The sequence below is a fragment of the Telopea speciosissima genome, chromosome 2, assembly GCF_018873765.1.
Source record: "Telopea speciosissima isolate NSW1024214 ecotype Mountain lineage chromosome 2, Tspe_v1, whole genome shotgun sequence".
Lineage (NCBI taxonomy): Eukaryota > Viridiplantae > Streptophyta > Magnoliopsida > Proteales > Proteaceae > Telopea > Telopea speciosissima.
The window spans coordinates 22,194,965-22,267,053 of NC_057917.1; the positions used below are offsets into that span (position 1 = coordinate 22,194,965).

General features: G+C 38.9%; 2 protein-coding genes across 2 annotated transcripts; one reads left to right on the top strand and one right to left on the bottom strand.

The window, feature by feature from the left end:
* Window positions 1–23,790: 23,790 nt before the first annotated feature.
* On the top strand, window positions 23,791–26,571 carry LOC122649823 (perakine reductase-like). Its single transcript, XM_043843067.1, has 9 exons — window positions 23,791–24,104; window positions 24,311–24,395; window positions 24,625–24,741; window positions 25,026–25,090; window positions 25,185–25,273; window positions 25,375–25,454; window positions 25,755–25,866; window positions 26,097–26,216; window positions 26,333–26,571. Exons 1-9 carry the CDS (start codon window positions 23,807–23,809, stop codon window positions 26,516–26,518), a joined length of 1,152 nt encoding a protein of 383 aa, XP_043699002.1. The 5' UTR covers window positions 23,791–23,806; the 3' UTR covers window positions 26,519–26,571.
* Window positions 26,572–31,763: 5,192 nt separating this feature from the next.
* On the bottom strand, window positions 31,764–37,681 carry LOC122652483 (monodehydroascorbate reductase-like). The gene is made up of 10 exons (XM_043846232.1): window positions 37,560–37,681; window positions 36,951–37,022; window positions 36,258–36,309; window positions 34,981–35,061; window positions 34,701–34,819; window positions 34,313–34,532; window positions 34,007–34,128; window positions 33,798–33,923; window positions 32,500–32,640; window positions 31,764–32,317 (listed from the first exon to the last, which is right to left on the bottom strand). Exons 1-10 carry the CDS (start codon window positions 37,608–37,610, stop codon window positions 31,994–31,996), a joined length of 1,308 nt encoding a protein of 435 aa, XP_043702167.1. The 5' UTR covers window positions 37,611–37,681; the 3' UTR covers window positions 31,764–31,993.
* Window positions 37,682–72,089: the final 34,408 nt, after the last annotated feature.

A 72,089-nucleotide genomic window follows, 5' to 3' on the forward strand; every position in this document is an offset into this window, starting at 1 on the left:
CTGACGAAGTCGAAGAATTCTTCATTCAGCTCTTGCCTTAGTGCCTCCAATTCTTTTCTTTTCTTCTTACTCTCCTCGATTGGGACTGCTAGGATAGCCCTATAGGTTTGAGCGTCCATCAACTTTCGCTCTCGCTTCACAGCTTGAATCAGGATCGTCAGGTTCTTAAAGGGAACATCCTCTTGTAACATGTTCAGTCTATGATCTGGCAGAGGATTGGTAGTCACATTGGGTTGTTGACCTGTCTGCAATTCAATTTTTCCCACATCTATCAGGTCTTGGATTGCATGCTTAAGGTGTATGCATCTGTCAATCTGATGACCCTTCTAATTGTTGTAATAATAATGCCACTCTGACTTATTTCCTAGAGGTAGATTAGCCGTATTCACGAGCCGCAGTGGTACAACATTCAACATCCCTTCCCTCTTGAGTTTGAAGAAAAGGCGAGTGGGTGTCATACTACCAAAGATGAACTATTTGGGAGGGGTTGACTGCTCAGCCTGAATTACTAAAAGGAGGAGCAACTGTTGGTGAAATTTGCTTCTTGGTGTATTGAACGGTAGAAACTGCATTCACTTCGAAACCTTTCCCTCTTCCTCCTCTGTTGTTCTTGCCAGAATAAGATCTGGAAGCCTCTTTAGTTGAAGTCTGGGCATGTTTTCCTTTGAAGAGCTTATCCTCAATGCACTTCCCAATGGCTATGAGTGCTTCGAAGGTCTTAATGTGCTAACAATAGAGGCGATCATGGTATTCTCCATGTAGGTTTTCCAATATGATTTCAACCTATTCTGATTCATTCAAGCGATTCCACATCGTGGATACCTTTTCATGGAACCTCATGATGAAGTTAGAAAATCCCTCATCGGCTCCTTGCCTTAGGGTTTCCAACTCACGCTGGGTGATGTCCACCTCAGTGTTGTAAGAGTACTATTTGGTGAATGCCTTCACAATTGCCAACTAAGTTTGAGTCTGAGTTTGGTCCAATTGGGTTAGCCACCTCGGAGCCGATCCTGCTAATGAGTAAAGGAATGCTTGTCCCATTTGATTTTCTGTGAGATTTCATGACTTGGCTACTGTAATAAAAATCTTCAAGTGAGCTCGGGGATTCCCTGTTCCGTCGAACTCGTTGAGCTTTCATTTGAAATCTTCGGGTATTCTTTCTCCAGTGAAGCAGACCATGTCTTCTTTTGGTTTCTCAACAGCCTTTCCTTTCATTGCCACTTTGAGCTTCTCAACTTTCTCCCTCATCTGTTTCTCCCTCTCCGTTTCTGGTGGGTCTTGATGAGCATTGATGGTTATATCCTCTTCTTCTATTATGATCCTGGGGTACACCCTAGACATCGTTGGGGTCATCCTTGGCTCTCCAGGGGTTGGTGCATTATCTGCTCAAGATTGACCTTGCATTGACTGGACCATATACGTGACTAGCTATTTCATCTCTGTCATTTCCCTCTGCATGCTGACCATTTCCTGATTCAGTGCTTCCTCTGAAGAATTGGCCTCTGGCAGATCCATGGTCCTTGTAACAGGGGGTGACCTAATTGGACTTTGTGTCGGGGGACTATAAGTCAAGGGAGGTGAACTAGAATTGCCTATAAGCTTAGAAGGTGGAAACTGGTAGATAATGACCCGGTTCAAACGACCACCATGACGGTTCCACACAGGTAACGAGGATTTTCTTTATCAAGGAATTGTGCCTTGCAAAGGTAAAAGGGAACAAATTTAGGACTCAAGTGATTCATTTTTTATCTTGTTTTAATGTTTTATATTTTTTTTGTTTACAAACAAATATATACATACATACATATATATATATATATATATATATATATATATATATATATATATACAAACAAAGTGACAAATCGGTTTTATTTTCCTGATTCTATTTTACTCAGGTAGTCGATGGTAAGGTTTGCATCTACGTTTAAAATTGCTCGGGAATAACCCTTGCGATCTTGTGATATGATGCAAGCTTACCATAGATCCTTCATCGTTAATAGTTCTTGGAGATTAAGTTTGAATCATCACAGGGAGATCTAATCGAGGACTTCTCAACGATCAACCTTTTCCTAATACAAATCACCTCTCATCAAAATTCTATCATTGTCGCATTATTTAGACAGTATATCCCTTTCCGAGGGACAATCGGGGCTACATTTTTTTTAATACACTGACCTAAATGGACATGCGACGTGCACTGAGGGACATTCGAGGGACAAATAGAATTCTTCCTATGATTGGTATTTTGTATTAATGAGAATGTATAATGCTGAGATTTCCACTTTTGACCTCAAATAGCTACGAGGTTAGTTTGTGGCGTATCCTAATCGTATATGGTCTAATTTTCTACATGATGCATGTAATAGGTAGGCTGGTAGGACAGAATAAGGTCACCCTTTACAGGACCGATATACCTATCACTAGTAATAGCAAATTACAGGTATGTGGTTCTTTTGATATACCCAGGGAATAGATCACGTGATCTCAGAGTAATCAAACTAGTGCCCTTTTTGAGTAGCAGAGTACCCCACGTCACACTAGCGAATACCCTTATCGGTAATTCTAGACCCGTACAGTAAATATCAAGGGTTATGGCTTCGATCGCGAATTACCCATGACTACACATAGGGTTCAACGACTAACCACGGGGTTGTGTGTTCCCATGAAGTATTGTGTGTGCACGATAGTGGTGCAGGAAGCGGGTATCATCCAATTTCAGAGCACTTAGTATGATGTGCTTCACCTCTCCGGGGGTAGAAGCATAACAGGGAGTACTCTCGTTGTTTGATTTCACTTCAACATGATGCATGATGTAGTTAGTACAATAAAAGGGGTTAGTCAAACATGTTTCAGTCAGTCACTGTAGAAGGGAGAAAATTCTTGCGTTCAACGGTGGCATCTAGTATTGAAAGCTTGACCATCAATTCCCCAACGGAGTCACCACCGTGAGGATCCGTTCTCGCTTCCAGCGCTGGATGGCGCACAGGGGTTTTATGTGTGCTCCTCGGTTTGAGGGAGAAAAGGAAAGGCCCTTCTTGGGGATATGGTGCCAATTTATTAGGGGATTTGTGATGAGTACATTTATGTGTGAAATCTTAGGGCATAAAGCATACATTTTACCACATTGGACAGAGTTACTCGGTGCTTTCTTATGCTTTTCAGGGTTTAGGTGAATTATCGTGAAAATGGAGGAGATGATGCTAAGGAGATGTTTTTAAGCTTTTTCGGGGTGTTAATAGTATGGATACATAGCCCATCGAGTCAGCTTCGCAACGGTTCAAACGACACTTGATTCCGAGTTGAAACGAAGAAGTTATGGCCATTTCCGTAACGACGCGCGAAAATGGTGTATAGGGGTTTATTTATAATTATTGACAGTCGGACGGGGACAAAGTGAAGCGGAAGTTCGGATTCCAGGGGCCTTAACACAATTATCAGAAGTTACTTTATTGTACCCGAAAGATTTCATTTGGAAGGCTCTGGACAATCCAACTTCAACTTGAGATATCTTGGGCTCCCCAACTCCGAATTGGACGAAATTTGAGTCTATTTTGGGTGATTTTTCGCAAGGAACACAATGGTGAGGCCTATATAAGCACCCCATGCTCTACGTTTTCTGAAGGACAGAATGGATATTTTATTTATTCTTGAAGGAATCCTAGTCATCACCCTTACTCTCTCTCTCCTCCAACCTCTCAAGGGCACTTCTGGAATTCTACTTGGGATAGATTTATATTTTCTCATCTATGGAAGATTAAAAAATCAAAGATGCTTTGATTTTATTGCTTGGAGAAGATATCTACAAAGAAAAGGAAGCACTTGTTAGAATTGGAAGTTTATTTTTCTAGAAATAGAAGGTCTATGTAAACAATCTTCTCTTCTTCTTCTTTCTTTTTTTTTTTTTCTTTTTTCTTAGGATTCAAGGCATTGTAAAAGAGGAAAGAGAAGAGAATATTCTCTTTTCTTTGGGAATATTTCTCCTACACTTCCATCTTCTCTCTTCTCCTCTCTTCCACCTATAAATACCCATACCTCTCTTGTAAAAAATGGCTCATTCACTTAGTGAAATTTCTTCTCTTTTTCTCCTTCTAATTTGTGATTTTTGGCTTTTTTAAGTTCTAGTTTGCTTTTATGATTTTTAGTTAATGGTTATAATAGGTTTAGTTTATGCTTTAATTTCAATTTAAGTCTTCAATTGGGTTGTAATTTCTTAATTCTAGTTTAGGTTTTAAGCCTTCTAATCTAAGTTCTTAAGTTGATGACAAGACTTGAAGATTTAGAAGAAGAGGCCATGGTAAGTTTATGCAAGTATTCAAGCTTTTCAATTACATTCATGCAAGCACATCCAGGTTTTACTATCTAAACTCTCAATCTCATTCTCCATCTCCTCTATCTCTCTCTATCTTCTTCTTCTTCCCCCTCTATTTCTTTTATTTTAATTTTATATGATTGTGGTTTATGGATGCATTTTTATTCCCTTATTTCTTTTTATATGGTTAGTATGTGTGGCTGTATTTTTATTCCTTTCAATTCGCTTTAGTTTGATAGGTTAGATGCTCATGTGTTAGGACGCCGATTTAATCCCTTAATTTTGTTAGATGCTTATGAGTTAGGATACATTGATTTTCGTTAGTTTGATTAGTTTAATTTAACACTTTAATTTGGTTCACTTTGCATTACTTTTAAGTTAGTTAAATAGAGTGGCATATATCTCCTCGTGTTCGACCCGTAGCTACGATTGACCTGTACGCTTGTAGTTTTATTTTAACTCAAACAAGTTTTTGGCGCCGTTTCTGAGGAGATTATTGTCCATTTTATTTATCTGATTTTTAAGTAGTTCGAAGTGTTTTAGTTTATTATTTTCTCTTCTTTTTTTTGAAAAAAAAAAAAAATTTAATTTTTGAAAACCTCTTCTTGTTTCTCTTCTGTTTCAAATAGTGTGCGCCCAATCTAAAGTCCTTCATATGCTTCAACCCTCCATCTTTTGGTGTCCCTCACAGGATTAAGTTACCTATGACGCTACATCTTGACTTGGTTGGGTGGATTGACATGTGACTTATCTTTAGAGTCGCACGTAGGTAGCTATAGAAGACTATACGGGTTCCCTTGCTGTCAACCTATATGGCATCCTTACAGCTTTTCAACTATTGTTTCGCTTTTTGAGGGATAGAGATGCACTATCTACCTTGGGCTCCCTCTTGTTTCTAGTTTTTTTTTTTTAAGTGTTTCATTTTTCTTTAATTTTTCTAAAGGAGACCTCATATCTGTTTAGGTGGCTAAGGTGTGGACTCGTGATTCAAGTAATTGTCTTATTAGAAGACCACCTTCTCTACCACCTTTGATCATGGGTGACCAACAACCCAAGACTCTTAAGGATAGGTTTTACCCCACCAGGGCTGCATAACCCTCATGCATTAGTCTGTCTGTTGTTACAGGGAATAACTATGAACTCAAGACCAACTTCATCAGCATGCTACCCCATTTCTATGGGATGGCTAATGAGGATGCATATCTCTTTCTTAGGGAATTTGAGGAGGTCTGTGTTCTAATTAAGGTCCAGAATTTGACTGATGATGTAGTTAGGCTTAGGTTTATATCCTTTGTCCTAAAAAACCAGGCCAAGAAGTGGCTCTATGGACTGCCAACAAACTCCATTAATACATGGGATGAGTTCACCATTGTCTTTTTGAGAAAATTCTTTCCTCTTCACAAGACCAATAAGCTTAAAAGTGACATCCTCCAGTTCAGGCAGAAACCACATGAGTCCTTTTCTAAATTCATGGAAAGATTCAAGGACCTCCTCTTAGAATGCCCTCACCATGGTTTTGACTTGTGGCAACTATGCCAAATTATTTATGAGGGTATTGATTATCAGACCAAGCAACTTGTAGAGTCTATGTGTCCAGCAGGCTTTACTTCTTTTTTTGAGGAGAATGATGCATGGACATTCTCAACCAACTTGGCTGATAAGACTAGGGAATGGGAATCTTCCCAAGAGGCTGAAAGGACCACTAAGGGGTATCTCATTGAGGGTATGCCAGCCAAGGAGGCCAAACTTGACAGCCTCATAAAACGGCTGGAGTCCATAGTTCTTAAAGAATTTATACCAGTTAATTCGGTCAACCAGGTCAACCATGTGTCGGTATGCAGTTGGTGCCAAACCCCTGGACACCTTTCTGAGGAATGCCCCAATACCTTGGTGGGTAATTCCAGCACTGAGAATGTAAGTGCTCTCTACCAAAATAACCCATATAGCAATACTTACAATCCAGGATGGAGAAATCACCCCAATTTCTCATGGAATCAAGGGAACCAAGCAGGCCCATCCAACTTTAACCATCAAGGCCAGGTTGGTGCCCAAAGGCCCAACTATGCACCACAAATCCAAGGAATGTCTCTTAACCCCTTTCCCCCTCATCCTTATCCAGGACCTTCTATTAATTCTTCCAAACCTCCTCTTCTTGCACCTTATCAGCAACCCCCAGGGTTTACCAATACAGGAGAGGCGATAAGACTGAATGAGATGGACAACAAGATAGCTCTTCTCATGACAAGCCACAATAACATGGAAAAACAACACACCCAGCTTGTCACAATCCTGCATGAGAGGGAAATAGGGAAGTTATCTAGCCAGCCTGAGCCAAATCCTAGGCATCAGGTTCATATTCAGCAAGGTACCCAAGCTCCTCCAACCAATGTTGCACAAGACCAACAGCACCAAGGGCCCTCTAGACAGGTAAATGTTGTTTATTCTTTAAGGAGTGGCCGTGAGTATCAACATGCTAGTGCACCTCAGTCTTTACCATCTCATACTCCTGTTGACTCTCCCCCTTCTGAAGAGGCCATTGAAGTGCCTACTGTTCCAAGTTTGTCTGATGAACCTAAAGATATACCAAATGATTTGGTTGAGGAAACCAAAGAGGATTCTATTAAGGAAGTTAAAAAGACCAACCCTGAAAGAATTTATACCCCACCTGCCCCTTTCCCAAATAGGTTGGTTAGCAAGAAATCTCCTTCTGTGGAGAAGATATTGGATGTGTTCAAACAGGTTCAGATGAATATTCCCTTGTTGGATGCTATTGCCCAGATCCCCGCTTATGCTAAAGTCCTCACAGACTTATGCACCCAAAAGCGGACCACCAATGTGTCCAAAAAGGCATTCTTGGCTACTAACATTAGTTCTCTAATCTCACAGCCAGTAGCAGCCAAGTATAAGGATCCTGGAAGCCCCACCATCTCTTGCACTATAGGCCATACCACTATTGATCATGCCTTATTGGACCTTGGTGCAAGTGTGAACCTCTTACCCTTTCATGTCTACCAACAACTGGGATTGGGAAAACTGAAATCGACCAAAATTACTCTTCAACTTGCAGATCGGTCGGTTAAAGTTCCTAAGGGAATGATTGAGGATGTCCTGTTGAAGGTTGGGGAATTTATTTTTCCTGTGGATTTTATTGTTTTAGATACCCAACCCACCGCCAACTTCAAGGACCAAATCCCAATCATATTGGGTAGACCATTCCTAGCTACCAGTAATGCTTTAATCAATTGCAGGAATGGTCTCATGAAATTATCTTTTGGCAATACTTCTGTTGACTTCAATAGGTTTAGGTTGGACAAGCAGCTTGACATGGATGAAGAGGTGCATATGCTTCAAGGATTTTCCGATGATATTGATACGTTCTTTGAGATTGATTTTGATTCAGGATTTCAAGAATGTATGCAGGAATTGGAGGGTGTTGATGATACTCCCTTATCTGAGGTCTGGAGCATCCAACCACCTTTGGAGCCCCTTGGACCCCTATCCACTTCCATTCCCAAATCCTCTATTATTGAGCCCCCCACATTAGAGTTGAAGGCATTGCCCTCCAACCTCAAGTATGCCTTCTTAGGACATGATCATACTCTTCCTGTTATTATTGCTTCTGATTTGACTTCTATTCAAGAAGAAGAGTTGATTAAGCTTCTAAAGGACCATAAGAAAGCCATAGGTTGGACCATGTCTGACATCAAAGGTATTAGCCCCTCCATTGTTCAACATCATATACATCTGATGGAGAGTTCCAAACCTTCTAGGGAACCCCAAAGGAGGGCTAATCCTATGATGAAAGAGCCAATCAAGAAAGAGATCCTAAAATGCTTGGATTATGGCATCATTTATCCTATTTTTGATAGTCAATGGGTGAGTCCTATACAGGTTGTGCCTAAGAAAGGAGGAGTCACTGTAGTTGAGAATGCCAATAATGAGTTGATTCCAACCCGTATCCAAACAGGATGGAGAGTGTGCATTGACTATAGAAAATTGAATGCGGCAACTTAGAAGGACCACTTCCCCTTGCCTTTTATTGATCAGATGTTAGAGAGACTAGCTGGTCATGAATATTATTATTTTCTTGATGGTTATGCAGGCTATAACCAAATTTCTATTGCTCTAGAGGACCAACACAAGACCACTTTCACATGCCCTTATGGAACCTTTGCTTACCGGCGTATGCCTTTTGGGCTTTACAATGCCCCTGCTACATTCCAAAGGTGCATGATGAGTATCTTTTCTGATATGATAGAGCACTTCCTAGAGGTGTTTATGGATGATTTTTCTATTCACGGCTCTATTATTTCTAATTGCTTGCATCATCTCTCTTTGGTTCTTAAAAGATGCATAGAAAAGAACTTGGTCCTGAATTGGGAGAAGTGCTACATCATGGTAAAGCAAGGTATAGTTCTGGGTCACATTGTGTCCAAAGAAGGGATCAAGGTTGATAGATCTGAGGTGGACCTTATTACCAATTTACAACCACCCAAGAGTGTGAAGGACATTAGATCTTTTCTTGGCCATGCAGGCTTTTACAGGAGATTCATCAAGGACTTTAGCCAGATAGCTAGACCTCTCACTTCTCTTTTGGCAAAGGACTGCCCATTTGATTTCTCTTCTGAGTGTCATGATAGTTTTGAACAATTGAAAAGAGCTTTGACCTCAGCCCCCATTATTCAAGCTCCAACTTGGACAGTTTCATTTGAGCTTATGTGCGATGCCTCTGATTTTGCAATAGGGGCTGTTCTTGGGCAAAGAATCAACAAATTGCCCCATGTGATTTATTATGCAAGTAGGACTCTTAATGATGCACAGCTTAATTATACCACCACTGAGAAAGAATTTTTAGTTGTTGTGTTTGCTTTAGAGAAGTTTAGGCCCTACTTGGTTGGATCACATGTAATTGTTTATACTGACCATCCAGCTGTCAAATATCTTGTGCAGAAGAAAGATGCCAAGGCTCGCCTCATTAGGTGGGTTCTTTTGTTACAAGAATTTGATCTTGAAATTAGGGATAAGAAAGGGTGTGAAAATTTGATTGCAGACCATCTATCCCGGTTGCCTAATTCCTTGACTGTTGATTCTCCAGTCAACGAGAATTTCCTGATGAGTATCTGATGGCAGTGTCTAGTGAACCTTGGTTTGCTGACATTGTTAATTATCTGGTTATGGGTGTGACACCTACACATTAGTCCACCCAAGATAAGAATCGTTTTTTTTTCACAAGTTAAGTATTTCTTTTGGGATGATCCTTATCTTTTTAAGACCTGCCAGAATCAAGTAATCCGGAGATGTGTCCCTGATCATGAGCAACAATCTATCTTATCTTTTTGCCATGATCAGGCTTGTGGAGGCCATTTTGGGCCTAATAAGACTACGGCCAAATTTTTACAGTGTGGTTTTTTTTGGCCTAGTCTGTTTAAAGACGCTTTTACTTATTGCAGGGCATGTTCTTCATGCCAATCCTTAGGGCGTCTTACTAAAAGAAATATGATGCCCCTCAACCCAATTCTGGTGGTTAAGGTGTTTGATGTATGGGGTATTGATTTCATGGGGCCTTTCCCTAACTCTTTTGGTAACCTGTATATATTACTTGTTGTGGACTATGTGTCCAAATGGATTGAGGCAGTTGCTTGTAAGACCAATGGCCACAAGGTGGTTGTGAAATTTCTAAAGGAGAACATCTTCTCCCGTTTTGGTACTCCCCAGGCTATCATTAGTGATCGGGGCAAGCATTTTTGTAATCGGTCTTTTGAGGCCCTCATGAAAAAGTATGGTATCGTCCATAAATTGGCCACACCCTACCATCCCCAGACCAGTGGCCAGGTTGAGGTTTCAAATCAGCAGATCAAGCAAATTCTTGAGAAAACCATCAACCCGAACCGTAAGGATTGGTCTAACCGATTGGTAGATGCGTTGTGGGCCCATAGGATAGCCTTCAAGATCGATCTTGGTCAATCTCCATGCCGTCTGGTGTATGGAAAGGCATGTCACTTACCTGTAGAGATTGAGCACAAGGCCTTTTGGGCTATCAAGAAGCTTAATTTTGACCTATGCACTGCAGGTGCCCATAGGAAACTCCAACTATCTGATTTGGAAGGGCTTAGGAATGAGGCATATGAGAATGCCCGGATTTACAAGGAAAAAACCAAGGCTTTCCATGATAGGCACATTTTGAGAAAATCTTTTGAGGTAAGCCAGAATGTTTTGTTGTACAATTCTCGTTTGCGTATCTTTCCAAGTAAGCTGCGTTCTAGATGGGATGGCCCCTATATTGTTTAAAAAGTTTATCCTCATGGGGCTGTTGAAGTCCTCAATCCAAGTACAGGAGCTACTTTCAAGGTCAATGGCCAAAGATTGAAGCCGTACATAGAGATGCCTACTCCAGTTGAAGAAGAGGTCATGGATCTCCATGAGCCTCTTTACCTTGACCCCTGATATCCTGGTATGTATCCCCTCCCTTGTCCTTATTGTTTCTTTTCTGTATGCATTGAGGACACTGCATGAATTAAGTGTGGGATGGTGTATTGGACTTTAATTGTGAATTTTGTGAATTTTGATTGTGGCGATAGCTTTTGGTTATGTGCATAAGTCTCTTTGATTTGCAAAGCGAGAGTGAGGGGGAATTAGGTGCCCTCCTAGCATGCGAAATAATAAAAAAATCCCTTTTCAAGGATGGTAGTTGGTTTGTATCCAGTGATGGGGATTGAGTTTGAAAATATGAGTGGTACTTCATGTGATGGTTAGATTCCTCTATGTGTTTATGGACCCCTTTGATCTTTTGGCTAGTAGTTGAGACCAATTTGTTTGTGGCAAGGCATGAAAGTGAAAGTGAATGAAAAAAAAAAAGCAAAAAGAGAGAAATAGCAAGAAAAGTGGAATTCCTTGGGACTAGACAGGGCACTGTGCCTCATGAAGCAGGTGACTTGATCGAAATTCCTTGGAAGGAAACTCAAAAAAAAAAAAAAAAAAAACTCTTGCATCAATGTCTCAATGTCTTATGGATACATGCAAAAAGCAAAGCTACCAAGTATTTGGGTATCTGGTGTATGCTCCACCATGTCATTCAGAAAACAGTAGTAGAGTAGAAAAAGAGTTTGTTGTTAAGAAAGAAAAAAAAAAAAAGCTTTTGCCTTAATGCCTGAAAAAGAAAGTATAGTAAAAAATACTCAATGCCTAAGTCTTTGGTTCCATCAGTGCTATGAGTGGTTTACTTGAAGGTGAGTAGTGTTTAGAAAATATGAGGAGATCCCTTGACCTTGATGCATGCTTGTTACTTGAATTGATGTGGGGTGATAAAACTCAAGTGTGGGGGAACCTTTGGCTCCTTAATCTTTAGTTGAGTATTTCTTTGAGATTGTGTGCCCTATCTTACTTATGCCATGAGAAAAATTTACATCATTCTTTTTGATTTATTGAATTTTGGGTGTATATTCACTGCAAACACCCACGAGACACAACTCGTCCACTAGGGGTAACCTAGGGGTTGAAAGGTTTGTTGCACATGCTAAGTGCAACCGTGATTCCTACGAAAGTGAGTTATGATTTTTTTTTGCATTCTAGGTTAGTTTATCTTTTGCTTTACTTGAGGACAAGTAACGTTCAAGTGTGGGGGAATCTGATGAGCACATTTATGTGTGAAATCTTAGGGCATAAAGCATACATTTTACCACATTAGACAGAGTTACTCGGTGCTTTCTTATGCTTTTTAGGGTTTAGGTGAAATATTGTGAAAATGGAGGAGATGATGCTAAGGAGATGTTTTTAAGCTTTTTCGAGGTGTTAATAGTATAGATGCATGACCCATCGAGTCAGCTTCGCAACGGTTCAAACGACACTTGATTCCGAGTTGAAACGAAGAAGTTATGGCCGTTTCCGTAACGACGCGCGAAAATGGTGTATAGGGGTTTATTTATCGGATGGGGACAAAGTGAAGCGGAAATTCGGATTCCAGGGGCCTTAACACAATTATTAGAAGTTACTTTATTGTTCCCGAAAGATTTCATTTGGAAGGCTCTGGACAGTCCAACTTCAACTTGAGATATCTTGGGCTCCCCAACTCCGAATTGGACGAAATTTGGGTCTATTTTGGGTGACTTTTCGCAAGGAACACAATGGTGAGGCCTATATAAGCACCCCATGCTCCACGTTTTCTGAAAGACAGCATGGATATTTTATTTATTCTTGAAGGAATCCTAGTCATCACCCTTACTCTCTCTCTCCTCCAACTTCTCAAGGGCACTTCTGGAATTCTACTTGGGATAGATTTATATTTTCTCATCTATGGAAGGTTGAAAAATCAAAGATGCTTTGATTTTATTGCTTGGAGAAGATATCTACAAAGAAAAGGAAGCACTTGTTAGAATTGGAAGTTTATTTTTCTAGAAATAGAAGGTCTATGTAAACAATCTTCTCTTCTTCTTTTTTTTTTTTTTTTTTTTTTCTCTTTTTTCTTAGGATTCAAGGCATTGTAAAAGAGGAAAGAGAAGAGAATATTCTCTTTTCTTAGGGAATATTTCTCCTATACTTCCATCTTCTCTCTTCTCCTCTCTTCCACCTATAAATATCCCCTACCTCTCTTGTAAAAAATGGCTCATTCACTTAGTGAAATTTCTGCTCTTCTTCTCCTTCTAATTTGTGATTTTTGGCTTTTTTAATTTCTAGTGTGCTTTTATGATTTTTAGTTAATGGTTATAATAGGTTTAGTTTATGCTTTAATTTCAATTTAAGTCTTCAATTGGGTTGTAATTTCTTAATTCTAGTTTAGGTTTTAAGCCTTCTAATCTAAGTTCTTAAGTTGATGACAAGACTTGAAGATTTAGAAGAAGAGGCCATGGTAAGTTTATGCAAGTATTCAAGCTTTTCAATTACATTCATGCAAGCACATCCAGGTTTTACTATCTAAACTCTCAATCTCATTCTCCATCTCCTCTATCTCTCTCTATCTTCTTCTTCTTCCCCCTCTATTTCTTTTATTTTAATTTTATATGATTGTGGTTTATGGATGCATTTTTATTCCCTTATTTCTTTTTATATGGTTAGTATGTGTGGCTGTATTTTTATTCCTTTCAATTCGCTTTAGTTTGATAGGTTAGATGCTCATGTGTTAGGACACCGATTTAATCCCTTAATTTTGTTAGATGCTTATGAGTTAGGATGCATTGATTTTCGTTAGTTTAATTAGTTTAATTTAACACTTTAATTTGGTTCACTTTGCATTACTTTTAAGTTAGTTAAATAGAGTGGCATATATCTCCTCGTGTTCGACCCGTAGCTACGATTGACCCGTACGCTTACGGTTTTATTTTAACTCAAACAAGTTGGATCATACAATAAAATGAAATGGAGTCGCCACCTAGGATTAGGGCCTAAGACCCATTGGTGTAGTCCTAGAAGGGCTACGAGACTTCGATTGATCTGTTCTCGCTTTCGACGCTGGATGGCGCACGGGGGTTTTATGTGTGCTCTTCGGTTTGAGGGAGAAAAGGAAAGCCCCTTCTCAGGGGTATGGTGTCAATTTATCAGGGGATTTGGATCATAGAGTAAAATGAAATGGAGTCGCCACCTAGGATTAGGGCCTAAGACCCATTGGTGTAGTCCTAGAAGGGCTACGAGACTTTGATTGATCTGGTCAGAGATTCGGGGTAAGTGGTCAGGTTACGAGAGTGAAAAGGTGTTAGGCGTCCACCTCACCCAAATAAATCGATCTTTCTATTAGATGCTTGTTTTTGAATATTCTTCCTTTTATGTATGTCCTATTCCCACATGTATAGCTAAATAATGATATACAAACTATTTATTTAAATTAAACTATGTTACGCTAACTACTGTACATTACACGAGAATATTTGAAAGGACTACATTGTACTGAAATTAAAAGTTAACGGAAGAAATGTATACTTGTACGCTTCAAATAAATGAAATTATGCAAAATGAACGGCGTCCCCTAGCTCAGGTGGAGGCAAATGACTGACTTTGTCCCTTCATCGGACAAAGTAACGGCTTGCAAGTGTTAGATCTTACGATCTAGGAAAGAATTACGGCATTCCAAAGCTTTGGAAACTAGGGGCTCAAAGGCCAAACAAAGTGGCTATGCCACGGGAGGTTTCCCAGATTTGGACAAGAAAGGGTCAAGGAAGCCGGACTCGTATAGCCTGGACTTTGGACAGAGGGACAAGGCTCGAAGGCTCAAAATCAGATTGGGGAAGAGCCCCAAAACAAGGAAAATAAGGAAAAACTTAAAAATTGGAGCTCTAGGGGTGCCCCCTCTCCCACAAACTTGGATTATGCAAATGAGGGGGGTGACCCCTTTTTATAGGCAAATTTTGGGTTCAGCGGCACTGCGAAAAATATGTGGGGCCGCATGGCGGGGCCGCGACAGAGTAAAAATGGGAAAAATTCAGATTTTGGGTGCCCGCGGGGCTGCACAGGCGGTGCCGTGTGGCGGCGCACGACAGGGCACTGCCTTGCAAGGCTACGACCGTGATGCTGCCTCGTGGCGTTACGTGGGCTATCTGGGGCCGTCTGGGGGGGTTATGCATACGATACACGCCTTACAGGATGAGTGGAGATGTTTTTTGATACAGTGTTTAGTTTTCGAGGACATTGCCAGTCATCTGCGTCCGATTGTCGTCATCACTAGGGGGTGACAAAATTCAGCGTCTACAGTATGTCGATTGGTCTCACTTTTGGAAATGAAGTTTCTGAGTTATCCAATAACTCTTCAATAACTACAAGTTCAGATTTCTTTGTCAACATTTTTTCCTCCAAAAATGTAACATGTTTGCTAACGATGACCTTTCAGTCAACCGGGTCATAGAAATAATAGTCAATCGTGCCTTTAGGATAGCCTATAAAATAGCACCTTGAAGTCTTAGATTCCAATTTGTCTATTTGTTGCTTTCACACGTGTGCTATGAAACCCATATCCTTAGGTATTGTATAATAGGCTTATGCCCTTTCCACAACTCAAAGGTTATCTTAGCTATAGACTTAGTTGGAACTCTATTCAAGATATAGATGGTTGTTTCCAAGGCGAACCCTCAGGAAGAGAGAGGTAGTTCACTATAAGTGAACATCATCCGAACCATATCCAATAGAGTCTGATTGCATCGTTCGGATATACCATTTTGTTGTGATGTTCTTGGATTAATTAATTGATTAACTATCCTTTGTGAAGTGAGATATTCCTTAAATTCATTCAACAGATACTCTCCTCCACGATCTGATCGTAAGGACTTGATGTGTTTATCTAACTGTTTTTTGACCGTGGCTTGGAATTCTTTGAATTTATCAAAGGCCTCCGATTTTCTAAACATCAAGTAGATGTAACCAAATCTAGAGTAACCATCGGTGAATGTTATGAAATACTTAAATCCATACTTTATTTGTATATTTATGGGTCTACACACATCAATATGTATCAACTCTAACAGATTTATGGCTCTAGTACCTTTATTGCTAAAGGGTTTCTTGGTCATCTTCCCCTGAAGGCATGACTCACAGGTAGAAAATGGTTCGACCCTTAGATTCTCTAAGGGCCCATCCTTTGCCATCCTACTGATTCGGTCCATGTTAATATGACCTAACTTTAGATGCCACAGATATGTTGAGTTCATTGGAGCTGCTTTACGTTTCAAATCAATATTCGAAACTACATTCATTCTAACAGGTCCATTTAGGAGATACAAACCACTTTGCAAATATCCAGATGCCACAAAAATATTATTTAAACGAATGACCAATTTAGAATTAAAGGAAAAACTATGCCCAAGAACTACTTTAGAAATAGAGAATATCTTCCTCTTAAAAAGAGCCTACATAATAGCAATCCTTTAAAATGAAATTAACAGAATCAAATTGCAAATAAAATGTTCCTACAACCATCGTCATAGCTTCAGCTCCAGTGCCCATCCGAAGATGCATCTCATTTTTTTTCAGTTTCCTTGTCTCCTTGAACCCCTCTACACATTGCAAATGTGAATAGTAAAACCACTATCCCCCAACCAAGAATTGGTCAGTTCAAAGGACAAATTAGACTCATAAAGAATTTTCACATCACATGTACCTTCTTTAGTAACCTCTGTATAATCTGGCTTTTTATCTTTTATAGTAGCCAGGAATGCATGACAATTTCTTTTCCAATGACCTTCCTTCTTACAATAGAAGCACTTGCCTTTAGCCTTCTCATTGTCAGCATTCCCACCCTTGGGTTTCAGGGCTTTACCCTTATCTCCCTTTTTCTTCTTCTTCCCACTTAAAGAAGGCTTTACATCAGTAGCATGAACCTCAACCTTATCTTTTTTTCAAGGTAGTTTTTGCCTCTACCAGTGCATTAGCAAGCTCTGTGAGCTTCAGTTCCTTATCCGACATCTATAAGACATCCGAAAGGATGCATAGGCAGAAGTGAGTGATGATAAGATCACATCAGTCTTGTACCGCTGGTCAAACTTGGTCCCCATGGATTCCAGTTTTTCAAATAGATTAATCATTTTCATGACATGGTCCATCACTAGAGTCCCTTGGGCCATTTTGTAATTATTGATCTGACTCACTACGTCTTCCTGTTGAACAATTCTATAAGCTTATCCATTTTACCCCCCGCAGTACGTATATCCTTGACTGAGTCAAATAGTGATCTTTTCAATGTTCCCGGAATGTAGAGAGAAGCCTTGGAATCCCTCATAGGGAAACTTGCATCCTCTCTTGTTCCTTAAAATCATCATAGTTGGGGTTCAAGAGGAATTTATTCATCAAGAACGGAGAAGAAACCTTCTGCAGTCAGGAGAAATTTAATGCTCCGGTACCAATCAACGTAATTCATTTCATTTAGTTTGTATTCGCTAACAACAACCATTGAATTAGAATCTACAATAGGTTAGAATTAACAACAACCATTGAATTAGAATCTACACATGTACAAGTAAACCACAAGCATATTAATAACCATCGATAAAAAATTGAACATACAATATCATTGATCTCTCATAATTTAGGTCTCTCCCATGACCCAAAAAATAAATTGAATACTTACAACCCTTGCATAATTTACCCTGTTTGGAATCATTATACACACCATGGTAGTGTGGACTAATCTGTCGCCTCATGGGCTTCCAATATTTTTGGTCACCTGAGTATCATATCTAGATCCATCAGCTGACATACACCCAAGTCATGTATATACCTATTGCATTAGTTAGAATCATGGAATCATGAAAGATGGCTCGCTATCGCAATGCCCTCCCACTATCCATACCCTAACGTATCTAGATAGAGATAAATATAGATGTCCATGTCATAATGAGCCTGGCAATGTCCTGTCGGTGTATGTGGGGTCATATCACACAACCTCTATACTTACCTTCAATAGGAGACCATGGATATGTCTACTAACCTAGACTAATCCATATCATACATATATTGTCATCAAAGAGGGATAATGATAAACTCTCACATCATATCATGGATGGCCACATACTAAGCAATTAATTAGAGCGATTATGGGATGACAACAATTTTAAATAGAAGTGATAATTAAATCCTCCCATAAAAAATTAAAACTAATGACTTTCTATGAATCATGGGTGAATCATCATGCCAGGATGTTCCACATGCCATTCCTCGTCCAACTCCTTCGCTCGATCAGATCTTCAAAGTTGATGATTTGCATCTCCATAATCTTTGAGCACCACATGTGGATCAATATCAACATGTCTTGGGAGTCCTAACTATGTTAAAATTACAATGAAAACCTAGAAAAATTTTCTATAAACTTTCCTTTCCATAATAAAGAAACCCCACATGAAGAAACCAACCCACCATTTGGGCTACCCATGGGGTGGAGTATCTTTGTTTTTAAAAAAAAGAAAGGGGGAGAGAGAGAGAGAGAAAGAGGGAGAGAAGCATCACATCCACCCATAACCCCATAAGAAAACCAACGCATCACATGCATAAACACGTCATCCATTTTATTAAAAAACCAATCCCATAATCACACAGACAATGTAACATCATGTATGGGCCCATAATCACATGGATTATTACAAAATTGAAGCATCACATCTCATGTGACAACATGTACCTAAGCCCTCAATTAAAAATTAATTTAATTCCAAGTGGGTGAAGATAAGAATCTCTTCACCCATATTCTTCCTCCAACCACAAAACAAAATAATAAAAATTAAATTATGTTTTATTTATTTATTTATTTTTTGGAGGGAAAAATTCACTCTCGAAAGTTACTCGGCAGCACACACACACACACACACACACACGCACCACTGTAAGGTACAATTTTTTTTTAATTCTGGAATATTGGGTTTTAAACCCTATGAGTTTCCATAATATCAATCCAATCCCCAAATTTTGAAAAATGATAATGCCCTCCCTTACTTTTTAAAGATTCTATCAACCGTACCCTAACCGTTAAAAAACATCATTAAGTGATGACGTGGCATGTACAAAATTTTAAAAACCCCAAAATATCCTTTCCTCTCTACGTTTCTTCTTCTTCTTCTTCCGCCAATACCACCATCATCGCCACCACTGTCGGAAAAAAATCAGTGGAGCAACTGATTCCAATTTGTGAGCGAGCCAAGTTGGGACTTACCAATTGATTCCAATTTGTGGAGCAGCTGATTCCATATGGGCTCATCTTACTTCCAGAGGAGTTCCAGAGCATCTTCTAACCTCTTTAATTACCTAAAACCAAAGTTTCAATCCTATCAATTATCCTTACAACATATTAAACAATCATGTTGGCCCTTTCTTCTTCTTCTTCTTCTTCTTTGTATCCAACTACCTATGGCTACTGGTCTTCAGAAGAAAAAAAGATGAGTCAAGCCCACCAGAATTCATGGACGAATTGCAATTCTCGAGAAACTGAAGCTTTAGATTCACCACCATCTTTACTATTCCCTTCATTGCAACCCCAACCCTATATGGAGTCTTTTCCTTCCAGTTCCATTACTAATGATCCATCCTTAATCAAGAAACTGAATCATAATGCCAGCGAACGTGATCGCTAGAAGAAATTAAACACTCTTTATGCTTCTCTTAGATCAATACTTCCAGGGGCTGATCAAACAGTACTTTAAAAAAAAAAAAAAAAACTTTTCTTAATCTAATTCCCTTTGGTTATGCTTTAGTTCCCAAAGTTCTAATGGTATATTTTTCAATTGGGTAACATTGCAGAGGAAACTAAGCATTCTGGTGACGATTTCTCGTGTTCTAAAATACATACCTGAGTTGCAAAATCAATTTGAGAAGCTGGTACAGAGGAAGCAAGAAATCCTATCAACTATTCACAAGCAAGGAGATCGAACCCGCATCGATACTAATCAAAGTAATGGGATTGTTCGAAGATCATTACCAAGTGTTTCGGTGAGTCAAATTGAAGAAAGAGAAGTAATGATTCAGATATGTGCAAGTCAGACTTACCACCCCTTATCGCCGCCCACCGTCTTAGTCGCACCCGGCGATGATCCATTGTTATCGCCTTCACCGCGATCTAGCGACCATCGAAACCCTAACGTCTCAGATAATTCATATTTAGAACCTCCATCTTACATAGATCTTCAGGCCATTCAACGACGAGAACGGCGATTCAAACGACCACGAGAGCCCCTTGCAGGACTTGGTTATGTCAGGCAATTTGTTGAGGTTTGCTTCATCGAGTTCTAAGTACTTGAAGATCACGGTTTCGAATCTTGTGAAAGAGAGAGAGAGAGAGAGATGAGTATGATCCTACCAGCCCATCGCAGGAAATGTCTTGGCTCGCTCACAAATTGGAATCAGCTGCTCCACCGATTTTTTTTCCAACAGTGGTGGCGATGATGGTGGTGCTGGCGGAAGAAGAAGAAGAAGAAGAAGAAATGCACAGAGGAAAGGGTAATTTGGGGTTTTTTAAATTTTGTACTTGCCACGTCATCACTTAATGGTATTTTTTAACGGTTAGGGTAACGGTTGATAGAATCTTTAAAAATTAGGGGAGGGCATTATCATTTTTCAAAACTTGAGGATTGGATTGATATTATGGAAACTTAGAGGGGAGGGGGATGATATTTTCCCAATAAAAAAATATTTTATCATCTTACATGGGCAAAGTTGTTACAACAACCATAACTACCCATATGCACATGGCAAGGTTGTTACATGGCTAACTACCTTGTAAGCACCCATGTGCCACATGGGAAGGTTGTTACAACATACTAACAACCTATGTGCAATCATCCATAACTATATTCTACCATGAATATTTAAATAAAAAAGATTGCATCCCATACACAATAATTATATGATATCCAGGGGTGAAAAATGTGGCTCTGATACCACACTGTTAGTCAAATAATAGTCCATGAGATCATCTCCTTGGTTCCCCTAGGAAACCAATAAGAAGCATCACCCAGGGTTTAAAAGAATTGAAAAGTCTAGGTTGCCCTAGGGCACCCTATTGAAATGTTAGGATTTTCCATGGTCGCCCATGGGAACCCTACAGTGACTCTATTAGGATTTGGTATAATAAACATTACCAAATCCTTCTCTTTCTTGTCCCATAAAAATTATGGGATCCATAAGAGAGAGAAAAACTCATCTCTTTTCCATCCCATGGTAAGAGGGATCCATCCCATACCCAAATGTGCAGCAGAAAGAGATCGATACGAATTTCTTTCACATTTCGTGATTATCATGTAATTAAAAAACTAGAGGAATCAATAAGAACTTGCTAACCTGTTGAGCCTCAAGTGTTGCTCCTCCAACAGACAGTGGTTCTTCCTCCAATAAGCACACCAGGTAAACAAACTTGAACCTCCAATGGTGCAGCCAAGGTTCTCCAAGTCTATCCTAGAGTCTCTTCAGATCTTCAAGCACAAATCTGGGTTTCCAAAGCCTTAACTCTCAAAAACTAGAGAGCAAGAAGAAGAAGAGAGAAAAGAGAGAGAGCCAAAACGTGGAGGAGTGGGAGCACCAAAATTTGCCCCAAGCAGAAAACGTGGTGCCCCCCTCCACGTTTTTGGTGTGTTTTTATAGACAAGGTTTATAAAACCCTATTTGGACAAATCTCAGTGAGAGTCTATTTCTCTCTCTCCTCTTTGACTTGGAACTATTTAAACCTGATGGGCTTCTAATTGGTGAAGAAGCAGAATCTTTAGGGAATGGTTAATTAATTATTTATTTTATATTTAATGGATAAATAAAATTAGCATCTTATCTAATAAATTAAATAAAGAATTATTTAATTAGCAAATTCCAATTATACCCTCACATAATAATTAATTATTATGTACCAACCCACCACTAATCAACATCATCATTATGGAATCTAGGGCATGTATACATGTACTGTCAAACCCCATTCCATAGTACATGTCCATACGAGAGCATCTGTGTACCTGATCGGATCCCGCAAAACACGATAAAATATTTTAAATCAAACTACATATAATCTATCATTTTATGTAAAATAGGTTTAACAAAAACCATTTCTAAAACGGCACTGGATCCAGAATCTGATCCAACCATCCACAAACTATCTCTATCTTGATGTTCCCCAATCGGGCAGCGGTGACTGTGTTGAGCAACTCTCTCACTCACAAAATGTTTGCGCATTCCCAGAACACCGGCTTTGACTCTCTTGAATCTTAGCCATTGATGATCCAAAGAATGCATTCACATTTCGCAGTGACGAGGTCCCCTCAGGTATAGGGTCTTGGTGTCACATGTCTATCCCATCTTACATCTGACAGTAATACATGAGAGAATCAACAAACAAGATTCTTTGCCAATGCCCATCATAATGCGCACTCGCATTCGTACCCCGACATCAATATGTCTAGGCATACCCAATGTGATGACCATATGATAAGGGTGCTCAACCCAAACCCTAGTCGTGACTACCATTTTAAGTAAAACTTACAGAGACATAATGCTCAAAAAGTTTATATCCCATGTGATAATATTAAACCAAAATGTATAAACGGTTCAATACAAAATAAACTGGACAGAATCGAGTTTGATGGACACATAAATCCAACAGATATCATTTCAATCAGTTGAATGTAAATTTTTTTCTCCAGAGCTAGAGGAGGTGGTATTTTTAATGAACAAAAGAATTTGATGATGGAAGAAAATAAAACTTACCTCAAATATTGGAGAAAACCAGAGGAGATTTCTTAGTGGGATCTCAGAGCAGAGACACAGAGGTTCGAGAGAGGCACTCTCTTCCTTTGTTATCGTTGCCTCTGGGTGTCTCCGACTTTGCCATCGGAGGGTCTATGAGAGCAGGGCTGGAGGAGATAATAACTTCTTTTGTCGCCGTCGTCGTGAACTGTGAGTATCTCCTTTGTCGCCGATGCCGATCACAGTGAGAATTCATGAGAGGGGGAGTAATGCCAGAAAGGGGGCGGGAAAGATTAAACCCATCTTCTTGGTTTGGGCTTGGTTAGGGTTAAGCTTAAATTGACCGTTCAATTACTTGAGTACACGTGTCGTCCTCTGAGATAAGAAGGAACGAGTCCGGATCAGCTACCCACATGGGGACGGGTGGGGACAAATCTGACCCCCTTTATGGGGGCATGGGTCCCACACCCTAGAGGTGGGTCCCACACGGCCATGGAGGGTTGAGATCTATCCCAACCCGTCCCCATGTGGGTGAACTCGAAAGGAACGGGGGGATGGGAACCCGTGGAAATAAAAATCCTGCATAATTGGTGTCAAGGGACGGAAACTTTAATTTGAGCAAGTACAGAGGAAGGGATATAATTTTCCAAATTTTTTTTTTTTTCTGGGTGTAAGACAAGCGGACGCACGGATTCCCTGGATTCAAGAAAATACGGTGCCTCTCACGCGTATGGCATAATAACTTCCGTCTTTCCTTTAGCGGTTAGGCACTGGAAGCCGAAGCCGGAAGCGTCAAGGCCATCATCCTCGAAGTCGAACCCTTCAAAGGTTCACCATCGTTCCGTTCTCTAGCGCTTTACGATGGCAGCATTTGTGCATCCGTACCATTTCCTATCCACAAACAACATTGGCGGCACCTTCAACTCATCCAACACCAGAAGTAAGAGCCGACCGCAACCGTACAAACTTGGCCCAAAATGGTTCCGATGCGAGAAGAACGACGGAAACAGGCGAGCCACGGTGAGCCGCGGAAACGATTCTTTGGATATCTGCCGAGTTCTCAACGGCATGTGGCAGACCAGCGGCGGTTGGGGCCGAATAGACCGAGACAACGCCGTCGAAGCCATGCTTCGTTATGCCGATGCGGGCCTCACTACCTTCGACATGGCCGATCACTATGAGTTTCTTGCCTCAAATACCCTTTTACCCTAAACCCAATTTGAAAAAAAGGACATGGCCATGGGCTTGCCACTTGTCCGAACCTTATTCCACTGCGTGGCGTTCGGTTGATGGTCAAGCGGGAAGATAAGAAAGTAAGAAATCGCTTAGCTTTGTAAATGAAAATACTACCGTTCTCCTCCTCCCGCGAAAATGGCAGCGTCCCTGTATCATCCCTTGAGCAATCTTAACCTCAAACACATCCAAACAAAATCCAGAAGAGGTTCTCGAACTCGAAAACTCTTTAGGAGTTCGTTATGTTGTAAGAAAGTCAGTGAAGAGCGGCGAATCATGATTAAGAATGGAAACGATTTCTTAGATATATGCCGGGTCGTGAATGGAATGTGGCAGACGAGTGGCGGTTGGGGCAGAATCGATAGAGACAATGCCGTCGATGCTATGCTTCGATATGCTGATGCCGGCCTCACCACTTTTGACATGGCTGATATCTGTCAGACCCTTAAAACTATAATTCAAAATGATTATGAACATATATGATTTAGTGTAGTGGGATATGAGAACAGAGTCTGATAATGCTAGAATTCACCATTCACCATTCACCATTGAGCAAATTTTTCTTAGTTTTGCGTAAGTGCTATGAGTAGAGGTTTATTCATAGAATTATATTTAGAATCCACAATTAATTTTGATTTGCAGATGGCCCTGCAGAAGATCTCTATGGTATTTTCATCAACCGAGTTCGTCGAGAGCGCCCATCAGAGTTATTAGAACAGGTTAGAGGGTGAGTTCCAAATTCCAACCATGTGCTTGTAGATTTCAAGTTTGTAACAATTTTATTGAGGTTCAACCAGGGGGATGAATGACTTGGTATTTGGACCACATTGTTATTCAATCTGCTCTCATTAAAATTATTTTATACAGTTTTGCTAGCTATACAAGGATAATGGGGTTAAATTTTAAATTAGTTTCGAGTTGATTCTGCTTTAACTCCGTTGGGTTATGTGATGCAGTCTTACAAAATGGGTGCCACCTCCAGTTAAGATGACAAGTAGCTTTGTCCGGGATAGCATCGATGTTTCACGGAGAAGAATGGATGTTGATTCCTTGGACATGCTTCAGTTTCACTGGTACACTCTGTTTCTTTTCCCACTTGACAAGGATGCTTATGAAGAACAAGGGAACTTGGGAATAGGGTTAAAAAAACTTTCATCTCTTTAAAAAATTTCTACATTAGACAAGCATCTAATATGCATAGATTGGAGTTTACATTAAGATAAACTCCACTCTGCTCAACCTTTTCCCAAATCAAAGGGATGTCTTACATTAAAGCAAACACGCCATTTTCTAAAATTAGTATGGTTTTCTTATCAATGCTTGGTTTTTTTATTATTGTATCTTATACTTGGAATAGGTGGGATTACTCCAACCCAGCTTATCTTGATGCACTTAAACACCTTACTGATCTGAAAGAAGAAGGTGAGTTTGATTACTATGGATGTTCTACTATTAGGATTCAGACCCACTTTATCTGATTGTATTGGATTGGATTATTTCGACGGAAGATATTCAGGTAAAATCAAGACAGTGGCTTTGACAAACTTTGACACTGAAAGGTTACAAATAATCGTGGAAAATGGGATTCCAGTTGTCAGCAATCAGGTAAACTAGAAATTATCTCCATCATTATCTATTTGTTTTTCTTTATTTTCCTTTTGATCTTGCAGCAATCCTAATATAATGGGTTTGGTGGTTTTATGTAGGTGCAACATTCTATTATTGACATGCGTCCTCAACAGAGAATGTCTGAATTTTGTCAACTCACAGGAGTTAAACTCATAACGTCTCTCTCTCTCTCTCTCTCTCTCTCTCTCTCTCTCTCTCTCTCTCTCTCTCTCTCACACACACACACACACACACACACACACACACATAAACACACACATTAAAAACTAAAGAAAACTATTGTTTCCTTGACTATCACTCTTAGATTACAAGAGGGCTGATTGTTTGACTAGTTAGAGCTGGCCCATCTATCAATTGTCAAGATTGATCATAGGCACACAATACATACTTTCTGTACAGATTGATCGTAAGCATGTTTCTTACATTCTTTCCAAGTCTAACAGACTCAGAAATGCAGGTATGGCACAGTCTTGGGTGGTCTCTTGTCTGAGAAGTTCCTTGATACCAACTTAAGCATTCCTTTTGCTGGGCCTCCATTAAATACTCCCTCACTCCAGAAATACAAAAGGGTATAGAGACCTTGCAAACTTTGCTTCCTTCTTTGAATTCATTAGCAGATATTGTTTGGCATGAGTTGCGTTCTGTTTCTGGTGCACAGAAGAAAATACCGTCCAAGTCGTCACTAGTGTGTCAAGTGTTCAACTGAAACGTTGATATATGTTATCCATGCTTTCAGCCAATTTGAGTTATAATCAGATTGTAATGTCTGATTTCTATCATTTTGTGATAAATGTGGAAGATGGTTGATGCCTGGGGAGGGTGGAGTCTCTTTCAAGTTCTGCTTCAAACACTAAAGAAGGTAGCCTCTAAACATGGGGTCTCAATTCCAACTGTTGCTGTTAGATACATTCTAGATCAGGTAAACTTCTACCATCCACATTTTTAGAATAAATTGCAATTTTCGCTAGGTTGGTTAGCTTATGGAGTGATGATTCATTTGAGGAATTCTTGTTTTGGTTTGACTTCAAATGGCAGCCATCAGTGGCAGGATCAATGATAGGTGTTAGGCTTGGTCTCTCTGAACATATCCAAGATGCAAATACTGTGTTGTCACTTATTCTTGATGAGGATGATGTAAACAGCATCCAAGAAGTATCAAAGAAAGGGAAAGATCTGTTAAGCATAATTGGTGACTGCGGGGATGAATATAGGCGTGCATGAGCACTGTAATTTTGGGCACTTTTTTGTCCCCTATGAAAATGGGATTTTGCATCTCCTATTAAATTGTGTACGCCTCCTGTAAGTACTTGAGAAAACTGTATTCATTTGTAGTCTCTCTTAAAGATGGGCGTCTTTCTAGTATAGGTTGTTAGAATAGCAATATCTAGCTATTGTTTCATCCTCAATTGCACAAATTATCAATCCTGACAAGTTTTTGTAGGATATGCTGCTGTTACCGGCTGTGATTTTTGGTTCAGTCATACTTGCCTTCTTCCTTTATGTGGGCACAATGATATGAAGTGGTTATGGGCTCAAACTTATTTCCAACAGTTTTAATTTTAAATGCTTTATATCCATTTGATAGATTTCCAAGTGCTCCAATGTTGAAGCTCTCTTGTAAGGTGACATCTGTACTGATATTGCACTCTTCTGGTGTCCGTTCCACTCTTTCTGCCAGCAGTTATTGTAGCGCCCCCAAATCAGGTGACACACATGGTACACATGGTCTCTGCTGTGCCGCCGGATGTGCACCGCCGCTCCACCGGTACTGCAGACGATTTTAATGCTTAAAGTATGATTGGTGGTCTTCACGGGCTGCCGTGTGATAACGGCAGATCATCTATAACATACATTTTACTGTGAACAATTAGTATTCATAATCATTATTACTGCAGTAGAAGACTGAAAAACATCATAAAGCATTTACATGTATTGGCTTTAGTGGCTCTAACATCCACAGGATCGATTATCAAATGATTACAATCGAACTCATTGTCAGATTTACATCATAACATTCATGTCTCATACATTATACCAGCTACCATCCACCTCTTGATACATTTATCTATACCAAAAAACTACTTAACATTGTATCTCTGCTCAAATATGTTGAATGGCATCCTCCTCACGTCATTGAGGAGGGCCCACATAAGTCACTCCACTTAGATTCTCTTGCTAAGTAAGGCAGTGAGCCACAATGAGTCGATTATGAAATCGACTTAGTTTTAGGTTTTTCTTTCTTTATATAAAGGAAAGGAATAAGGGAGGTTGTGTTGGTACAAAACTCTATATTGAGGAAAACTCTTCTCGGTTCTGGCTTTTTGTGGAGCAAGGGAATAGAGAAGGAAAAAAAGGTACTCTCTCTTGTGTTATTTGTATTGGGTCTTGCATAATGGTGTTCTCTCTGTCAAGGGAAAGAAGGGAAAGTATTTTGGCTTCTTCGTATTTGTCACGTCACGGTTTTTGAAGTGAGAGTACTGTGTGATCTTGTGAATCCACTTTTGTTTGATGAGTTACTTAGTAATTCAAGAAGGGCTATTATTTTTTATGTTTTGGTAGCCTCTAGTATTGTGTAGAAAGAAGATCTTGTAATATCATTATTTATCACAATTGAAGTTTAACCTAAACAAGTTCCCGTGGTTTTTCCTTTTTACCTTGTAAAGATTTTTCATGTTAAAATTGATGTGTGCTTTTATAATTTGGGTTGATTTGTTTCGGTGTATTAATATTTTACACATATTCGACTGACTTTGTGGATCTCCGTTAACTTGCACACATGTGTTAAAGGGTTATATTTTCCAACAAGTGGTATCAGAAAGAGATTCTCGAATCATGTGCAAAAGATGGAGGAACACACGACACTACAGATGATCAACTTGAATAGAAACAATTGTATGATATGGAAAACAAAGATAGAAGATTTGCTGTATTGCAAGGATTTGTACGCACCCATGAGGGTGATATATCGAAACCTGAAAAAATGATTGATGTTGAATGGAAGACCATGGATCTCAAAGTCGTTGGATTAATCCGTCAATTTTTGGATGATATTATTTTCCATTACGTATCCACAGAGAGACGTCAACACATTCATTGTGGAAGAAATTAGAAAAACTGTACGAAAGGAAGACTGTTGAAAACAAAGCTTTCTTCATTAGAAAGCTTGTGAACCTGAAGTATAGACAAGGAAGCTCAGTTACAGAACATTTGAACGAAGCGTAAAGTATGAATCAGCTCCACTCCATGAAGATGACGCTTGAAGATTAATAACAAACCTTGTTACTTCTCAGTTCATTACCTAATAGTTGGGAGACACTTGCAGTGTCTCTTAGCAATTCTGCACTAGATGGGGTGCTCTTCATGAGTCAAGTAACATGAAGTCTACTGAATAAAAAGACAATAAAGAAATCCTTTAGCTCATCTCAGCAAGAAGCATTTGTCATAGAAAATTGGGGGAGAAGTAAAACAAATCAAGAAATGAGATTATATGTCACTACTTCAAAAAGGAGGGGCATATGAAAAAGGTGTGTAAGAAGCTCAAAATAGATTCAAAGAAAGAGAAAGCGGATGAGGAGAAGACAGATGAAAATGGTTCCGCCACTGCCGTTTACTCAAACAGCGATATTATTTAGGTCCTGTCACACCTCTTCACCGAGATGTTCGTACTAATGACCTCATTGATTTTGTTTTCAAATCCTCTTCTTATGGAACGTAATGATGGGAGAGATGTACAACAAGATAATGGGATCCAAATGGTGGTGATGATGACCATGATGATGCTCTATAGTTGGTATAGGTGATGTGAATAGAGGGAATAGCCCTCTCAAAAGCCACCAGTTGAACCTCAGTTGATGAGATGATCTACCAAGGAGCGACAACCGTCTATGTGAGAACTAAAGTGGTTATGTGAGAACTAAAGTGGTTATGTGACTATGTAATTGTTATTTAAGTTGGGCTGGATTAGGATTCTATAAGTCTAGCCATGTTTTGAGTCTATTTCTTTTGTTATTTCACTTTCCTAGTCAATTTAAATTACCTAATAGGTTAAGGATTGGGTTAGGCTTTTCTAGGAGTCTATTTTCGAGTCTTTTATATAAGGTTGTAAGGGGGGCAAGTATGGAACACAAATTTTGATTAATGAAAAGCTTTTTGCTGCTCTTCTTCTCCATTGATAATTTTTGTCTTGTATTTGATCAAGGCTGGTGGGATTGGTATTTGTGTTAGCGGCGGTAGAAGCGAATCGATTCAAAATCAAGTTCAAAAATTTTAAGCACAAGGATCTCATTGAATACACGAATATCATACTATCCTTGATGGGGATGGAATGGTCACCTAGAATTACACAAGTGGCGTGTTCCTCCTAAGGAATGCAATACAAGGTCACGAACACCGAAGCTTGCTTTGCTCTCCAATGGTCAAAGCTTGAGGTTGAAGAAGAAAATTCTTCTCTTTTCAACTCTTAATTCTTAATTCCCTAAACTTATTAGCAATTGAGAACTAACGATTAGTCCTTAAAATTGACTTAAGTCTTATCTTTTAAAAAGAATGTTTATTTTGGACATTACAATCTAACGGTTTAAATCGTCCCAAGTGGTGTGATCCTAAAGGGTAGGCGTTTAAGTTATCTATATTTGCATATAAGGAAATCTCTACAGTAAAATTTTTCTTAATTACATATTAGGACATCTTTATAAAAGGCGTAACCTAAAAATCTCCAATTGGTAGATGTTTTATTACACTTTCTTCCCACACTACTAACATCCATAATAGACCCTCGCAACCATGGAATAAAATTCACCGCCATAATTCCGGTCTATTATAATTAATCACGAGAGTGTCTAGGATTTTGAATGGCCGAAAAACATTTGAAAATTATTTTTAAAATAATTTAATTTAATAATAATAAAATAAAATTTTCTTTTATAAACGCTTTGCAAATACCAAGGCTTTGGATTTGGCGTAATCAAATTTGACAACTCTCTTTTGGATGTTCTCCCTATACGAGTAGTGGAAGCCCTATTGAGCATTACATCTATTACTATCCGGATTGCATACATCGAGTGGCCAATATATAGTCAGTCCTTTCGGTAGACATCAACCATTGACTCATCACAAATGCACACAACACGAATAAAATAGCAAGTATCTCTTAGATATGAAAAAAATAACTACCAGAAATTCCCGTCGTAGATCAAAACACGACGATGAATAATCCATGAATCTCTGTGGATCAATGTTCAACACTAGATGTGCTCACATTTATATTTTTGCTCAATCCTTATTAAACGAATGTACAATACGGCAACCATAGAACAGATTGTCCAACTTTGTCCAAAGTTGTGAACAACAAACGGTATAAAGTGGGCAGTTGCACTGAATAACAATTATTACAAGCACATAATAAACGTAAATCAATTAATTAATTTAATCAAATTAAATCGGGTTTGATGGACACACATCAATATGTAACATATCCAACAGTTTGATCCAATCGACACATTGCGGTATGAAGCCTGGGTGGATCATTTGAAGGAATCGATGTTTGATCTGATTGACATTGCAGTGGGAAGCCCGAGTGATTTAATTTGTTATTTGTTTTCTCCATTACTGTTACGTTCAAATTCTACATTCAAGTTCTGATTTCAAGAGTGATTCTATAGTTCAAGTCTACAACATCACCCCAAGTCTGATGCAATCTGTTCTTCATCAACAAGTCTAGAATTGAAAATCTGCAACTATTCTTTTGCCTTTCTAGAAGGTCACATGCAAGGTGATTTTCACAAGAATTCTGCCCAGCCATATCTAACAGTCAGAACTGGTAAAATTTTAATCAAATCTTCCTCAAACCCTAAGAGAGGCTCGATCCAAATTTCATTACCATCCACTCAACCGATTGTCTGAAATTACAATTTTACCCCTCTCCTATCTCTACCAGGAAACCTCCATAACTCCAGATTTAACCATCTGATTTAGCTGTATCTTTCAGCATGTATTACCCTCCACCTTACAAACATTCAACCTAAATATTAAGCCCATTCAACCACCTGATTTCCTGTTACTATAAACCCTAGATTCCATCATCTTCCACCTTTCAAAACCCTAAACCTAAGTTGCTTCTCATTCAAGTTTATGCACTTCCATCCTTCAAAACATCTCAAGACCTTCAGTGATAAACTTCTCTATACCTGCCTAGCATAACCAACACCTCAAACCCAAACCCTAACCCTAATTTCACCAAAAACCCTATTTTTGACCTAATCGATTCACATGTTCATAACAGATCCTGGTTTACTGGCTCCTAGTTGGTCCTCTACCAATCTAGGACTACATTACTAAGACATGTACCATCTACGATTGTATTTCGTCAATATGAAAATTAAAAAAAAAAACCAGCAATAAATAGCCTAGCCATTGGTGTCCCTACAACTCCATTTGATTTCATGAAAAAATATGAATCTTTTTCATGAGGAAAAATTCTTGTAAAATATAATTTCCAACAAAAGATTTACAACAAAACAAACAGGGCCTACAGAAAAATATTCTGCATTCTGAACACTACCCATGGACTAATTTCACCAACTTATCCACGGACTAATACAATCAAAATGTCAATACGATAGAAATGCCAAGTGTAAATCTGGGTAAAAAAACAGTAAACATCATTCCATTTATTCCCTTGTCGAAAAAGCGTGACTCTCAGACCTTCAATGCAAATGCTAGACCTTCCTTGGCTAGTTCTTCCAGATTTTCAACTGGAGGTTGGAGCCTTGCAATGTTGGCAATGGCCTTGTTCTCTTCTGGTGTACCAGCCTCCAAGAATGCGCCAACTATCTTCCCATCCTTGATCCAATATGATCCAAATTTAGGATTGGTGGATTCCAGATCATTGTCGCCAAAAAACACAGTATCCCCAACATTGTCTCCGTAGAACTGCCATGATAGATTAAAGGCGCGAGAGTAGAAGTATGGAAGATAGTCATACTCATCAATGGATTTCCCTTCCTCGCTTGCCTTGATAGCCTACATGAGAAATGCAAAATGGTTTATTCTTGATCCAACGATATGTAATTCATATGGATGAATTACTGTTTGGTGATTACCTACTTAATTGAACTCCTAAATTCAGCTGTGCTTGCTCAAATACAAATGATAGCCATCAAGTGGATTCATATAAAGAACACATCACCATAGGAAGAGCATACCTTGACAGCCTGCTCTGCTGATTTTCTGGCATGATCTACATGCTCTACTCTCCTCATATCATTGTAAATTTTCATAGGGAAGGTAGCCACATCACCAACGGCATACACATCAGGGACGCTAGTTTTGAAGAATGCATCAGTCTGCAATCAAACAGAACCTCAGATAAACAGGAATTATTGTAAACACTCCAAAAATATGAAACTAACAACCGATCAACTTTCTTAATCAATCAACTACACACATACTCCCCCCTCTTTCCAATTAAAAAGGAGTAAGAAAAAGGGAAAAAAAGGAAAAGCAAGACAGCTAGATATTCAGACTAGCCATGCTGTGAACTAAAGTTTGCAAATATTGATCTGTGCAATAGCCAATAGGAAATAAGTATGTTCAGGAGATTCTAATGCAGCAGTAATTTATAGCATGGCAGGCAGAGAGAATTGTTTTTTGCTTGACACGAGCCAGAAGTAGGTATACAATTCAGCTGACCTGAACAAGATTATGAAAGACATGGACAAGTGTCCCAGAAAACCAAGGTTCACTATATATCAAATATGGACTTGGCATTCAAAAATTAGGAACCCCATATGTAGCTTTTCTTCTTAAGCAACAGAATGGGTATATGTAGAATAACGAATTCCTTTTCTGAGGATTCTTCTTCATGTTTTCATAAGATAGCTAAATCCCAGAAAAAAAGGGGGTTTAGTTCGATATCGAAACATTACATGTGAAGAACAGAATGTTCCATGATAAGTGTAAATTAAAAAGCATTCTGTATTATAAAATATTGTTTTCTAATGATACAGTTTTGATTGATGAGATTAAAATGGCTGGAATAGGACACAAACTAAACAAAGATTCTTCACAAAGAGTTAGTTTTTCAATTATGTTGGTTCAGTAGTCCATAAGAGAGTCGGAAGTTGCACATGAAAGTCAGGTGGATAAAGAAAATGGGTGCTTTTAGAATGCTGTTTCAATAATACATGGATGAAGGGTGCAATAAAATTTATGGTGCAGGAAAATTCAAGGGTAAGCATGGGGCCTGGTGTGGACTTCAGACATGAATTATCAGGAACTTTCCCTATAAACTGGATGGTCCAGATCTGCCACATCGGGCAGAAAATTCTTTTCAGCAGTTGTTTATAAAGCCCACATAGTATAAGAACCCATTTCACCAATGTTAAATAGAAGAAAATAGTAAGACCTGGACAAACTCATGTCTGAGACCACATGGAAGATATTCCATACAACACGATTAGAATGAAGTGCTGATTTACAGGAATCGGATAACTACACAAACCTTAATTCCACCTTTCTCTTCCTCAACCTGTCCTTTGAACAATTTGGTAAGGGGTCTTCCACCAACACCAACAACAACAATGTCAGCATCCAATACCCTCCCATCCTTCAGTTTTACAGTCTTCACCTGAAAATGAAGCAATTCAACCATATAAAACACTGTAGGGCTATCAATCACATCTATTGTCACATGGCCGATTGAGAACTTACCTCTCCATTTGCATCAGTATCAAACCCAACTGCAACTGTTCCCTTAAGAATTTGGATACCTTTCTTCTTAGCATAATAACCCTCATAGAAAGCAGCTAACTCAGCAGTGAAGAGCCGAGGCACTGCAAGAACATATAACATGGAATAAGTTACCAATCATAAAAGCCCTCTCATGAATCCTGAAAAAAAATAAGAAGTCATTTGCATTCAGCTTCAGGAGGTACACTGCAGATCATTTTCCACAAAAGTAAGAAAATACGAATCTGGCAATAGCTGCAAATCCTCTTTAAAGAGGCTGTCACTTACTGCACCATGGTTCAGGATACACCATAGTAACATCAAGATTGTTCATTTGCATTACAGCACCAAGCTCCAGACCAATATATCCCCCTCCAACAATCACACACTTCCCATTCTTCTTTGTCTTAAATACTTCTACAAGCTTGTCAGCATCCTCAATTTCTCTCAAGTAGAAGATGTTCTTGGCGTCAGCTCCTTGAACACCAAAGTCGGTTAACCTAACGACCTACAAAAAGAAAGCATGAAACAAATAGCACGTAAGCAGAGAGGGAAAGAAACTAAACAGAAAATCAAGCCAAATTTGCTGGTAAGAACTGTTTTTTTTATTAAAAAATAAAGCTTGACAACCAAAATAGGAAAGACAATTACATGTCATCAGATAATTGATACTTACGGAAGACCCAGTTGCAATGATGAGAATGTCATACTTAAAGGTTGCTCCAGCTGCACTAGTAAGAGTCTTGGAAGCTAGATCTGCCTTCACTATTTCAGTGCTTAGGATCACCTCTATGCCTGCCGCCAGTGGTGATAATAGATAAGCATCAATCATGAGAATATACTACCAAAACTCAAATAAAAATTCATAACAGATAATAATATATTATCTTCTAATATCTCCTCAGGTCCTAAACATATTGCATTTGAAAAGAATATGGTAAGAAAGCCAGCATCACCTTTCTCAGTATACCACTGTGGAGGTAGTCTCTCACCCCCACTCCCAACACAGACATGAAATCCTGGGAGTCTTGCAAATCCTGTAAACAATCTATGTAAGATAAAAGTATGGGAGAACTTTGATGTATAATCCAAGGGAAAAAATGCAGAAAAAAATTAGTTGAACATCTCTGAAATGGAACACATATCAACACAAAGGTTTTCAAATATCATGTTTCACAAGCCAATACTGAGAAATGTAAAACTATTGATAGAGTAGAAGAGCTTTTAAATTTTTACCCAAACAAAATAAAATTTTAAAGGGAAAAAGAAACCTATGGCGCCAGTGTGCAGATTTCTGTGCACGCCCTCTCACATCCCGCCCACGACCGCATAGATTCTCTCCTTACTAAAATCCCCTACTGGATGATTCGATCACCCACCACCTCATTGGTACACTCTGGCTTCATAGCGATCCCTCTCCCATTTTTAAAAGGTCAGGAGGATACTAGGAAGTCTTTCATTTAGCTGTTTGAGAATAGACGGAAGAGATGAACCCCAAAACTCTGATCTGACTGACAGCTAAAGGTAGGTAGACCTATATCAAACCAGCACCTTTAGTTTTAAGCCTTTCCACCGGTGCCTCCTTTGTGAAAATTGATCCAAAAAGAACAATTAATAAGTTTCAAATGATTTATCACATCAATAAGGTATAAGGTCCTCTACGTGGTCCACCTAGGAAGGCCTTCCTCCATGATCCACCTACTTTGACACGTAGTAAGGTGATGTGGTAAATGGTAATTCAAAATATTGGAAAGATTGTGTATAATCTGGATGGCCATGTTGAATTTCAAAGTCAAATTCGATCATATACCCCACATGTATCGGCAACTGGCATTTTCCTTCTATTTTTAGTCATCTATTTATTTTCAACCATTTTTCAAAATATTTTCAGTACTTTATTTCACCACATGGCCAATTCCATTTTGGCTGAAACTTAAGATATAGGCAAAATTTGGGCCCCACCTAATCTGCCAAGTAGCAGATAGTATGGCACTTAGGAAGGCTTAAATAGCCCTAGGTGGACCATGCAAGAAACTAGAGCCAGATTACTGATTATGATGATGCCAAATTCCACAGAAAAAACTGACAAATCACTGATGTTGTTCAATTCAATACTTGATATAGAAAAAGGAAATTGTGATGTCTTATATTGTAGGAGTGCAAAAACTAACTACATGAATACATAATATCAACTGTTATTGAAAACTCTTGTCGATTTATGTAAGTTGCTTACCCTCAGGAAAAAGGTATGCCTTGCTAAGTGCTGGACGCTCATAAGGAGCCACCTGAAAAGGGGAAAAAATGTCATGGTGAAAAAAGGAAAAAAAAACAAAACAAAACTTATAGCCCTCAAGAGTGTTCAGCATTCAAGTTTAAATGTAAAACCACAACCACTGCAATTCTATCTACAGAGGATCAACATAAGTAGTGTAAACAGTAGCAAGCAGCATTATAAACACTAATCTTTAGTTATGGAAATTATTACTGTTATTAGCACTTTAGAAAGGTAATAAATCATGTTAGAAATTTGCCACAACATAAGACAGTTGGAACTTATAATGCAAAAATCTTGTCGGGCTGTTTTGATATTAGACCCTAACGAGCACCTTTTTACCCTCTCCATAAATGCAGAGATATTCAAACTGAAACATAAGGACAACAGCAAAGGGCTAACTGGAGAAGCATCCATCAGTTCAAACTTAATCCAATTTATGTTTTAAGAGAAGAGGGAATGCCAAAACAAGCGAACTTGTTTTCCCCTCTCCATGAACTAAGGATTCCTTCCTTTTTCTATTCACCACTAATTAACTAATTACCACCGAACTGGATTTCTGTAATCAGATATCTTCACTAAGGAATAATCAGAATCAGAATGATCCCATCAGAATAATTAGAATCAAAGCTTTTGTGGGGGTTGACCACATACTGCTTCTTTGGAAATAATTGCCAGTTCTCCTGACTTAAGGCCTTGTTTAGCAAACTCCCTTGCAGCATATCCCTGCGAAGGAAATAGAGAAACGAGTCAGGAAATTTTCAAGAAATAAAGACTGTTTTAACACTGGAACCTAGATATTACTTCATTATGCGAACAAATAAATTCGATTATTCCTCACAACATATCACTTATTGTTCTTCTGTATAACTTATAAGCTTTATTCAATAAATAGATCGCAAGATCATTAAACGCGCGCGCGAGAGCGAGAGAGAGAGCGAGAGAGAGAGAGCACATCCAAATCAAAGACGACCTTGTTTACACATGTTAACAAGCCAAATTTACGAACTTCTACTTAAAAATGAAAAAGAAAATCCTAATTACACAAAACGGAGGATCATTCAATAGGTCGTAATAAAACCATGTAAAAATGATTAAAAATAGAACTACTAACATTAAAACAGAAGATTATTAGCGATTCTTTTAACAACTCTCCACGAAATGGAAATTCCAAACAATAAATATGGAAAGTATATAAACAGAACAACGACGAAAAAAAATGCATTTTCCGAACGAGTAAGCAGAGATGAAGTCGGCACTTACAGCTGCAACACCACCACCAACGATCACGTACTTGAAATGCGTCTCCGCCATGGATCGATCACTGTAAATCAGTCGAGATACAGAAGAAAAAGAAGTCTGTTATGAATATGAGCGAAGTGTAGGCTATTTACTTTCTTCTCTTTTTTACGGAAAGTGAGGAAAGATTGGTCCATATTTATGGGGGGAACGGGCGAACGACCAGACAGCACGCTGCACAGCTGTTTGACCGTCGATTTTTAGGGAGGTTGTATTTGACGGCAGTGACAGTACACGTGGCAATAAGAATTGTCCACTGTGCATCTGCCACGATGTTTTTATTTTTATTTTTATTTTTACAATTAATTTTATTATACTTAACGTGTAAAGCACACAATCGACAGAGCCTTCTTTGCTAAGGAGTTAGTTATCCTAAAATGGAATTTCTAACATGAACTATTTTTTCTCTAACTATCATGACCCTAAAATGGTTTTCTCTAACTATAGTGACCCTAAAATGGAATTTCTAACATGAACTTCTCTTGTCACTTTTCCATGAATGTTTTTGCCCTTGGACGATCAGAATAGCTAATTACTATAGTCATCCATCATGTGTGCATACTAATTAAAACATTTGTACCATTTTTATGGTCGACACATGCCTTATTGATTGACATAACACCTTTATTATTAAGATGTCGTGCAAAGATAATACTTGCAATGTACAAATACATGCAGGTGAGTTGGACTCATTGGTGATATCCCAGAAAGTCTTGGGATATAATAGACAAAAGGTTTTATGAATGATCCCAGTTCTCATACAGAGAGAGAATCTTGGGTGATCATCTAATTGTGCAATGTGGACGAGTGATGTTGCAAATTCTAACTATGGGATATAGAGAATAGTATGGATTTGGTCAATTGATAAATCTTGTATTTATATTTAACAATATACGTTCTTATTTATTATCATGCATGTTCTTGGTAGGCTATGCATTTTTATGCATCATCTTGATACTTTTTTATTTTTAAAATGATTGAATTTTCCTAGTTATGGACTCACGATTAATAGGAATCCATTCACCACGGAGTTTTAGATGCACACAAGAGGATATCATGAGGGTAATTTGAAGAACATACTAACCCCTGGGCTTTTTGAAATCCTAAAATAATGTGGTGAACCTTCACCGCATCATTACCAAAAAAAAAAACCCCTCCACCGCGTGAAGGAAGGAAATTTTTCTTCTTCCTAAAAAATAAAGATTTTTTTTTTCAATAGTTAGTGAGTAGGGGAGCTTTGCCCGCTTTGGTAGACAATTCTACAAAATTTCAGTCTCACCACCTACTACATGGAACAAATAAGTGAGACATCTATAGATGCCCAATGGACAGGGCTATAAAACCTAATTCTAATATAATATTTTTTCTGTAAAAGAATATTTATACTTTGTACTTATATAATATATTTTCTGTAACAAATTGTAATATATATATAATACGGGAAAAGTTTATATATATTATATGCCAAGTGTGAATATGGTGGGAGAGTGCATTATTGCCCCTGTTGTACCAATCAGTGAGCCACACGCGTTGGATAGTTTCAAATTTTTTTGTAGTAGAAAGTTCCGATTGTTCTAGAAAGTAGAAACTCTAAAAAGTTGGTAATTAATCTCTATTAATTTCCCCTATAATTTGAGAGAGAGGGTTGCACTTTTTAAGCATGAAATATGCTTTTCTGAGGAATTTAACCATTTAGTTACGTCAAGATTACGTAATGGGTAAGATTACACTGTTAACGATCTTACGTTTTGATATGGATTACACCAAATTATTCTAATCCCACTAATCTTAGGCAGGGTCCACGATGAATAACATAGCTCTCAAAACCAAAAGCAAATCCAAAACCATTCTTTTTAGGAGAGTTCTTTTCAAATGATAGTGGGAATCGGCAGACACTAGACAATTTTTTAATGTTAATTTAATAACAAATGATAATTACTCATTGAGCTAATCATGTATTTGTCCTCCACCCTGTCACTGACATCGGATCAGCATCTTCTGATGATCTGATCCGGTCTGTGGGCCAAATTGGATGAAACTCTTGCCACAACAGTCTTTTGGAAAATGTCTATTTTTTTTTTGGATTTTAATCCTCTTCAAGTCCTAAAAAGTGTGCAATGCGGCAGTGCTAGGTGGAGATGTCAACACCTGGCAGTTTGGACATCCAACAGTTTGAGCTCATTGACTTTTGTTGAGCTCGGACCATTAAATGTCTGAGTTGCCAAGTGTCGATATCTCCACCTAGCACTATTGCACTGCACACTTTTATGGAATTGGAGAGTATTATTTTCCCTTTTTTTTTAGGGGATAGAATACTGCATTTCTTTTTTCATTTATTTTTCGGGGTTATGGCCTTGTCGGGAATGGGGTGTATTTGAAATTGGAGAAAGGATTGTGAAAAGAAAATGCCTTCAAATAAGGTGCTTTGATATTATATCTTTTCAATTGAAAAGAAATTCGGTTCAAATTGAAAAATTTGGGGCTGCATTTGGTATTCATTTTTGAAATGCATTCTAGGTGGATAATGCATTGCAAAAAATCATTTCAAATGTAACATTAATCTTTCACACATGATCTTAAACATTTAGCATACCATTTATTTAATTTATATTTGTTATCTCATCTCTTAATCTCAATATTTTGTGGGTCCTGGCACTCCAACCCTTTAAATCTCATCTCTAAATCTTGTTTAAATAGAATGAAGTATCCAATTATATTTTGATTACGCTTGAAATCTTATAGTGGCTGGGAATTTTGAAATTAAGGTTGTGTTTGATATGATTTCTTAAGAATGTATCCCAAACGCAGTATGAGTAACTCAAATATGAGAGAGAGAGAGAGAGAGAGAGAGAGAGAGAGAGAGAGAGAACAAGAAGAAGAAGAAGAAGTAGTAGTATTTTGTATATTTGAGCGGGAGGCACACTGAGATTATTAGTATTTATATTTGAAAAGTAAGTGTTTTGCATATTTGAACGTGCAGAGGCACCTTGGACAGTACTTGATGATAAAAATGAATTAGTTCGATGAAAGTGCAAAAACAAAAAATGAGGATTGAGTGAGGTGAGTCCTAAGATAAAGGAGAATCTTTTTTTTCTTTTTATTTTATGTTATTTTTTTCGTGAGGACTAAGTAAGGTGAGTCCTATAATAAAGGAAAATCTTTCTTTATTTTTTTTAAGATGAATTAGTTAAACAAAAAAAAAAAATTTTAAGTGAGGATTAAGTAAGGTGAGTCCTATAATAAAGGAAAATTTTTCTTTCTTTCTTTTATATTATTTTATTTTATTTTTTAGATGAAAGTGGTGATACATGACAAAATAAAATCATGAACAATCTTCTATGCATAAATCACACAGGACGTGTTGAGCAAAATATGTGAGAAAGTAGGATCCTAATAAGTATTAAGATTGATAGTGTAAAGTTAACCCCCCAAAAAAGAGTTTGATTTTGTGGATACTAATATGAACTTCTAATGTAATTGCCCTAGTGATGATAGCACTTTATGATATGCAAGGTATTGGTATAGAGTGGGTCCACGTGATAGATAACTCTGCACACATCTCATTAGTACAAATTTTTTGTTTATAATGTGAAAAGAAAGTGAATTAAAAGTTTTTTACAATGAAATTGTCACAAGAGGAAAGTGTATAGAGTAATATACAATTTGCATTTCAGTGGTTTGAATATCTTCCTCTACTCATTTTGTGATAAAAAATTTTCCAATGATTTTGAGTGTGGAATCCAAAAGTTTACTATATATGTCATGGAACCAATCAGACTTTTTATTTTATATATTTTTTTTGGTAAAGAACCAATCAGACTAATGGTGTGTAGCTCATGAATCATTAAATGTCACCATGCAAGTGACATCTATTTTATATGCATGGTGATTAAAATTTATTTATCGAAAATGTTAAGTTCACAAAAACTATGATGTCATATAGGTCCAAACTCATGTCATAAAACATTCTTTATTTTTATGCTTTCCTTCTTAAAGAGATTTCCATTGCTCGATTCCATGTGGCATATTCCTATATTAAGTCATTTTCTTGAGGTTATCAAAATCTTTTATTTGAAAAATCAAATGTCTATTTTCTAAAGCAATTTTATTCTTCACAATGGTTGATGAAGGTTGTAATTTTCACTAAATTTTAAGTTTAAACATAGGTAGATCCATGTTAAAAAAGATCTCGCATCCAATTCATTTGTCAAGCTTAAGCTAAATAGAATATTTAGTAAGAGTCAAGAGGTTGATGAAAATTTTGTTGAATTACAATTAGAGAGTGTCTGATTGCCACCTCTATAGGTGTATTTATAACTTGACACTTTCTTTTTTAGATAGGTACTTATTCTAGGGGGGCAGAGAGGGAAGATGAGAACCAGGAGGCTTGGGTGGGGCTTTTACGCTCCACAGTATTTTACTTTGTTTTCAATCATGATGAAAACCTGACACTTTCTTTTAATTTGTACCTAGTCTTATTCTCAAAAGGTTTTTAAGATAAAGGTATAAAAATGTTTTCAAAAATGAGTTGAAGGTGACTGATCATTATGTTATTATAAAAAAGTATTATTATCATACATATTTTTCGAATATGTATATTAAATGACACTATTATCCTCATTGGAAAAATATTGTATTTCATATCAAAAGAGTTAAAAAGTAATTACAAATTATTTGACATCGTGAGGGTTGCCAATAAGAAAATCCCAATATGTAATAATAGATGACTTTTGCTAGTTTGATTATTGAAGCAAGTGATGCCAAGGGGCCTAAGACCTACTCTGTTTTGGAATTAAGGCAACCTTACATTAATCCTAAGGCTTCTTTCGATTATCCTTTATTTCAAAAGAGTGTTGGTACTTCAGGATTCACTCTCAAGGTGATCCCCTTTGCATTCCATAGGCTATGTTTGATTGCAAGGGAAATTAAAGGGAAGGGAAGTGAAATTTTTTAAACCTAAAAAGGAAATTTTTGTAGTCATTACCCCATATGATTTTATAAGCTACTTAAATTTAAAGATACATTTTACAAGTAATTTTATTTTATTTTTTAAACCAAAGAGAATTAAATGCAAAATAAAATGAAATTTAATTATCAAATATTGAATGATTTGGAGTTAGTGATATAGTCACATGGTGTAATGATTACAAAAGTTTCTGTTTAAGTATGAAAATTTCACATCCCTTCCCCTTTAATTTCCCTTGCAACCAAAGAGAGCCATATTGATCCTTCTAAAAACCTTGATAAAACCGTCCAACTTCGGTTGAATCACTTGATGTTATTGACTATTCCGCATTATATGTATGAGCAATAAGTTCAAGAGATTTGGAAATGAATAAGCTTAAGCAATTTGAAATTTTAGATAAAGGGAGTAATGATATAATATGGTATCACCCTTTGATTGGTGGATATATTAACTAAAAACCTTATTAATATTTCAAAGTTTTGAAATGGAGGATATTTTATAAATTCATGAAGTAATATGATTAGAAAGTAAATACTAGGTGAACCAAATTGCTGATTCATAAAAGATATAAAGAATACTTGAATTAGTATCATGTAAATACAAATGGTCTGGTATTGTACATTGGACTGACGTACTTTTGAATCCCGATGATCGAATTGGCTCAACTTGACTTAGGGTTCTCACGAGTAAGGATATTATGTCCAAAATTTTAAACATTTATTATATTTTAATGGTGAAAGGTTTCATAATGCGACAACTGTGAATCTCAACCCTCCTGAAACCGGAGAAAGAAAAAATTGAGTTCTCAAAAACATCCTCACCTCTTGAGAGAGAGAGCACCTAGATTAGGGTCTAGGCCTACAAAAAACTAAAATTGATTCCATGATGGTTTCAAGATTAGGGTCTAGGGCCTACAAAAAATAAAATTGATTCTATGATGGTTCCAATTGGGACTAGTCAAACCAAATCTTGGGTTCTGATCATGTAATGGTTCAGGGAAGGTTGTTAGGCACCCCAATCCATCCAATCAAACCGATCTTCCTATTTTTTTTGGGTAGAAAATCGATCTTCCTATTACAACAACAATAATAACTCAGCCTAATCCAACCTAAATGGGACCGGCTACATGGATCCTTACTCGTCAATCAATACTATTCGAGTTCATGCTTGATACTAGGCCTAAGCTCTACATGTCTTTCCTCACCACTTCTCCTAGGGTCATTTTAGGCCTACCTTGGCTCTTTTAGACCGATCATCCTATTGTTTGGTCAAAGTTGAATAAATAAATAACATAAAATCAAGATAGAATAAAATATAGAAAAATAAATAAATTAAAAACAGAATTAGGGGTGGACTTAAGGCTGTCAAAACTAAACTGAACCATTTATTGGAATCGAATTGAGCCATTTGCACCAAACTGTGAAATTGTTTAATAAATGATTCAGTTTTGATTTCAAAATTAAAATCATTTAATTAAACAGTTTAAATCGAACTAAACCATTTAAACCAATGATAAACCATTTAAAATCGACTACTATATAGATAGTAAGTTAAGTCATTCATGGTTAAAAAAACAATTATTGTAAGAATAAACAAATCCCACTAAAAAGATAAGACATTCAAAAAATTTTGAATAAAAAAATAAAAGATATAAACAACTATAATCATACAATTATTAAAAGAAAATATATAACAATAACCAATTCAATTCAATGTCAAATTTACATCTATTTCAATAAAAAAAAAAATTAAAAGAGAAAGAAGCCGTTTAAATAAAGAACTAAAAAACTGTTTAAATCCATTAAAAATTAAAATCATTAACATCGAAGCCAAAATATTTAACACCCTTAGTTGGATTACATATTCAATGCAGATGGCTACAAAGAAAAAGGATTGATATACCAAAAAATAAACATAATATACATATACAAATAAATATGCAACATACTTTCAGAACATGGCGTTATAAGGCAAAAATCTTATGCTAATAGATGAATAAGAAAACCAAAACATATGCACCATATTTACAAAACACGTCATTCATATCTATGGCTTGTTTTGCATTATTTCATTCATTTTTCAATCTAGGACAACATTATCCTCATTTAAGTATAATTGTAAATTTGTCCTCTAATATTTGATTTTATATCTTAATTCATGTTAATCTCCAATAGTTGTGTCACCCAAGTTAACCTAGTAGTAATTCATGATCAAAGTTGACTCACCAATCTCACATGAGAGTTCACTTAAAATTAGTCTATTTCTATAATTTTGCTCGATTGGAGACTGAGATATAACCAAGTTCGAGCTCTAAGTCCTTGCTTCCCACTTCAATAATTCTGTTAATATAAAGATTTTTCTTTTTGATACCCCTTAAGGTGTCAAATAATTTGTACTCATACTTTTTTTTCCCCTTTTTGTATAAGATACTTTAAATTTTAATGAGGATCAAACATGTCATTTCACTTGTGTACTCTTAAAATGTGTGAAGACAATGATAGTTTTTGATAATTACATGGTGACAAGTCACTTTCAAAATTATTTTTAGAAACCCTTCAGTATCTCAGATTTAAACAACTTTTAAGACCACGTATGTCTGATGGGGAGGATGGGATGGAAATGTTGTGGGATTGGGTCCCACAATGTAGTGGGTTGGGGAACAGGGTAAGATTTTTACTTTTCCCATGAACAGTAATCAAAATCCTTTGTTTTTTTTATGGGATTTGAAAAGCATAGGGATGATATTTTCAAATACCACATCACTAGCTAGATAAAGCATTTAATGTTGTTTCTTGAGCTTTTGTAAATTCACCACACCCCAAGTTTAACAAACAAGGTTGGGGTGGGATTTTGAAGTGTCAAATTACCCAAATTCTCCCACCCCACCTAAGTTCCCGTCAAACAAACGGGGCCTTAGGAATAAGATAAAGGGCAATCCTACTTCTCTAGCTTGATAATTGGCACCACCCGGTATCCTCCTCTCTATCTTCGAGACCAGATTAGATATGATACAGGTTTTGACAAAATGACCCTAATTTCATCCATTATTTTTATGGCTATTGATCCCCAAGCCCCCTACCTCTTCTTTTCTAGATCAGATTTGGGGTCAGCTTCATGCTATTCCTAGTAAACCCCTTGGTAGTGGGGATGTTGTTCAGTGGGTTCTAGCCTCCTCAAAGAGATTTATCGCTACTTCTACCTAGGATTTAGTGAGGTCCAAGAGCAATTCAGTTCCTTGATGGAAAGTGGTAAGGTTCAATGATCATATTTCTAGGCATAACTTCATCACTTGAAGGGCTCTGACCTATTCCCATCCCACTCAGAAATAGATGTATTCTTAATTGTTGTCTTTGCTGGAATGGCATGGAAGGTATTGAGCCTCTTTTCTTCGGATGCCCTTTCTCCATGCAAGTTTGGAAAATAGTCCTCTAGAAATGTAGTCCTTCTCATAATGCTTCCTCCTTTGAATGTGAATGAAAGCGGATCAAAAGAGAATTTAAAGGTAAATCAGTTCGTAATCTGGTTGTTAAAATAGTTTTATGTGCTTCTATTTATCATATTTGGTGGAAAAAAAATGAGTGCAGATGATCTTCTACATATCGATCCCAACAAGATTTGGAGTTCAATAGATTTAGAGATAAAGAAGACAAATAAATCATCTCCATGCTTTAGACACATAATGTGCAAAAAACCACTATATTATTTCATTTTGGAGTCTTCAGATTAGGCTACATTAAGTAGCTAGTAGGTTTTGTTTTGTTTCTCTTTTGTTCCTTTTGTGGGTGTTTTTGGATAGTTGGGTTAACTACACGTCATCCCCTGATTTTCAAATGAAACTTAGATCACAACTTGGTTTTTGAAAAAAGCTCAAATCACCCCCCAGTTAGACCCCAATATGACCAATTAGTCCCTACCGTTAGTTTTATACTGTTAAGTGATGATGTCAGCCAGTTAAATAAATTTCAATCCCTAAACTATCCTTGACAAATGTTGAAGATGAAGGAAGGGTAGTATTGTAAATTTAATTCTAATGTTTTAGTACAAGGGTAAAATAGCCCTTTCATACCAATAACTAACAACAGACTAACACCGTTACTGTAGAAGGGGTGATTTGAGTTTTTTTTAAAAATCAGGGGGTGATCTGAATTTCGTTTGAAAACCAGGGGGTGACGTGTAATTTATCTTTTTCTTTATGCTTCAATAAATTCTTATTCACCAAAAAAAATTACAAATTCTTAATACATCTATAGAGGTGTCATTCGGACAGTTCCCTATCTAAAACATCTAACCTCATTATTCTCAATTAGTAAGCTTACCATGAGATGTTTTCCTTTCCTATCACCTTTTTAATTTGTCCCTTTAATTGGACCGCCATTATTTTCTCCACAAGTCTCTTAAACCACACTTCCACTTTAGCTCTATTTGTTTCGGTGTAAAATTTTACCTGAAAAATTTTATTTGAAAATTTAACATGTAAAATTTTACATGTTGAAAAGTGTTCCAATGTTTGTTTTTTGATGAAAAAAAACATTGAAAAATTTTTCAACATATAAAATTTATCAAGGAAAATTTTCTAAGTAAAATTTTACGCCGAAACAAACGGAGCTGAATTCCTCACAAATTCCTTCCAACCCTTAACTTTATTTCCTCCCAATCTGTCTCTATCCCCCAGGTCTCTCTCCCTTTATCTATTTCATACCCATCATTTAGTTGTCCCTCCTCTTCCATGCCTTCTAATATTTCTGACCATTCTAAATGGACCACAAGTATGACAATGGAAGGGGCTTTAGAGAAAACTTTTTGATGTTTGAAACCAAATGAACTAACATTATATAATTAATTAAACAATCCTATTTCTTCTTTGTTATTGATTTCAAAATCCATTATGATATTGACAACATGTAATTTTCTTAAAATTATATTCTTTTTCAACAATATAGTCCTATTCTAATCTAATATTTAATTTACACATCAGTTGGCTCTCTCTCTTTTTAAACTTACGTGTGGCACATCAAATGAAAATCATATTACCTACTTTAATACTCTTTTCTCGGAGATTTCATTTTCAATTTGATCATATTGGAAATTGGAAAAACAAGGAACCACATATTCATTACAAAAATATTAAAAATAAAAAAAATAAAATCAGAGAGGGAGAACCTATGGTCTCACATTTTTAGGGAATTGGGAATCTTTAATATAAATCGATCCATAAGGAGGGAGAGAGAGAAAGAGAGAGTGTTTTGTAAAATTATGTCAACTTGCATTGTTTTAGCCTTCAGTTTTTCTTTATATTAAATTAGGTTATCAGCTGAGAGGATAGTTGAACGTAGTCCATGTTGGATTGAAGTATCATATATTGCAAACATATCGGGAATCTTTAATTTAAATTAACCACGAAATTCAACAACTTTAGTTAGAGAGAGAGAGAGAGAGAGAGAGAGAGAGAGAGAGTTGCAAAAGGGAAAGAATAGATAGAGGAAACCAATATTTATATATTTTTTTCAAGGGGAGAAAGAATGCTAATCGGTGCTACGCCTCGGCGTGTATCTGTGCCCAGGCACAGCCGCACGGGAAATGATCGATGCACTCTGTCCTTTCTGCATTTCTAGGGGGTGCATCGGTCATTTAGCACACGACTGTGCCTGGCTGTAGGTACACACGAGGCACAACACCAGTTAGCATTCCTTTTCCTTTTTTTATTTTAGCCTACACCTTTTGTTTTGTTTTTTTTTTTTTTTTTTTGTGGGAATTAGGTTATCTTTTGAGAGATGGTTCTCCATAATCCATGTTGTACTGAAGTTACATAGATTAAATGTGTGAACTACTATAATAGCATAAATATATAGGGAAAAAGAATGTTACATGGTCGCGTGACTCTTGTGCTGAACACGTGAAAGTACCACCTTACCCCTCATAAAATAATTGCATCTGCGTTGATGCCGATGCCCTTGTGTGCGCTGTCATTAGCCCCCACTCTTGCCCAAATTATTAATAGCTACCAGTATATTTTTTTGCAGTTATATCACTATTTGTTTATTCTCTAAGCAAAAGATCTATTCGGGTCATTAATATCATAATATAAAGACATCTTAAAATAAAAGGATACCCAGTGTAATACTCTACTTTTGATTCCTCCATGTGGCACATTAGGTGATCTATCTATGAAGGTTTCCTAAAGTCAATCAACCTCAAAACAAATTTTTTTTTTTTGATTGTCGTGGGGAAGGGTAAAGGCATTTAAATGGTCAATTATGCTTTGTATGGCAATGTTTTTGTTCTAAAAAACTGTTTATGGCTCTTCCAAAATACTGATTTTGAGCCAGAAATAGTTTTTTTTTTTTTTGGAGTATTTCTGTATCAACAAATATTATATGGTTTTTGCATATTAAGAGAAGAATTTCTTCTATTCTGTGTGGTGGTGGTGGAGGTGCTGGTGGCAACGACGGTGGAGGTGGCGGTGGTGGTAGTGATTCTTGAACATCAAGTATGTATTGTGCACATTTTTTGCTTTTAGTTTGTGTTTCTTTTTTTCGGAGCTCCTTTTTGCTGTTTCTCAAAATTGTGCCAAATCCTTTTTTGTTACAAGTTCAATTAAAAAAAAAATGAATCGGACGACACATACTGGTTTTGTTCCAGTTCTGTTCTAAAAAAGTACAAAAATAAGAAAAAAACATTTATTTGAACGTTGCCATATAAACCCTTATTAGCTAGTTTAAAAGTATGAACAAAATTATTATCATTTAGCCTATTAGTGACACTTGTTATGCATGACTCATTACTTGATAAACATAGCTTAGCTTAGCTCCTCTGAGAGAATTACATAACGATCCCATAATTTAATGATGTGGTGTCACTAAATAAAGCTATTAGAGATGTCATACTCAGCTAGAGTTGTTAGAAGAGATGAGGAGACTTGGTCTTGAGGTTACATTTAGTGACACCTATCGACCTTGATCGATAGAGTCATGTCAGACCAGGTTCATGACTCATCATTGATGTGGATCAGAAAGGAAGTTGAAGAGGGAAAGAAGCCAGATTTTGTTGTTATATCGATGGAACCTTGAAGTTCTGGGGTAGGTTGTGTGTACTAGATAATACAGAGCTAAAGCAGATTATTCTGAGAGAATCACACTACTCACCCTATGCAGTGCACCCAAGGGCACCAAGATGTACCACAACCTTAGAGAGGTCTATTGGTGGAACAACATAAAGAAGGAGGTCGCAGAGTATGTACAGAGATGCCTAACCTGCCAGCAGGTAAAGGCAGAGCATCAGAGACCTTCAGGACCCTTTAGGCCACTACCCATTCTAGAGTGGAAGTGGGAGCACATATTGATGGATTTTGTCATAGCATTGCCCAGGACCAGTAGAGGGCATGAGGCAGTATGGGTCATAGTTGACAGGTTGATGAAGTCGTCACATTTTCTACCAATTAGGATGGATTATCTATCAGAAAAATTGGCACAGTTGTATGTGGATGAGATAGTCAGATTGCATGGTGTACTCGTTACTATAATTTTATATAGAGATCCCAGATTCACCTCACGTTTCTGGCAGAGTTTACAAAGGGCGATGTGTACACAACTCAGTTTCAGTACAACCTTTGATCCACAGATAGATGGTCAGACAGAGAGGACCATACAAACTTTAGAGGACATGTTGAGAGCATGTAGCATAGACTTGAAAGGTAGTTGAGATGAACACTTGCCTTTAGTGGAGTTTGCCTACAATAAGAGTTATTAGGCCTCCATTAGCATGGTACCCTATGAGGCACTTTATGGTAGGAAGTGCAAATCCCCAGTGTGTTGGGTTGAGGTAGGCGAGAGGATATTGCTAGCACTAGAGATTTTACAAAGGCCCTGTGCTAAGGTCGAGTTGATCTAGAAGAGGATCAAGACAGCCCAGAACAGACAGAAGAGCTATGTAGATATCAGGAGGAAAGAGTTAGAGTTCACAATTGGTGATATGGTTTTCCTGAGGGTGGCACCTATGAAGGGTGTGATGGGATTTGGGAAGACGAGTGAGCTGAGTCCTCAATATGTGGGACCATTTGAGATTTTAAATAGAGTTGGATAGGTTGCCCATAGAGTTGCCTTACCACTGACATTGTCTAGCGTTCATAACATGTTCCACGTGTCGATGCTCAAGAAGTTCTACCAGACCTGTCTTACATTTTGAGTTATGAGCCACTACAGCTAAGGGAAGACATGTCATATAGTAGATCAAAAGGATCAGATTCTTCGGAGCTGCACCATCTCCTATGTGAAGGTGCTCTAAAGAAACCATTCGGTTGAGGAGGCATTGTGGGAATATGAAGAGAAGATGATGTCCAGGTTCCCACAGTTATTTGATGATCATGTACGTTTAAATTTAAGGGGCAAATTTAAATAAGTGGGGAGGGTGTAATCTCTCGTCCCCAGAAGTATTTAATATTGAGTTTTGTTTCATGATAAGATCTAGATGGGTTCATTTTGACGGAATCCGGTTTGAGTCAGCCCAACAGAGAAGATATGAAAATAAAGCTAAATATGACTTTTCATCATTTATAAGCATTGAGTGGGTTAGGATGACCCTACTTGTAGTGTGGACCCTATCGGTGTTCCACAAGAAAGAGAAGAATAATAATTGTATTGTTATATGTGAAGTGTTGACTTCACATAAGTTTTAGAGGACATTTGAGTCAGAGTTTGGGTAGCCCAAAACATAAAAATGATGTGTAATTGAGTTATCTACTTTATAGAAAATGAATCGGATCAAACAGAATTAGATGAGTAAGTTATGGCATAATCTTCAGATGTAGTACAGTAGCTGGATACAATTGTGAATGTACTTTAGTTAGGTTTGAACCTAATTTCGAGAACCTTACAGTCCATTTGGGTCAAATGTTTCAACTTAGGAAACGTAGCTCTTCGAGTCTTCTTTCCAGCGCAATTAGAATCATGTTGTTCTGAGTTCGAACGAATGAGATATGTTCGTTTGAAGTAGCAAAGGTTGGGCTGTCGAGGGGAAGCGCCTTGGGTTGAAGGAAACTTAACGACTTCAAGAGGGATTTCGGTTAAAAAAGGTAAGCCCTAGGTTTCATTTAAATTCCTTTGTAATGATTTGATCTGTTAGAAAGATTCATGTTAGTGTTGTGATTGTATTAAAACGAATTTCATAGAAAATGGATAAGATGCCACAAAGTTATGAAAGAAAAAGTAGTAAAAACCCTAGTTTACGGTTTAGGTTTTCTCAGTTTTGACTTCTGGTTCGACCTGTGGACCGACCAGTAGTACCTAGACACCCAGGTAGGGCTGTAAAGATAAGTTTAGTTAAGTAAGGTGGTGGGGGACCTTACCCACTCTTCTAAGAGTATAAAAGAAAAGTTTAATGATTATGAAATGTTATGTAGGGGTCCAAATTGATCCGAAAGGCGACAAAAGTTTGTTAGATTTACTATTGAGGACAATAAACACATAGCATAATACAAAAATAGACAAGTGAGGGGAATCCTATCATATCTGTGCAATTTTTTCCTATTATTGTTTATAGTATCGTGCCTTTGAGATTGTTTATGTTTAATATAGAAATAAAATGATGTGTTTTATAAATTGTTAAGAATAGTGAAGGATGATAAGTAAAAAAACAGTATAGCAGAGAAAAGAACTGAAAACTAAAGGTTGCTAATGTTTGTTTCAACAAATGGAATGAGAGGGATATTATAAGATCCCTCAATGTCCACTCCGCAGTAGGGAAGGATATTAGGGGTTTTATCAATGTCCAACTAACCTTGGAATTGAGATAGATACCCCTAACCATGGTCCCGCAATGTAAGAGAAGGTTTATAAGGGTCCCACAGTCCTTAGGGTAGCCATAGGTTGGGTTGAATTACGTCTAGGTGGGTCCCATAGAAAAATACTGTTGTTTAAGCAAATCTGGGCATAAGAGGTAGATAGGCGGCTGATGGGGATCTGCTGCTTATTTAGGCGACTAATGGATCTGCAAGGGTTCACAAGGGCCCCAAGGGCTGCCAGGCTAGGGCCTTTCCCAAAACATGAAATAAGCTCCCGAAATAGGTCAAGGATTTCTACAAATGGTTGGACCAAGGCTTGAATTACATACCAATGGTTAGGGTAGGTCCAAGTAGGGGGAGTGTTACACAAGGTTAGACAATGGGTCCAACTCAAGCGGTGTGAGGTTCTGGGCTTCAATTAAGGTTGTGGTCCTACTCAAAACTTTTAATGGGCTACCAATAGAGGTCTAGGACTTACCCTAAATGGTTGGACCATATGGTTTGGGTCACACACCAATTGTTAAGGGAATGCCTAGGTAAAGTGTGGGTGTTTCAAATAGGCTCGGTTCAACTAGGCCCGGATTTTGGGTACGGGCGTTACAAGTGATGTTTAAAGTATTTTAGTTTCAATATGTGGTGTCTCTGATTTTATCTGGTAGATGTTATGTTTCTGCACATAGAAAGTGACAGAACTGAAAGACTAGTTGTTACTTAATGGCGGCCAGAGGGACTGCACCATATTAATCTGGATTTGAGGGTGTTACATGTCATCTTCTTTGAATTTAATCATATATAACTGAGATGCTTTATGAAACACAGTCAAACAACATAACACAGTTTGCCTAAGTATTAGACTATTAAGTGTCGACCATTCCCTTGTTAGTTCCAACAGAGACTCTCATGGCATCTGGGGTGGTTGACCCAAGGCAGCCACCCAACCCCTGTTAAGTTCATATAGATCAAGTTGAGGTGTGGAGGTTGAAGAAAATTGTCGATGTTGTCTTCTACCTTTAGCATTTGTTCTATTCTTTAAAAGATGCCATTCTAACAGAGGATGGATGTTATAGGGGAGAGTTCACGACAGCATTTTAACTCCTGAAGGAATGGGCTCAACATTTCCATAGCTTTTTTCCTTAAGAGGCTTTGACTTAGGAGCTCCATAGGACCAGAGTCAAATCTTTAATGATAACTGACGAAGGGGCTAAATCAACTGAGGTGGGTTGTGGGATGGCCACAAGAATAATTTTTGACAAAGTGGCTAGAGTTATGGGATCTTGATTCAGAGGTGGGCCAGCATATCCATGGGGGAATTAGAGCCCATCTTTGTTGAAGCGATGTGGGTCGTTGGGCTTGAAATATTCGATCTCCTAGACCCACAAAGTGAGATAGCCATAGTGGATGAATAGTCGAGCATCTTACCCTTCCAAACATAGCCAATCCCCAAATAGGGTCTCAAATCACAAAACCCTAAAATCTTGTGGAAGATGTTGGTGAAGGTTTGAACAGAGGCCTCGAGAAACAACCTCTTTAATACTATAAGATTGAAGGTCATGGACAATTAAAGCACAATAAAAGCAAAATAATGGCAATTTAGCATAGATAAAACTCAATCCAAATAATATCCCACCCAGCTAGATTTATTCTCATTCCAGTTTGTAACAAAAGATCCAAGTGAATGAAACCTAATCGCTAAGGATTTGTTGAAATCCTTCAATGATAATAATAAGCCTCACCGTACAGACTATATCGATCTTACCATATTTCGCTCTGTAGTTTCTCTTATGAAGGGTACATGGGAAGAGCATAGATATGGATCCAAACATCCATCCAGTCAAAGCGAATAAACTTTGGTTGGGTGTCCCTTTCCAACGATTGGAAGGAAATCAAGCACTGCTTTGACTAGTCAAAGATTGTTTGATAGTGCCAGTTGAAGCTCGCACTACTAAGCCATTGGATCAAAAAGAGATTGTTACCAATTTTCCACACTTTAAGCTCTTAATTGAGGTTCCAACTTCCAAGTCATGGACAGTGATTGAAATTAAACAGTAGAGGTAAACCCACGTTTAAACTGGACTAGGTCACAGTTAACTGGACTACCATCAGAAGTATCATCATCAACCTCTTCATCAAAGTCCCACTGTCATGTTATCAGGGTTTTTTACTGAGATGTCAGAGTAGCTTTCATGGATTAATCCTGAAAGCAAGAATTGCACACAAACACTACAGAAAAAGCTCCACAACAAAACTAAAAATAATATAATCGAAAAAACACAAACCAACCTAGATCAGGATTTAAATTGGAACTACAAGAAGAATTTATGAAACATAAAAACAAAAGAGAAAACCATATCCTAGGCTGGTGGCGAGGAAACTTGTCTTGGAGACACCCCGATATGAAGCTTCTCAAAAGGAGCACTTACAAACCAAACCTTACAACAAAAAAGAGACCAAATCCTCTGTTTACTCATTGGAAGATCCTCTCACAGGAGTGAGATCCTCAAATGTGAGGAAGAAATCCTTACAAAAAGAGCTAGAAAACCTAAAGAAAGGGAAAAAAGGAAATCCTTACGGCACAGAGTTCTAGGAAAGTTTTACACACTTTGAATGCTTCTAGAATACACCAAACATTTTCGTCACCTAACGAGGATCAACAAGGAATCCAAAATGTGTTGGTAGATGTAAATATTAGTGGGAAAAATAATAAAATTTCTAACAAAGACAGAAAATTTAAATTTCTCCCACCATCTCACAAAAAATTAACCAATTTACTTCTACAAAAATCAGTCCTCATTTTTAAAAAATGTGTAATTGGAACATAGCTAGCAAGAACAGGAATGGAAAAAATAAAAACAAATGATATAGGTTTTAAATGGTGCAAAACTCTGAACGGTATGGTATAAAAACAAAGAACAAAAAAAAGAAGCATTATACTCATAAAAATTGGGGAATTATTACCTGCATACATGCATTTAATGTTCAATACAACAATAACATCCAATATATACTCCACAACCCATTAGAAGTTTAAAGACAAATCATCCAATATCATCCAACATCAATTCCAAATTCATACACCATAACAAAATAAATAAATAAAATAAATAATAAAACACATCCAAAATCTTGTTGAGCAATGTGGCATGGCTATGGTGTTATTCATTGTTGTCAACACAACTAGCACACTCCCGGAGTAATGCATGTTCAGTTGGAGTTGAGGCTCCTTTCTTTAGAAACCCTTTTCTGCAGATGCTTAGGTTTGTAGGTCAATTTCGAGGTCCATCCATTGAACTTGAGTTGAAGGTGATATCAGACGAAATATAATCCTTCAAATCAACTTTACGTCAAAAATAGAATCGGGTCGATCAGAATTCCGGAGAGAGATACGACTAGTTTAGGAAACCATTGTGTTCAACAAGTCCAAGGTCTTTAAAAACGCCAGAAAAAAAAAATGAAAACATATTTTAAATGTGTTTAAAACGAAGTGCTAACCGTTTGCCAAGTTTTCCTGTGTTGTTGAGAAACAAATGGAAAAACACGTTTTAAATGGTAAAAAATAGGAATGTCATTAAATTCATTTTTACTGACCGAGATTGGGAAAGCCAACTGGAGCTAAATCTCAGGGATGTTCCCGTAGCCTCACCTGCAGAATATCTGGAAACATTAAATATTCAATGTGCTTCAAACAGTAGTATAGTGGGAAAAATAAAGGTTTAATATAAATAATTTTGACAACTAAGTAGTGGGAATGGACACTAGATGGGGAGGGTGAATAGGTGGAAAAAAGTTCGAGTGTGACTCTATTTCTGCAGAGAGGAAATTTGATAGCTGACCTTTTTTTTTCATTCCATGGTCATAGTCATTAATTACATGAACAAGGTCATAGATGTCAAAAACATTAACATCAGATTGTTAGATTTCCAAATCTAACAATCAATTGTGCTTTAAAACAAGGGCATTTAGCCATGTCCAAGCTCAATTTTTATCTGTATTGACAATTGTCCATCCTGGCTTCACATTTTTTACACTTAGCAAAATGACCCACTTGATTTTATGGCATGTGACACGTGATTTAAAATGTTTCACGTAGATGGATAAGTAAGATCCATTTAGACTTGTCATGAGTCAAATTTAGTGGACCAACTCCATCATATAGCCCATTTGTATTGGATTGTTCCTTCACTATTTTTTTTGGGTCGAAGAACAAAAATTTTTATTAAATAAAATCGATACCGAGAAACTCTGGCCGGATGGAAGATTGACAAGGATGGGGGGCAGTTGAGACCTCAAAAAATGAGACAAGGCAAACCTAGAAGCTCCTTTAGCAAGTAGATGAGCTCCCCTAAGAAGGTCTCAGGAAACATACACAAAAGAAACAAAAGAAACAAAAGAAAAACTCTTACAAAGTATAAAAATATCATCAACTACTACTGGTGATCGATGCCCAGTCCAAGGAAGAAGTCAACCCCTGAAGTGCAAGGATAAAAGGAAGGCAATCTGAACAAATCTGCAAATGAGGAAGCTGAAGACTACTAGAAAGAGTGACTACACCATGAACAACCTCAGCCTCTAGAATAGTGGCAGAACTACCGAATGATGCTTTACAACGACCCGCCAAAAAATCCCCTGAACAATCCAATTAAAGAACCCCGCGTCCACCTCTGAAAGAGCTAACGAACTAGGCGCCAACAGTAACAATGCAAAAGCAAGGCGGAGGGGGCCTAAATGGAGGATCAAAACCGGCCAAGTGTGTAGCATTCGGTGATTGAGACATTTGAAGCCTGATTGCACTTTCCACCAAAAGCAAATAAAAAAAAGGCATTAGAGCTCGAAGATCCGGTTGAATAAAACAAAAAACAAATCTATTTCTAGTTTTCAAAATTTACTAACAAAGAGATGTACAATGAAATGTAAAATCCCCCAAGTTTTGGCAATTCTGACCTATCATGGTTAAGAAAGAAATCAAGTCTCTAAAGCTTGATCCACTAAAAAGCTAGGTATCTACTCAAAGAGGAGAAAATTGTCAACTAGTAGATGCAAAAGGGCATTGTACTAAGGAGTGGATTATCATTTCCTTGATATTATTACAAAAGGTGCAGAAAGGGGACTACACCACAGATCTACGAAAGAGAAGATCGTACTGCTAGTGTCACACCCCAAACCACCCCCTGAGAGGATTAAGTAGGTGACCCGAATTGCATAACGGCGATCCGCCAAATCCCACAGATCTAGAAGCAGTTAATACATTTACGGTCCCACATTCGTAATATTACCTCAAGTAAAATCAGAGTGCTGCAGATAATCTACAATTATAATAAAGAAAGAAAAAGCATAGCGATACGGGAAATGATTGTGATATATATATACATATGTAAGTTTGATACATTTCCCAGTACAGCCCACAAACTGAAAAGTGAAGCTGACATATACATAAGCGAAAAGAAAATACATATATATACAGGGCGAGATAACTCAACTCCAAAAAGAAACGAAAAAGCTAAACAAGAACAGGAACAGGGATAAACTCCTATCAAAAGCAAAAATGAGTCCCCAAGATAAAAAGCATCAAGAGCACCCCAAGATCTTCATCAATAATCATTGAGAACACTCGCATCATCAGTATGACCTCCGTCAGGGTCCACACCAATATCATCATAATTACAAGGGCTCTCCTCCTCGTAATGAGCCTCCATGCCACAGCGGCATCCACCTACAGAATCATCTAATAGAAAAACATATATAACAGAGTGTGAGCCCCACTGAGCCCGTGAGTAAAACATATCATCATGCATGCATATGCAACCACAATCCACATGATTCTACATGATATGCAAGTCCAGATTAATTATTAGCCACCTAACAATACAGCTAAGTCAGGTTAGTGCTACTACAATCCCCAATACATGTATCCCTGGTGTGGGCTTGGTTACCTTTTCCCTTAATACACCCATTGAGTTGTCGGAGAGAACCAGCCGGCTCCAGGATCTCCCTACCTAGGTCAGCCCGACCGGCCCTCTAGATTAAACATGTGAGGTAATCGACTTAATATCAATTCACCTTACCGATGCATAAACTTTGTTTGGCATATAGCCATGATTCACCTATCGGTGCTTCCCAAGCATGTAGCTCGAGGCTTCCTGGCATATTTGCGCTGGGGCATCCCAGCTAAGCTGAGGCTTCCCGACGTAAATGCCCGAGGTTTTACGGTAGTCCTCACAGTTATCCAACACCTTAACCCCTGTTGGCAAGGGTGCGTAGCACGGGTGATGAAACTCTAGCCCCATGTCTATATGGCATCGTATGAGTCGCGCGGTGTCAACCTTATCCCATACTACGGGCTACCACCGGCCTCATTTTCAAGCCGACTGCGACATCTAGCCTATCATTCACAATCATCATGATATATTCAAGCAGTATTGATCAACAGGCACACAATGTGTAATATTTGAGAAATTGAATTTAATTAAGTAACAAGCAATATAATTGAGGAATTCAATTGCCGGCATAATAATACTGTTACACATACATACACGATAATATTTCACTCACCTGGGTCTGGTTCTAGGAATTCAGTTGTAGTTTCAGTTTCGGCTGCAATCTGGCAATCTGGCTGTAGGCCTAGAGCGCGGGATCAAACCCTAGATATAAATAAAAAATACGTTACTTAATATTCCAAACTATTTTTAGATGCCCTAGAGTTGATCTAGGCTCACTGGGTTGACTTGGTGCACAGTTGAACATCACTTGGAATTCTTTGGGCCTTGCACTGGGCCCTAGGCCTATGTCCCGGTGCATCATCTAGAGATTGTGGTCTAGGGGCAGAATGGCCATTTTCCATCGTAGTACATGTTTCTAGGTCCAAATAACCACCCAACACTGATTCCAACTTAGCAGTGCTGCAGGACCAACACAGACAGGGTTTCCAAGTCCTGCGGGGCCCACTTGGGTACCCAAGGTATTCATACATGTGGACAGATGTGGGGAGGGGTATTTTGGTCATTTACCACCTCCCTACACTGATTTATGGTCCATGGGTGAAGATCCCCAAGTCAGATCAGCAAAACTTCCAATTTTCATTCATTGGGCGATGTCTCTGGGTGATGTCTGCATCGCCCAGTGCATCGCCCAGAGCCTGTATAGAACGTGAACAAGCTGAGATTCCTAGGTTTTTTACCATGGGCAGTGCTCTTATCATCCCCCCATGCATGTTAGGCCATCATGGAACCCCAGGGGTGTACTTTGCACTGAACCCCATGGATTTTCACTTGGGTCCACCACTTGGCTGCCAGTAGCTGCCCAGACAGCCCAATGAATAGTAACTCAACATAGTCTCAACTGCAAACCAAGGATTTGGCTGCATGCAAGGCTTGATTCACATATAATTCAGTAATCTAAGGCTGTTGTAACCCATGTCTAGGCTGCATGCAGCCAGGGCACACAGATCTGAGCAGACTACCTGTTCTTGGTGTAACAGAGCAGTGCAGCCTGGCATAGCCTGGGTTTCGGTCTCAGGTGATGAACAGCCATGAAAAATACCATAAAATGCTCATATCCTGCATGCATCATGTTTGCATGTTGGATCTGAGATGCTCAATGGCAACCCCCAGCTGTTCTGGGCTGCAAATGGCCAGAAATCTATCTAAACAGCAAAGATGTAAGGAGAGCAGTAGTAAACCAGCAAGGCAGCAGGTAGGGGTATGGCTTTTATACCTGAACTGGTCCAAGGGAACAGCTGGAGCTTGAGTTTGGAGGGGGAAACATCTCTTCCTTCTCCTTCCTTCTTCTTCTCCTTCTCTTTCCCTTCTTCTCCTTCTCTTTTGTCTCTTTTCTTTCTTCTCCTTCTCTCCACGATTTCAACAGTAATCAAGGCTCTAAAATGAGCCTAAGGCCACCTATTTATAGGCCAGCCTCTCACTGATGCCTGTTTGCCTGCCTAGGCCTCTTTTAAAAATGTATTTTTAACCTGATTCTCTGCCATTCTGAGCACTCAGGTAGGGTCCACAGGGGTCCAAGGGTATGAGGTGGTTCCCCAGACTCCCCTCAACCTATGGAGGGTGCCCATGTCCAATACGAGTGGTCCCCACACATTTGATCATTAAAATACTATATTTTTCCACTCTGGGTGATGTTTGCATCTCCCAGAGATTGTAGCAAGGTTGTTTCTCTGTGGGCTTGCACAGGGGTTTGACCCAGGGTCAGGGCCTTGCACCCACATGTCATCCAAGGCCTTTTACACCTATTTTTAGGGGTGGGACCCACATTTATAGAGAGGAGAGAGAGTACCTGGAGTCCATGCAGTACATTATGCTATGGGCAGTGCAACTGCAAGGGTCAGCAATCCATCTTCTGACAGGTATGCAGGAGGACATCCTTGGGGGTAGGGCTGTAAATGGATCAGATTTGGCTCGGATAGTGCTATATCCGCATCCGCATCCGATTAGCTATCGGACGAATTCGGATAGTGCTAAACGGATACGGATCGGATATTTTATCCGTTTACATGTAAATATAGCTTTTTGGATAACTATAGTCTATCCGTATCCGCATCCGTTTAGCTTTTGGACGGATTCGAATAGTGCTAAACAGATACGAACACGGATACGAAAACGGATTTCAGCTATTCATTTACACACCTACTTGGGGGTTCTCCATTAAATTCAATCACTGGGGTGATACTCCACAGTGTGCTTGGATACCATGTCAGGGGTTCCTATCCATCGATCAAAATTCCAGCCAGTCAGGGGCAGGGTTTGACATTTCTCCCCACCTTACAAAAATTTCATCCCCGGAATTTGCTTACCTTGTAGTTCAAAGAGTTGGGGATACTTTTCCTTCATCTCTTCTTCACGCTCCCACGAAGCCTCTTCTATGGGATTGTTTCCCCATCAAACTTTTACAAAAGCGATCGTGCGATTACAGAGGTTATGTTCCTTTCTATCCAATATCTCCGTAGGTTGTTCTTCATAAGTCATATCCACGTCCAACTGCTCAGGTTCAGTTGAGAGTACATGTGTCGGGTTGTTGATGTATTTTCTTAGCATCGACACATGGAAAACATCATGGACGCCTAGCAGTGACGGTGGTAATGCCAGTTGGTATGCTACGGGCCCCACTTTGTTGAGAATCTCATATGGACCAATGAATCTTGGGCTCAGCTTGCCCTTCTTGTTGAAACGTAGCAATCCCTTCGTTAGAGATACCCAGAGGAATACTTTTTCTCCGACATTGAATTCAATGTCCTTCCTTTGATTATCGGCATAACTCTTCTGCCTTGATTTTCTCCCTAATGATATCCACTTTGTCACAGGTTGCTTGTATCATCTCTGGCCCGAGATATTTTCGTTCTCCAACCTCATCCCAATATAACGGGGTCCGGCACTTCCGACCATAGAGAGCTTCAAATGGTACCATGCCAATGGTGGAGTGGTGACTATTGTTGTATGCAAATTCCACCAACGGTATATGGGCATCCCAACAGTTGTTCATTTCTAGGACACAGGCTCTAAGCATGTCTTCTAGAGTCTGGATAGTTCTTTTGGATTGTCCGTCCTTCTGCGGATGGAAGGCTGTGCTAAGATTTAGTTGAGATCCCAGTGCCTTTTGTAAACTTCTCCAAAATCTTGAGGTAAATCGAGGATCTCTGTCAGATACAATAGTGACAGGCATGCCGTGTAAGCGGACTATATTTTCTATAGACAGTTGGGCATGCTTCTCCATTGAGTAACTTATTTTGAGTGGTACGAAATGGGCTGCCCTTGTCAGTCCGTCTACAATCACCCAAATTGCATTCATTCCCTTCCTGGTGTTGGGCAGATTTGTCACAAAATCCATAGTAATCCTTTCCCACTTCCATTCAGGTATAGGGAATAGCTGTAACAATCCATACAGTCGGTGTCTCTCTGCTTTAATTTGTTGGCAGGTGAGGCATTTAGACACGTATATCGCTATGGTTTCTTTCATCCCAATCCACCAATAGTACTTCTTCAGATCCTTGTACATCTTCGTGCTTCCGGGGTGGATTGAATAGGGTGAGTTGTGTGCCTCTTTAAGGATTCGATCTTGGACATCATAATCATCAGGCACGCACAATCTGTCTCGAAACTTCAATGCACCATCTTGGGCCAATAAAAAATCTGGGTCCTTATGGACTCCTTGCTGAACTTCCCAAATTATTTTGGCCAACTCGGGGTCCAATGGTTGCTTTGCAATTACTTCCTCTCGAATCGATGGTTGTAAATCCATAGCTGCTAATTGTATAGCCGTTCCTTCGATCATGAGATCCAAATCAAACTTCTGAGCTTCTTCCAACAACTGTTCGCTTACTACTAAGGAAGCGAGGGATGCAGTCTGAGATTTTCTACTTAATGCATCCGCTACAACGTTGGCTTTGCCAGGGTGGTACTGGATCTCACAGTCATAATCCTTCACCAGTTCTAACCACTGCCTCTGTCTCATATTCAGTTCCTTTTGGGTGAAGAAATACTTCAGACTTTTGTGATCGCTGAAGATTTCACTTTTTTCACCGTATAGGTAATGTCACCATATCTTCAATGCAAAAACTACCGCTGCCAACTCCAAGTCATGAGTGGGGTAGTTCTTTTCGTGTTCCTTCAGTTGTCTTAAGGCATAGGCGACCACTTTACCTTTCTGCATTAAGGCGCCACCCAATCCTGTTCTGGATGTATTAGTGTATACCACCATTCCTCCAGTGCCATCTAGAATGGTCAAAACTAGAGCCGTTACCAACCGGTTCTTTAACTCTTGAAAGCTTTTCTCGCATGGTTCATTCCATTCAAACTTGGTGCCCTTCTTTGTTAGCTTTGTCATGAGTGCCGAAATGCATGAGAAATTTTTAATAAATCGATGGTAATATCTGGCTAGGCCTAAGAAACTTTGGATCTCAGTGGCACTCTTCGGAGTCTCCCACTCGAGAAACTTCGGATCTCAGTGGCACTCTTCGGAGTCTCCCAGTCAAGAACCGCTTTCACCTTTCCTGGTCCACTTTAATGTCGTCCTTGGTAACGATTTGCCCCAGGAATCCAATTTGGTGAAGCCAAAATTCACACTTGCTGAACTTGGCATATAGTTGGTGTTCCCGCAATCGCTGCAACACGAAAGTAAGGTGTCGAGCGTGCTCTTCTTCGTTCTTAGAGTATACCAGAATGTCATCAATAAATACAATGATGAACTTGCCCAACACGTCATGGAATACTCTATTCATCATATCCATGAATGCTGTCGGGGCGTTAGTTAACCCGAACGATAAGACTAGGAACTTATAATGTTCGTATCGAGTTCTAAACGCCGTTTTGTGAATATCACCGGTCTTGATCTTCAATTGATGGTATCCGAACCTAAGATCAATCTTGGAGAAGACTCTTGCTCCTTGTAGTTGGTCAAATAGGTCGTCAATACGCGGCAACGGGTATCGATTCTTGATGGTCAACTTATTCAGCTCACGGTAGACAATACACAGCCGCATGCTACCATCCTTCTTTTTCACGAACAGCACAGGTGCTCCCCAGGGAGATACATTGGGTCGTAGAAAACCTTTCTTCAACAAGTCTTTCAATTGAACCTGCAACTCCTTCAATTTAATAGGTGCCATTCGATATGGTGCCTTGGATACCGGTGCTGCACCAGAAATTAGGTCAATCGCGAACTCTATCTCACGATCAGGCGGTAGCTGGGTTAGATCTTTTGGAAAAACATCAGGAAATTCTCTGATGACGTCAAGTTCCTCCAAGGGCTTTATCTTTGCCTCGGTGTCCATCACAGTGGCAAAAAAGCCTTGACATCCATCATCCAGCAACTTTCACGCCTGGAGGGCGGATAGGGTTATCCTTTTGGGTTTCCGCACTGGTTCACTTTAATAGGTGAAATCGGACCCATCCATTAATTTAAACATTATCTTCTTCTCCGCACACATGACGTTTGCTCCGTAGGCGGATAGCCAATCCATGCCTAATATCACGTCAAAGTCCTTCATATCGAACTTTATTAACCGTGCGGTCAAGTTTCTCCCATAAATTTCTATCCGACAGGGGTCATAGACTTCCTTCAAACTCACGACACTACCCGTCGGTGTGCTGACTACTAAATCATGCCCGATGTCTCTCAGTTGATCCTCCATCCTACTCACAAAGGTGGTAGAAACAAAAAAGTGGGATACGCCCGAGTCGAATAGCACTCGTGCAGGAATGGTTGAGACACTCAGGGTACCTAGGGTTCGTATATAATTTTGGTTACATATATAGACCAGTTATTCCCTACAACTTAGTAGTGTTCAGCAGACTTACTTGTCAATACATCGGGGTTCGCCTCAGCTTCCTCATTTGTTAATGCGAACACCTTCCCTCGCGTCCGATTGTCCCGTGGTTGAAAAGGTCTAGCGGGCTGGTTTGGTGAGTTATTGTTGTACCCACGCAGTCTGCATTCTTTGGCCATGTGCCCTTCCTTGTTGCACACGTAACACTTATAAGGTGGAACAGCTGGTGTTGAGGCTTGGCTCACTTGACTTGTGGCTGGTCGGGCTGGCGAAGCTGCTGTTGTCGCTTGACTTATAGCCGGTTAAGTAGGTCGATTAAAAGTGGGGCGAAAAGGGTTCTGACCCACGTTCGGCCTATGGTACGGAGTCGGATTGGGGTTTGAACTTGTTCCTCGGAAAACCTTGTTTGGCCATCCAAAGGTCTGAAAATTATTCGGCCTTTTGCCCAATCCGGGCGACGTCATAGCCTTCTCTTTTTCTTTCTCTTTAAATCTGTCTTCTATAGTCTTCGCCTTGTCGACCATCTAAGCATAATCCCGGATGTCCATAATTGATAGAACTGACCCGATCTCGGGTTTAGTCCCTTCTCAAACTTCTTCGTCTTGCTAACTTCCCCTTTCAGGTGCTCCAGAGCAAAATGGAACAAATCTTCAAACTATTGTTGATAGTCCAACACTGACTTGTTTCCCTGTACCAGTGCAAAGAACTCAGCTTCTTTCCTATCCCTAAAGCTCTCTGGGAAGTAGTTCTTGAAGAAGACTTCTTTAAATTGCTCCCACGTGGGATTCGGATGAGTGGCTTCAAGATTTGGCTTAGTAGCCTTCCACCAGGCTTCAGCCTCATTCTGTAGCTGATAACCCGCACATATCAGCTTTTGTGCATCCGTACATTCGAGCACATCAAATGCCTTCTCCAAAGAGCTAATCCACCGCTCTGGCTGCATTGCCTCGGAATTCAATCTGGAAAATGCAGGTGGTTGGAGTTTTTTGAATCTCTCCATTACCTTAGCGGTAGAGTTTTCCGCCAAGTGTTGAGGTACAGGTGGTGGGAAAAGTACGGGCCGGTTGGGTGGTGGAGGTGGTGCTGCACGTTCATGCATCGTGGTTGCAAACTACATAGACATCTGACCCCGCAGTTCTTGTTGTTGTTGCATGGTTTGCATCATAGTAGTCATGAAAGCAGTTACCTCATCGGCTACTATTCCCGGCTGAGGTACCGCAGCAGTGGCTTGAGCAGCCGCTGGTGCCCCTGACGAAGCAACCGATGCTTCAGAATTTTGGGCCTCAGTTCCATTTGGCAGTTCAACCTCCGATACAACACAAGGGTGTTTTTCTTTACGACCACCTCGAGAACTTCTTGTGTTGACCATGGTTGCTTTTCTAAAAAGAGCAACACGTTTAATAATCCAACACTCTCTTTATCGAGGCCAACAGAAAATTCCTAGTTACGACATGTACATACCTACTCCATAGTTCCAGTGAATTTATTTTGTCATACCAGCAAGGTGTGTTATTATATACATATTTATATATATATATATATATATATATTTGTTTGTTTATTATGAAGTGTTCATTTTCTTGTGTTCTAATCCTTTAGGTGTTTTATGCGATGTTTCGCTATGCATGACACTAAATAATAAACTTTAAAATTTTAACATAAATCTTTTAATTATGTACCTGAGTCTAACAGGCAAGTCTCTGTAACTGCCAACTAGTGATAATGTTCTGCACATAAAGGTAGGCTATATCACCTCTTACCTTGTCTGCTAGGGACAGATAAATGGCTTGATTCACGGGTTCACTGGCGTTTGCAAGAGCTAAATAAACTACTAATTGGTTCTCGGCATGGGCTTGTACCACACGTATCCTGATCAGTCTTCTCCTCAGTTGCCTAATGTATCGCATGTTGTTGGGGTCTCCAGGCTTAAATGAGGTAGTAAGATCCTGCCATGAAGAGGTTCTAAGTATCAAGTCACTATGGATACTTAATTAAAAGAATTAATTACATGGCTACAGGAATAACTTATGAGCAGGAGAAAAATAATTGGGTTGGCTCGAGGCATCTTAGCATCTATGGGTTCAACTTGACTGGACAACCTATCGGATCCTATTATTGGTTGCCCTATGTTGGGGGGGGGGGGGGTAAGGTGAGATCTATGTTTCCTAAGATATAATAATTACATATTACAACATACCTAGATATCTATGTTCAAGTTTGCATTGCATCACACCACTCGGTTCATACACGCATGGTACTAGGCACATATCATTATATATTTATATACACATTAATTACCTATAGGCATAGGCATATTTATTTATCATTATTTATTTACATACAAAAGAAAAATTCCTAAAATCTCTATGTATCTCATTTTTACTTTAATAACCCACAAGCATTGCTTTATCTCTCCATAGATATGTTATTAGCTAAATATTTAAATTTAAATTTTTATTATTATTTTATTATTTTCTTTATATACATATTTTGTAAAAATTTATGTTTTTGTGTTTATTGAACCATCTCTAGGAAAAACTCATCATTTCATAAGCTTTTATGCAAAACAACATAAATTCTATTCACTGAGCGATGTCTTTGGGCGTTGTATGCATCGTCCAGTGCTATTGCCCAGAGAATCGGGGCCCAGCTATAACAGTTTGAGACCTCTCATTTTCGCCTCATTTCTCCTCTAGAGCTTCCCAAACACCTAGGGCAACGCTCCAAAGTCTTGTGTGACCATTTCCACACCATATCTTTGCATTTCCTCGGGTTCCCCGCGATCCTACGCACTCTTGGGTAAGATTCCTTAACTTTTTCCTAACTTTAGGTCATTTTCCATATCTTTTGCTTTGGCTAGGGTTTTTTTTTTTTTTTACTAACTTTTCTTAACCTAACTATTTTTATTCCTTTCTTTTTGCAGCCAAATGTCTACTAGCCATAGAACGGCGAGGAAATCCGTAGCACGCAAGAGGATACGGTCTGAGAGCGAGCATTCCTCTTCTTCCTCTGTGCCACCTACCTCACCGAGAGAGGATTCATCATCAGAGCAGCAGGAGTTTGATCGGTTCCTATTCTCTAGGTATGAGCACTCTAGGGATTGGGACAAGTTTAGGTCTCTGAAGATTGTGAATGGAAGGATGGTACAGGTGGACGACTTCCATCAGTATAACTTATTTACTAGGTTCAACATTCTAGGTTGGGCCTCTATGTTATCACCCACTTAACCATGTTATCCTAACTTGGTTCGTTATTTTTACTGTAACCTATTGCCATCTGGGGCACAGGAGTTTAGGTTAGAGAGCAGAGTTAAGGGGTGGATATCAAACTGACCACTGCCACCTTGGCAGGGATCCTAGGGTTGCCTAACACAGGTGAGAGGCGCTATTATAAGCCCAGGATTGACATTTCAGATATGTTTTCTTTGGAGACTAGGCGGAAGGTCTTCAAAGCACTGACCGGTTCAGACAGTACTCCTAAATCTGAGGCTTCCTATAAGCCCAGTGCCTGAGTTATTAGTAGATGTGTCTCATATAACATCTACCCAAAGGGCGGGAACAGAGGCAATATTTCTATAATGAGGGCCTACATTACATATTGCCTACTGGGAGCGGGCAAAGGGGGTCCGGTTATAAACCTCCTGTATTTACTACTTCAGGCTATGTTGTATCACGCCCAAAACCCTTATGATGGGAACCTTCCATATGGGAAGTTCCTCACTTTGGTCTTCAAACACTTTGAGGTTCCCTTGGGCGGCGAGTATATAGAGAGAGACAGGTCTAGGCCCATTAACAAGACCTCGATCCTAAAGATGAAGGTGCCAGGGGAGCCAGGGAGTGATCCTGAGGAGGGCGATCAGATGGAGATGTAGGGCGATGAGCAGGGAGAGATACAGGGAGATGAGCAGGGAGAGGAGGGCGACTTTAAGGGGGTTGGTACACAGTTTACTGATTTTCCCCCATATGAGGCGACCGGTGCCACCAGCTCGCAGGTGCCAGAGTCATTTGAGTGGTTGCAGATGATGTCTCAGTTCTAGGGCCTCAGCACCCAGCTCACCGAGTTATCTACGAGGATGGATCGAGGCTTCTCGTCTCTTGAGGGCAGAGTGGGATCAGTGGAGCAACACCTAGACTTTTGGGATACATTCTATCGCATCGACTCACGGCATTCACAGCCTCCACCGAGTGATTTGCCTCTGCCAGAGTAGTACTCCAGCCAGCTTTCACATGTTCTAGCCTGACTTGACTTTATATAGTTCTGACTTTTGTCTTACTTTTTTTTTTTTTTTTTTTTTTTTTTATAGTTTATGTATTTTCTTTTGTTTGTGGTGTATGTACTTTTTTTTTTTGTCAGCTTATGTAAATTGAAAGTAGTACTTTCAATCAAACTTCTTGTAGTGGCTCGGCCACAGTTATCTTCATATTAATGTAATTATGCATCTTGTCTTTTAATTACATCTACCTCCCCTGTAACTTTTACTTAAGACATGTTTTAATATTGGTAGCTTATTATTCCTATTCTACATTCCGTGAATGTAAGAAGAGCCTCATGCTCTGATACCAAGCTCTGTCACACCCCAAACCATCCCCTAGGAGGATTAAGTGGGTGACCCGAATTGCATAACGGCAATCCACCAAATCCCATGGATCTAGGAGCAGTTAATACATTCACGGTCCCACATTCGTAACATTACCTCAAGTAAATCAGAGTGTTGCAGATAATCTACAATTATAATAAAGAAAGAGAAAGCGTAGCGATACGGGAAATGATTGTGATATATATATACATATGTAAGTTTGATACATTCCCCAGTACAACCCATAAACTGAAAAGTGAAGCTGACATATACATAAGCGAAAAAAAAATACATATATATACATGGCAAGATAACTCAACCCCAAAAAAAAACAAAAAAGCTAAACAAGAACAGGAATGGGGGTAAACTTCTATCAAAAGCAAAAAGGAGTCCCCAAGACAAAAAGCATCAAGAACACCCCTCAACGGTCTTCATCAATAACCACTGAGAACGCTCGCAATATTAGTATGACCTACTTCGGGGTCCACACCAATATCATCATAATTACAAGGGCTCTCCTCCTCGTAATGAGCCTCCATGTCACAGCGGCATCCACTTACAGAATCATCTAATAGAAAAACATATATAATAGAGTGTGAGCCCCACTGAGCTCGTGAGTAAAACATATCATCATGCATGCATATGCAACCACAATCCACATGATCCTACATGATATGCAAGTCCAGATTAATTATTAGCCACCTAACAATACAGCTAAGTCAGGTTAGTGCTACTACAATCCCCAATACATGTATCCCTGGTGTGGGCTTGGTTACCCTTTCCCGTGATACACCCATTGAGTTGTCGGAGAGAACCAGTCGGCTCCAGCATCTCCCTACCCAGGTCAGCCCGACCGGCCCTCTAGATCAAACATGTGAGGTAATCGACTTAATATCAATTCACCTTATCGGTGCATAAACTTTTTTTTTGGCATATAGCCATGATTCACCTATCGGTGCTTCCCAAGCATGTAGCTCGAGGCTTCCTGACATATTTACCCTGGGGCATCCCAGCTGAGCTGAGGCTTCCCGGTGTAAACTCTTGAGGTTTTACGATAGTCCTCACAGTTATCCATCACCTTAACCCCTGTTGGCAAGGGTGCGTAGCATGAGTGATGAAACTCTAGCCCCATGTCTATATGGCATCGTATGAGTCCGGTGGTGTCAACCGTATCCCATACTACGGGCTACCACCGGCCTCATTTCCAAGCCGACTATGGCATCTAGTCTATCATTCACAATCATCATGATATATTCAGGCAGTATTGATCAACAGTCACACAATGTGTAATATTTGAGAAATTGAATTTAATTAAGTAACAAGCAATATAATTGAAGAATTCAATTGCCGGCATAATAATACTGTTACACGTACATACATGATAATATTTCACTCACCTGGGTCGGGTTCTAGGAATTCAGTTGTAGTTTCAGTTCCAGCTGCAGTCTGGCTGTAGGCCTCAAGCGCAGGATCAAACCCTAGATATAAATAAAAAATATGTTATTTAATATTCCAAACTATTTTTGGATGCCCTAGGGTTGATCTAGGCTCATTGGGTTGACTTGGTGCATAGTTGAACATCACTTGGAATTCTCTGGGCCTTGCACTGGGCCTTAGGTATTATCCTGGTGCATCATCTAGAGATAGTGGCCTAGGGGCAGAATGGTCATTTTCCACTGTAGTACATGTTTCTAGGTCCAAATAACCACACAACATTGATTCCAACTTAGCAGTGCTACAAGACCAACATAGACAGGGTTTCCAAGTCCTGCGGGGCCCACTTGGGTACCCAAGGTATTCATACATGTGGACAGATGTGGGGAGGGGTATTTTGCTCATTTACCACCTCCCTACATTGATTTATGGTCCATGGGTGAAGATCCCCAAGTCAGATCAGCAAAACTGCCAATTTTCATTCACTGGGCGATGTCTCTGGGTGATGTCTGCATCGCCTAGTGCATCGCCCAGAGCCTGTATAGAATGTGAATAGGCTGAGATTCCTAGGTTTTTGACCATGGGCAGTGCTCTTATCATCCCCCCCATGCATGTTAGGTCATCATGGACCCCCAGGGGTGTACTTTGCACTGAACCCCATGGATTTTAACTTGGGCCCACCACTTGGCTACCAGGAGCTGCCCAGACAGCCCAGTGAATAGTAACTCAACATAGTCTCAGCTGCAAACCAAGGATTTGGCTGCATGCAAGGCTTGATTCACGTATAATTCAGTAATCTAAGGCTGTTGTAACCCATGCCTAAGCTGCATGCAGCCAAGGCACACAGATTTTAGCCCAGACTACTTGTTCTTGGTGTAACAGTGTAGTGCAGCCTGGCACAGCCTAGGTTTCGGTCTCAATAGATGAACAGCCATGAAAAATACTATAAAATGCTCATATCCTGCATGCATTATGTTTGCATGTTGGATCTGAGATGGTCCATGGCAGCCCCCAGCTGTTCTGGGCTGCAAATGGCCAGAAATCTATCTAAACAACAGAGATCTAAGGAGAGCAATAGTAAACCAGCAAGGCAGCAGGTAAGGGTATGGCTTTTATACCTGAACTGGTCCAAGGGAACAGCTGGAGCTCGAGTTTGGAGGGGGAAACAGCTCTTCATTCTCCTTCCTTCCTCTTCTCCTTCTCTTTCTCTTCTTCTCCTTCTCTTTTCTCTCTTTTCCTTCTTCTCCTTCTCTCCACGATTTCAACAGTAACCAAGGCTCTAAAATGAGCCTAAGGCCACCTATTTATAGGCCAGCCTCTCACTAAGGCCTATTTTCCTACCTAGGCCTCTTTTAAAAATGTGTTTTTAACCTGATTCTCTGCCATTCTGAGCACTCAGGTGGGGTCCACAGGGGTCCAAGGGTATGAGGTGGTTCCCCAGACTCCCCTCAACCTACGGAGGGTGCCCATGTCCAATA

Bases quoted from the DNA above. Each gene is read 5' to 3' on its own strand.
- LOC122649823 (XM_043843067.1), top strand. From the start codon at position 23,807: ATGGCAGCGTCCCTGTATCATCCCTTGAGCAATCTTAACCTCAAACAC. The intron at 25,455-25,754 runs GTCTCTCTCTCT...TCAGAAATGCAG, and splicing joins ACAGGAGTTAAACTCATAAC to GTATGGCACAGTCTTGGGTG. The intron at 26,217-26,332 runs GTAAACTTCTAC...TTCAAATGGCAG, and splicing joins TTAGATACATTCTAGATCAG to CCATCAGTGGCAGGATCAAT.
- LOC122652483 (XM_043846232.1), bottom strand. From the start codon at position 37,610: ATGGCGGAGACGCATTTCAAGTACGTGATCGTTGGTGGTGGTGTTGCA. The intron at 35,062-36,257 runs GTAAGCAACTTA...GATTGTTTACAG, and splicing joins GGCATACCTTTTTCCTGAGG to GATTTGCAAGACTCCCAGGA. The intron at 34,533-34,700 runs GTAAGTATCAAT...TTCTTTTTGTAG, and splicing joins TCATTGCAACTGGGTCTTCC to GTCGTTAGGTTAACCGACTT.